This window comes from Amblyomma maculatum, chromosome 10 (assembly GCF_055883805.1).
Source record: "Amblyomma maculatum isolate TAMU_Amacu chromosome 10, ASM5588380v1, whole genome shotgun sequence".
Lineage (NCBI taxonomy): Eukaryota > Metazoa > Arthropoda > Arachnida > Ixodida > Ixodidae > Amblyomma > Amblyomma maculatum.
The window spans coordinates 141682667-141754755 of NC_139353.1; the positions used below are offsets into that span (position 1 = coordinate 141682667).

The window sequence follows — 72089 nt, forward strand, 5'->3', positions numbered from 1 at the left end:
GGGAGAAAAAGCCGAGCAATCGGCTTGACGAGCTCCCACCCCCAAGGATAAATCGCATGTGCTTTGCTCCTGAAGACATCAGTGACGCTGCTCATCGATGCGCGGACGCCACTCCGGTCCACAAAGCGAGCCGTAGCCTCCGGGGCCTTTAACCCGAGTTTCAAGCACTGACCAAGTTGGTGCGAGCCATGACAGACACGACGGCAGCCAGACAAGCGAGCCGTTTATAGCAATACGAACGTACGGAAAACAATGTTCAGCATCTGTGATGACCGCATAACGATTCCTCCGCGTGCGAGCAGAGAGAGAGAGCAGAACTTTTTATTTATTCCAGCGGAGGAAGAGGCTCCGGCCCTCCGTCGCTTGGGATGGATGGCGGGTGCCCCGCCTCAGAAGCAGGCCGGCAGACGTTGTTGGCCGGCGGCATCCCAGGCCAGCTGGATGGCGGCTAGCTGGAGCCCAGGGTCCGAGCAGCGCAGCATGGGCTCCCAGAGTTGCGGCGTCAGATCTAGCAAGTTCGTCACAGTCAAATGTGATCACAGCACCGGCACGCGTGCATTGCCGAAGCTAACATGTCACTGCAACTAACTCGACGAGTTTGTGCAGCTCAGAGCCTTGTCGAACTTATCCGTGGGCAAGCCGATGTGCTAGGGAGAAACTTCACGTATGAAGCCTAACATTTGGCCGCGTACACGACGGTCGCTTATATTAAAGAACTTGGAGAATGTACAGGCCAGTGCGCTTATATTAAAGAACTTGAGAATGTACAGGCCAGTGCGCTTTATCCAACGCGTCAGACTTCGACAATGTGGCGTCTATAACCATTCAGAGTGATGTGAATGGCTATAGACGTCGCATTGTCGAGGTCGGACGTGTTAGATAAAGCGCACTGCCCTGTACATTCCACAACTTCAAAATAAGCGACCGTGGTCTACGACGTCAAATGTTGGGGTTCACACGTAACGTTCCTCCCTAACACATTGGCTAGCTCGCGGATAAGTTCCTATGCGCCCCGCCGGCTAGGCGAAGTGGTTACGGCGTTCGACTACTGTTCCCGAGAACGCAGAATCGAATCCCGGCCTCGGCGGCCGCTTTTCGATGGCCGCGAAAAGCAAGGCGCCCGTGTACAGCAGAGGAGGTTACCCATTTCTTCATTCAGAGCATTGTGCATCGTCACGGTTTCTCCAACAGGCGTCTTAACTGACAGGGGAACCTCGTTTACGTCTTCACTCACGAGCGAGGTCCTTCGACTCAGTGGCACCACCAACTGCAAGACACCAGCCTGCCATTCGCAAATTAATGGACGGACTGAGCGGCTTAACGAGACAATTGCCGATATGATTTCTATATATTTAGACGATGATCATGGGAGCTGGGACCGAATTCTGCAGTACATCACGTGCGCATACAACACCGCGCTCCACTAAACTACACACTCCACTCCATTTCATTTGGTACATAAGCGCGGACCCTTGACTATGCTGGATGCCATGCTTCTTTCGGATTCTGCTCTGTCCACTCTCGGGGGGGAGGGGGGGGGGGGGGCTGACCAATCTATTCGTGACACAGAAGCCGCACGCCAACATGCCTGACAGCGAATTTGGCACTAACAAGAACACGACGCCCAGCGTCACTTACACCCCGGCGACCACGTCTGAATATTGAGCTCAATACGGTTTCGAGGGCGCTCTTAAAAGCTTCTGCGCCATTGCTTTGGATCATACGAGGTACTCTGCCGCCTCATCATAGTAAACTATGAGGTGCTACTCCAAGGCACTGTCCGCTCCTCTCGACCGCCGAAGTCTAACGTCATGATCGATGTGATGTCATCATGACGTCGGTACCGGTTGTTAGACATGAATGGGAGAGATGTCATAATGACGTGACAGTCCCTGCAATCCCTGCGATTATCAGCATCACTCTCATCACTAACTATTACTATCATTATAGGTCACTACCGATCACTAAATAGCAGCGGCGATCTCCATGGCAACTGCTCGCTGGCATGACGCTTGACAAGGAGAACTAGGAAGTTTTTCACATGCCCTGCGTGGATGTCAGGATGAATGACAGCTATAGTGTGATCGAACGGAGAACAGTATGAGCCAATAAATGCTCTCATCTTAAAACAATTGGGTGTGGTTTGACCAACTGCCATCACGATTAGAATTGCGGAAGCAACATCTGCAGCGAGCACGGCGGCGGCGGTACCTCTGAGTCACCGCGCTACGGAGGAGTCGGCGGCGGCCCCAGCGCGCCAACTGTGCACCGTGTGACATCACTCCCTCCTGGCGCATGTGCAGCTGACGTGGCGGCGGCGGCACCTCTGAGTCAACCGCGCCGCGAAGGAGTCGACGGCGGCTCCGACGCGGCTCTCCAGCTGTGCTCCGTATGACGTAACTCGCTTCTCGCGTATGCGCAGCTTGACTCATAAGAGGCGCTGTTAAATAACAGCGACTATTGTAGTGTTGCTTCCGCAACAAAATGCGCACATTTTGTCACAATTCTTTGCGCACACCTTACCGAGCCGTAAGGAAAAGGAGAAGAGTAGGAGTGAAAAAAGATAAAGAGGTGCAGTAGTGGAGTGCCTCAGACTACTACGCGATAGAGCAACGTTTTTAGATACTTTGGATAGAGTCTTTCGTCTCCTCACACTTTAGTGGTACAAAGTGCCCCCTAGAATTTGAAGGCGAAAGCTTTTCTAGACTCAGGAAACTAAAGCCCGTGCGTGAGAGCTATGCGCGAGATTTTTTATACTATATAGACGTGTCCTTGTCTAACGTTTCTGCCAGCTTGCATCCCACATTCGAACTCGAACCAAGGAACGCCACGCGAGTGTTGCGAAGGTGTACATTCCAAACACACTTGCCGGGGCAGTGTGACAGGTACCGTGCCTTTTTTGAAAAACTAATTATAATTTTAAGTAGCACTCCAACCAACGCCAATAAGAAGCGAACGATGAGAAGCAAATGATAGAAGAAAAGGAGACTATGGCCATTCTCCTGATCAGAGCCATCTCAGACCCCCTAACCTTTTTCAGAAAGCAATTGGTTGCTTACTTCTTTTTACAGACTTTCTAACCTCTTCCACTAATTTGTGAACTCAAATCATCCCCTTTTTCACTCCCTGTTCATTTCAAATTTCCCGCAACCGGAAGTTAGGCCTACGTCACCACAAGTTGTGTACAACGTGACCCAACTAGGACGTCGCCATTAACTCTCCAGCTCTTTCGACATCTATTTGACGATTTTGGTGAATAAGTAGTCCGAAGTCTCTAATCTCTGTGGCTTCGCGTATGGGTCCGCTAGCCAGAGAGAGATGTATTGATGTCTTGCATCTCGGCGAGGGTCGTAGATTCCCGAATTCTGAGTTTTTAGGAGAACACTGGAGACCACAGTACGTAGCATAGCGATCCACTATGCCCGCCGCTGTTTGCAGGCAGCCCTCTAGTTGACCAATGTTGCCCTCTGTAGCCCAAATGGTGATGTCGTCGGCATACAGCGCATGCTGTATACCTTAAACCTCACCTAATTGTGCACGCGGGGATGAAGCATTGCCAAATTAGAGTAATGGGGACAGCACTGCGCCTTGCGGCGTGCCCCGCGTGCCCATAGTATAAGGACCGTGCTCCTTGTCCTGAATGCAGAAAAAGGATTCACGGTCCGCTAAGAACTGTTTTAAGTAATTAAACGTGTTGTGTCCGCATTGTGTCTCGCTGAGGTGAGCGTGGATGACACTGTGTTTCAAGTTGTCGAAAGCACCCTTCAAATCCGAGGCGAGAACCACCTTGTCATTGTGAGAGTGCTCGACAGGCGTGAGTACCTCGTAGCTGAGTTGAACCAGGATGTCCTGCTGACATCTGAGATCGGAATCCGAAAATCGTGTCTGCGAAAGTATTGCGGGCCCCGATATATTCAGAGAGGCGATCTCAAACCATGGCCTTCATGAGTTTGGTTGCGCAAGAAGTTAGCAATGCAAAGAAGACGACCTGATCACTATTGCAAAAAAAAGAACTACGCACTACATAATGATCGGGAGGATCCCACCACCACCCCACCCAACGTTAAGCAAAGAGGAAGCAACAGCATGGAGAAAGCTACAGACAAAAACATATCCGAACCCAGTTCTAGTCAACCATATATGGCCGGAAAAACGATCAGACCTATATATTTTATGTACGGAAAGGGGATCACTAGATCACATAACATGGGAATGCACAAAATCTTCAGACAGGGCTAAACATATAGCTAAAGACAACTAGGAGACCCCTCTGTAGAGCTCAGACTCAACCTTATGAGAAATTTTTCGGCTAGCCGAAGATGCCGCTGGAGTCCAAGAACTACCGGCCTGCAACTAAGGCGACTGTCCCACCTTCCGGGTCTGACTTTCGAAGAGCGGGATAGTCTCTCTGTTGCACAAATAAAAGTTATATCTCTCTCGCTGTCTCTATGGGGTACATTGCACCATTAAAGTTCGAAGAGGTGAAAACATTTATAGCTCAGTGGTCTGCAGCCCTCCACTGCGGCACCTCTTCCTTGTTTCCCTCCCACCTTACACTTTTCCTTTAGGCGTGGAGGTGTGCGACAGACGTTGTACCTTTTCATTCCTGTAAACTAATTTCAAACGCCACTGATGTCTACTTTACTGCGTATGCTTCTGTATGCTACGTGGTGTGGCGTTAGTGGAAGCCCCAAATGAAAGGCGCAGCACGGACGCCTCGATCGGACCCCCGGTGGGCTCAGGTTTGTATATGCGGGAATCACAACCTCGTAGTATTCTGCTGAATCTCGCGAAGGGCGACACTTTTCGTGGACGCCGATGAGGCGGTCACTCGTGAGCTTATGAAGCCTTTAATCCTAAAGCAGGTGTGTACACCTCTCACTACATGGAACGAAATTGGATATGGCGCGCAGCATCAGACTTAAATACTGGGTACTTCTGTCGACTTTAAAAACTTATTGTATAGTGCGGAGTGCAATATACATTACCAAACACTTCCACAGCATATAACCGAGGTATACTTAGACCAATACTTATGTCAAATACCCCTACAAGTACAGACTGCTGCCAAAAAAAGGCGTTCTTTCTGAAACAAATGTCACGCCATTCGCGTTACCACAAGGTTATATTCTCGTCTGTTTCATTTGGAACCTGCATTTGGCATTATAAGCATAGCAAGCTTTTTTTTTTTAAGTCGATATTTATTGCCTCAGGACATCACTAGGGTATGAGATGAAGCTTTTAATATTTCTTTATGTGAAAACAATACCAATCTGTTCCTTACCAGAAGTCATTTGTTTTCATGGTTGCTCTTTTCTGGTACGCGAACAAATTGATGTCGGCTTTAACCCCATGCCTCCAAATTAACACCACGCATGCAGCATAGGGAACGGAAAAGGATTCATCATCATCATATTCAGCCTGACTATACCCACTGCAGGGCGAAGGCCTCTCCTATATTTTTTCTTTCCACTAGAATGTCGGTAACTCAAGTTACCGACATTCTAGTGGAAATTAAGAAGAAATGGGCATGGGCAGGACATGTAGTGCGAAGAGAGGATAACCAATGGTCGCTTAGGGTAACAAACTGGATTCCAAGGAAAGGAAAGCGTAGCAGGGGGTGGCAGAAAGTTAGGTGGGTGGACGAGATTAAGTTCGCAGGGGTCAAGTGGATGTAGCTAGCACAAAACCGGGTTAAGTGGAAAAGTATTGACTCTACTTAAAAAGGAATCGCACCACATATAATCTTTTTTAAAGATATTCATGACGGGGACCAAAAACAGTCTTCAGCTACCTTATTTCTAGGTGTTAAAATCTAATTCAGATGCCACGGGCCCAAATATGCAATTATAACTAAGCTGTATCAGGCATTCAACTCTCGCAGACAGATTTTATCATTATCTTCCAGCTATTCTAAAGACAAAAATACTGCTCTGCCCATACATTCACACCTGTGTTATTGTTCCCTAGTGTGGCAAATCAGGGTACAACCTAAACTGCATTTCCCTGCCCAAATGAAATAAGCACTCTGTGTCATCGGTGGACGGCATCAGTCCGGTTGCTTTGCGTCCTGCGTTATATCGTATCTATTACATGACACTGGAAGCTCTGCAAATAAAGATCAACACTTCCTGAGTTATTTTAAATTCCAGTCAGGCAAAACAAAATGCACAACACTATTCCAGAATACTAGAAGCGGCAATGAAATAAGAGAATGGTACTTATCGTTTTCGCTGGCACTGGCGTACCGGTACATGTTTGTGTTTCTCCCGTGCAATGTCACTACAGCACCCGTACAATTTATGCTGTGCGTTTAAAATTGCGCCGAAGCGCAAAGCTGGCGTGCTCCCATTTGTCGCACCATCTCTTGAATAGCTTGAGAAGCTCGTATTTTCGCTTCTTGCAGTTTAGGAATGCATAGACCCAAGATGTATACACTGTTTTACCGAAGGCAAACCGACGGGGAGGAATTAATACTCTATATCCACGTTCAGTGCGCCTACTCACAGTTGCCAGTGCGGAGTGGGCTGTGCATTCGGATGGTTTACGCATCATAGAGTGGCCTTGCTCCTCATATTATCACCTAAAATACTTACGTCACTTCATTAGTGCCATTCCTTGTGGTACCGTCATTGGCATTGCAATGCGTGATTGTGGACTAAACAAACATCAAAGAAATAGAAAGCTTTCTTGCAAGGAAGAATTCAATATCAGTCCGAATGCCGCTTATACGCTTTCGCTTCAACGCTTTCCTGTGGAGCTTGATTTAGATCACCTGTGAACATTTTATGTAAACCAGACAGACTTTGTACGAACGATGGACTCTCGGATGTGTACCCATTTCACTTCCACCCTTGCAGTAAACACAGGACGCCGAGCCGGCCGCGGCTTCCACAACTCCCGCGCCAACGATACGGTGAATCCCTTGTCTAAGCGTCAGAAGAGCGAGCTAAAATTTTTTTCTGTTAATAAAGAGCCCGCTGCCAAAACAAAATCTTCCCATAGGGGCATTGACCCATGCTGTGTGGTATTTAGGAGTGATAACTGCCATATAAAGAAGTTTCTGCCCATAGCAAGCTGCCGCCGGTACGGCGCGACTCATTGTTTGCTTGCATGCTGGCTCCGCTATGCCGATTTGAACCCACAACTAAACATATCTTTCTTTCATTACATGATTCAATAGGATTGGTAGTAAAGTAGTTTCACAATATATCAGTTACTGCAGCTTTAAGCAAGTCGAAAGCGTCTTCCGATGTGTCTCCCGATGCAAAACATTATTCGTACCGACGACTCAGCAGTAGCGTCTTCATCCATCGCTACACCAGGCGGCGCCCCATTCGTGAGCTCCTGTCATCCGCTGCTATAAGTGTTAGGAACTTTTCTACCTTAATGGAGGGCTGAGGCCGCACAATAATCGACATTTTGTTCAACGAGACGCCGCGAGAACTATGCCACAACGACGGTAGTGGGCTGTGCTTTTGCCGAACTATAGTACATACTCGAAGGTTAATAAAAGCACTGTTACTGCTTGGTTTATGTAAACTGTGATTTGTTGAAGCGGGCGAGCTTGATTGTACGCTTTTAGCACATGGAAGACGGCGCACCACCGACTGCAATTATCGCTAAGCTTGGTTCGAGATAGCAGCAGTTAGCTCCGTTGCCGTGGTAAACACTGTCCGTTTATAACGACCCTCAGGTCCCTAAATTCGATATGAAGGGAGAGCAATATCGAATAGACACAGTCGATAGAAAATACAAGACATGAAACGGACTACACTTCACGGTAAATGAGTGCGGCGATGAATAGAAAGCATTTGTCGTGGTAGTCCCGCGTCCGGTAGCTATCCGCAGGCATAATTCGCTGTGCGTTTGTGTTTACAGTTAGCGTTGCAATTATGAAATATAACTGAAACTAAGACACCTTTATAGTTTACTGCGACAGTTATCATTAATTAAAGTTCGGCTTGTACAAACAGAGCGCAGTCATTCGCAGTTACTCTGGCCGCTGCTGCTGGTGCCAACAGCATCTGCATGAACAACGGATGGAATGGTTTAGTGGCGCGCTCAAATAAAACACAAAAATGCGCCACGATGCCAGACAGCTTCCGCGAGATGCTGGCAGTAGCGTTGTACGCTGCCGCTACCACTACGCTGACGGTGCTCATACAGCCCAGATGCCATCCAGTGGAATCGGTGTGTTCTTTCCTTGTTTGGCTCATATGGGGCGCCACCTTAAAACAATATGGAGGAGCCCAGGCCTCTAAAAGACCGCGCCCACTACTCTCGCCAACAGAGCGACCATGTGTGTGTCCTAGTTAGAATTCTGTTTTCTCTGCCATCTGCCGCAACGATGCTGGTTCTTTTTTTTTATTCTATTGTCATGTCTACTACGTCCCGTCATGTAAGGCGCGCGCGCTTTTGCTTTTCGAAAGATAAGTGGATTGCCTCTTCCGCTCGCTCGAAGCTAACAGCCGGAAACGAGGTCGTTGTATTTCCTTTCCATGTCTATCTCTCTCATTTTCCTTTAGCAAGTTGCTTTTTTTATGCGTTGTGTAGGCTACTCAATCTTCGTGCGTACGATTGTTTTCGGATTTGTGGCGACGAGGTCCTTTTTACTGCGTACCGGAGTAATGGCATCTGATTCCGGATATGACACGAGCTCGGATTAAAAGGACGCAGGAAGAAATATATTTCACTTTGTGTTATACGCTGCCTTTTTAAGAAGACGTGCAAAAAAACATATCGGGAGAAGGGAGATCCAACACTGAAACACTTCCTGGCTACGCCGCAATGGGATCCTGATTCCTGAATGACTCAAATGTGTATTTGACGTCAAGCAAGTTATTGTTTGCATTTATATAATAAAAAAATAAATAGGTATGTTTCTTCTCTGGTATTCTCGTAAACAAGAGGCCACTTGAGTTGCATTACGGCCTTAAGCCCTGAGCTGAACCAGCCACCAATATCAATTTTTAAATTGCCCGACAACTGATTTCAAACTCGCAATCAAATAGTTCAGAGCATAGAAAGCAGTACTTGTATAAAAATTTAGTCTAAAATAGGCAACGATTCACTCTTAAGTGAGGTGTTTTCAATCGTGCCTATGTGTTAATTTTTACATATGCTTTCATATCTCCGAGTTTCGACTGCTATTTGAGTACCAAATAGTGTTTTCTGTCAATAGAAAATGTTTGCCCTCAATTACCGAAGTAACAAATTACCTGTCATATCCCACCGAGGTTGAAGTGGTGTATTTGCTGTATTCGTACTTGAGAGCTATGTTTTACTGTCAGCTGCTGTTTTTCACAAAGTGGCATGACCTCGTAAACAATTCCTGCACCCCTTGACGTCCCTGAGGCAAAAACTATGAATTATTGCCGTGAACAAGTAAATGGTGAATGAAAGAAATTATCCAAGAATACTGTAGAAATAACTATTTTTTTAGACTTCCTGTACTCTTAAGACTCGCAAACATACCAAGATACGTGCCGCATAATGGTGGCACAAACTGCAGCCAAGTTTTATAAGGGACGCTTTTTGTATACTCTAGACATATATAGAAAATCAGACTCAGATTGCGAAGGAAACCTGTGAGAACTTGTATTCATCGTTGCGCTCAAGAAAAACCGACGTAGAAAACGATACGAGACACTGGAGCGCAAGCTATTAAATGAAATTTTATTGCGGTGAACACACATATGTAGCACTACTCTCATAGCATGAGTCGCTTTGGGATGTTAAACCCCAAAAACCAAAGCAAACAAATAAACATCGATAAAACCGACAGAACAGCAAAGACGCTATCGCATCAAGGGTGAACGTGATACACGTCACAAAAACCATTGAGAAAGCTTGACGCCACATGACTGGCATTAGAGGAGCACAGTCATCGACTTGGCGTCTGTACAACATATACTTTGGTTACAACATTAAAACGCGTTATATACAGTCTTAAAAAAACGATAAACACAATTGCAGAACATTGACACTATACGGAAGCAGACTGAATGACAATTAGAGCACAGAATAAAGAAATGTAACATCGTGATGCGGCACAGCATTGTTAATTTTGAACAGATGATTTAAAGCATCAAGTTCACTCATATTGCAGAAATGTTGAGGGCGAACAACGGCGCCTATATAAACAGGTAAATTAAAGTTAAAATAGTGAAATTAAATTCCTTTTCTTCTGTCAATAGGGCTAACGAAGGGTCGCTTACACATGTCCCTTTCGCGGATTCGCTACAGTGCGCCTCCCACAGTTCCCTGGTTAGCTTGTCTCTAGATTTCAGTCAAACCACTGTCTCATGGAAAAGTGGCGCAATCTTTGCATCTAACGCAGTGCGGCGGCAGATTTATATAGATACATCAATCTGGTTAAAGTTGCGCATGTGTTCTCTGAGCCTTGTGTGCAGGCATCTTCCCATATGCCCCACATATGCACGACCACATGAGAGCGGGATTTTGTAAACTACTCCCTCGCAACACTCGACAAACCTAGCTTTGTGCCTAACGCCACAGGACGAGGCTGCTCCAGGCTTGCGCTCCTCATTTTCTTTCACGCACATTCCTTTTAATTTTTGTGGGGCAGAGAAAACGACCCGCATGGAATGCCTTTCAGCAACATTCCTCAGTCTGTGTGATAGGGCATGAAAGTACAGGAGTACCACTGGCATCGTTTTTTTTCTTCTTTTACCTTGCCTAAGCCGCTTTTGATGGCTTGTTGGTAGTGTGGACGCAGTCCTGTAGGGCCGCGCCCGAGGATAATCACTTGCAGGTGCGCGTCTCTGCATGCCACCGCCAACCGTCTGTTTGCTTCTTGTATTGTGGACGCGGTCCCCCTTCTACAAGCGTGCCGCATGTGGGGAAAGCCGACGGGACCGTCGGCGCCGGATTGGCGGAAAGTCTCCTGAGAGGAGAGGGTTTGACAGCCTCACTGGAAAAATAGATTCGCTGTGCTCTTTGTTTGTTTAATTTGTATTACTTGTGGGGCCCTGGGTTAGAAGCTAAGGCCTACCACAGGACTGTGCCCATCTAGCATATTCCTTATTGGACAGTTCATGTGTGGGGCTGGACTGTGAAATTGACTGCCCCTATTTCTTTGTTTTATGAAGGTGTAAAACGAGACGTGATCCAAGAGAGTTCAGTCCAGTGGGCTCCATGCGTAGACATGTAACGCGGCTGTTCTGCTTAGGCTCTTACCAGTTAGGTCGAAGAGTAAAGTTGCGCGTCTTCTTTTATGTAATTTCTTTAAACTTGCAGTTTTACTCTCTGTGTATATATATATATATATACATATATATATATATATATATATATATATATATATATATATATATATATATATATATATATATATATATATATATATATATATATATATATATTGACACATGCCATTCATAGACGACGAAGATTTGAACGGGCGATTCGGAAAAGAGGACGAAGCAATACGGTGCTGCGCTTCTGTGTTGCCTTGACTGGCTGTTGGTGTTCTTCGGTTCCAGAGTGCCAGAGCGCCTTCTCTGTAACGTTACGTTACAAATCTGGTGGAGGTCCTGGGTACTACGAGCAGAAATGTCTCTCTTGATCGTTCAAAATTGCGCTTGTATAGAACTCCACTTCGTAAAGCGTATGACTGCAAGCCACGACGAAAAACAAGCGGTACTCTACCACCGCGTCCTTCCAGATAATCGATGAGCGGCGCCAGCTCCGGGTCCTTGCGTTGAAGGTCAGCCATATGGGATTGAGTAATGGCCCCAATAAAGGGAAACTCGCCGGCGTTTTCTACTGCGGTGGAGTCCAATGGCGCGCGTGACAAGCAATCCGCATCTTGGTGTTTATGTCCCGACTTATAGACAACAGTAACGTCATACTCTTGAAGACGGAGGCTCCAACGAGCTAAGCGTCCAGACGGGTCTTTAAGGCTTGCCAGCCAGCACAAGGAATGATGGTCGCTGACAATACGGAAGGGTCTTCCGTACAAATATGGTCGAAACTTGCTGATGGCCCAGATTAGTGCAAGGCACTCCTTCTCCGTTGTCGAATAGTTCGCCTCTCATGGTGAGAGTGTTCGGCTCGCGTAGGCGATAACCTGTTCTACTCCGCCTTGCCACTGAATGAGTACCGCGCCGAGGCCAACGTTGCTGGCATCAGTATGTACGTCTGTTGCGGCGTCTTCATCGAAATGGGCGAGTATTGGGGGTTTGTGTAGGCGGCTTCTAAGCTCCTCGAAGGCTTGCTCTTGATCGTCTCCCCACAGGAAGGGTATGTCATCTCTGGTTAGTGCTGTCAGTGGTTCAGCTATCGTAGAAAAATCTTGGACGAAGCGTCCATAATACGAACAAAGACCTAGAAATCGTCGAAGTGCCTTTTTGACGGTAGGACGTGGAAAATTTGACACTGCGGTAGTCTTCTCGGGATCAGGGAGAACGCCCTGTGCACTGACAACATGACCGAGGAAGCGTAGTTCTTTGAAAGCAAAGTGGCATTCCTCAGGCTTGATCATTAGTTGCGCGCCTTTGAGTGCTTGAAGCACGATGCGCAAATTGTCCAAGTGTTGCTCGAAAGTAGGCGAGAAAATAACAACATCATCTAAGTACACCAAGCACGACTGCCACTTGAGACATGATAAAACCGTGTCCATCATACGTTGGAACGTGGCCAGTGCAGAGCAAAGACCAAACGGAAGCACCTTAAACTCGTATAAGCCGTCGGGCGTCACAAATGCAGTCTTCTCTCTGTCTCTCTGATCCACTTCGATTTGCCAGTATCCGCTTTTGAGGTCTAATGAGAAGTACCTGGCATCGCGTAGTCGGTCGAGGGCATCATCAATCCTGGGCAGCGGATAGACGTCCTTTTTGGTCACGTTATTTAAATTTCGGTAATCGACACAGAATCTCAAGGTGCCATCTTTCTTTTTGACAAGGACCACTGGCGACGCCCATGGGCTCGTTGAAGGCTGGATCACGTCGTCAGCAAGCATTTCATCCACTTGCGTTTTAATGGCGTCACGTTCCTTAGGAGAAACCCGGTACGGGCGCTGGCATACCGGTAACGCGCGGTCTCATCGGTGATGATGCGGTGCTTGGCGACAGGAGTACGACCGACCTTCGAGCCTGTGGCGAAACAGTCTTCGAAATCACTCAGAAGAGCCGAGAGAAGATTCCTTTGATCGGGCCTCAAGTCGGGGCTAAATTTAACGGTTTGCAGAGCATGGCAAGGTGCGGCCTCTTCTTTAGGGTTCGTTCCGGCGGTGCATAAATAAGGTAAGGCTTAACATCGTGAAGGACGGCAACAGCCGTGTCCTTGGCGAGATGCCGCATCTCCTTAGCAAAATTTGTCAGGAGGACAGTAGCACAACTGTTCTGGAGTCGTACGAGTCCTCGAGCAACAGCTAATTCCTTCTGGAGTAGTAGCGGAAGGTGCCCATCCGCGATGCCCTCGTAATCATGGAACAAATCATGCTTTACAAGAGCCAGCACACTAGAACGTGCAGGAACCCTCACGTCATCGTCACTATACGCAAAACGTTCAGACCCGGATCTTCGTTTTCAATGCTCGCCACGGCTCGTTTCCCGCTACACTTCCAATGAACGCCTTCTTCACATGGGCATCCATAACTCCCTAACTGAGCTCACGGAAGCCCACCGCTCAGCCCAGTTGGAGCGATTATCATCTACCCTCACCGGCCGGACATCCTTGCTCGCATCCATCTCTCACCTCCCGGTCACTGCTCTACACAACATACACTTCCCCCTGCGATACACCGCGTTCTTAAGGTGCATCCCCTGCCAAAGAATATGCACTCAGAGCACCATGTCGCTCGCCGCAAGGCACGCGCAGAAGCTCTTCGCAAGCACTATGGCTTCCAGCCAGAGACCGTTTACGTAGACGCTGCCTCATACCCCTCCCGCCCAGCGTTCGCCCTCAGCGCTGTTTCAAACTCTTTGCAACTGGTCGCGGCCGGTACAACTTTTGCCTCCACTTCCCTGGAGGCGGAGGAGGCGGCGGTTGCCCTCGCCATAGCTACCACCCGAGCCACAACCATCTTTAGCGATTCTAAATCCGCCGTACGGAACTTCGCCCGCGGTCGGATCTCTACCCCACCCTTCCGGTTCCTCGCCTCCCTCTCCCCATCCGAACACCCTATTCAACTAATATGGGTGCCCGCTCACACGGGTCACCCAGGCAACGAAGCAGCTCTCTCTTTTGCTCGAGGATACGTCAGCCGAGCAGGGACTGCCACTGCCTGGGGAGATGCTCGCGAGCACATGGTATCCTATCACGAAATCTCTCTCCATTACCGTGATCAACGAACCATCTACCCTCCTCCTCATAAATCTATCACTAAGCTACAACAGGTGACGTGGCGCCAGCTTCAGTCCCGTACATTCCCATCCCCTGCTTTCTTATCTTTGATCCATCAAGGACTGTTCTCGCCGCAGTGCACCCTGTGTGGGGCACCTAAAGCTGATTTTGAGCATATTATGATCAAATGCTTGGAATTCCACCCTCCAGCCACTTGGCAACTCTCCGACCTCGAGCGATGGGAGGCTGCGGTGTCCAGCTCTGACCCGGCCGTTCAAAATCGGCTGACAGACTGCGCTTTGAAAGTCGCTGGGATGCACCAGCTTCCGGCCACAACACGCAGCCAAGAGCCGACCCATCATTAGCATTTATTCCCTTAAGGCTCCCAAATATAAAGTTTTTCACCACCACCACCACCACGGCTCGTTTCGTCGAAAAGGAAACACGCGCTTCTTTCAGGCCAATGACAGCACCGTTGGTCTGCAGGAAGTCTAGAGCAAGGATCAAGTCTTTCGAACACTCAGGAAGCACGATAAATTCTCCGACATACACAAAACCACGGATGCCGACCCGCGCTGTGCCCTTGCCTGCAGGTTCCATGAAGTGACTTCCCGCCGTACGAATCTTCGGGCCGGACCAATTTGTCAAAACTTTCTTCAATTCTCGGGCGAGACCACGGCTCATTACAGAATAATCGGCACCAGTGTCGAGTAACGCGGTGACATCCACTCCATCAATCGTTACACACAAATCGGAGGTAGTATGCCGGATGCTGTCGCTACCTGACAGAAGTGAAATCTCGTCGGGTCGGCCTGACGATGACGGAGGATCTTCATATTTCCCGACATCAGCGACCCTGCCTCCGAAGGCCGCTGGTATTAGTTTTCCCGACCAGGGCTGGGATAGCGGCGTCGGGAAGAGTGGGGACTTGTCGAACGGTTGCTCGTCGGGGACGCAGACCGACGCTCTTGGTAACCGGATGTGACGGGGTACTGTCGCGCTGCAAGGTCGCTTGCAATCTCAGTAGGCCGTTCTGCATTCCGAGGATAGAGGCCCTCCGAGGCGAAACCCCGCATGATGACGCGGCGGTACGGGCACGCCCGGTAAAGGTGACTGGCTTCACCGCAATGATAGCACAGGGGCCGACGATCCCGGGGCTGCCATACTTGACTTTTACGGGGTGGCTGGTAGATTGGCGGAGGGGAGTAGCGAGGCTGCATGCGGCTCCATGCGAGGTGCTCCATGCGGGGACCCTGCGGCTCCATTGCTGGAGCTGCGGCGTTGATGCTATGGCCTGGCGGGGGAGCCTTACTCAGGACGGACGCGTAGGTGGGCCTCGCGTCAACGTCTGGTGAGGAACGCGCTGCTGGGGAACAACGTCAGCAACTTGCTGAGCTGCCATACGCACCTCGTCCCGGACGACTTCAGCCAATGAAGGAAAAGATGCTGTGTTGCAAGGCATCCGGAGCGCTTGCAGTTCCTCCCGCACGACAAAGCGGATGAGATTGCTTAGTGAGTCCATGTCACTGCCGACATGTACAGGGGTGCGTCGGACCTAATTATGTTCACGTCACGGTTGTACTGACGGGCTCGGTGTTGCAGCGTTATCTTCATGGTCGCTGCCTCGCTGAGAAACTCCGCCACAGTGCGTGGTGGACTGCGCACCAGTCCCGCGAAAACTTCTTGTTTAACGCCCCGCATCAGGTGACGCAGCTTTTTATCTTCTGGCATTTGTGGCTCTGCACGGTTGAAAAGGCGTGTCATGTCCTCAAAGAACACACGCACGCTCTCGTTCTGGCGCTGAATGCGCGAGTGTAGCGCAGCTTCTGCTCGCTTCCGGCGGTCGGCGCTAGAAAACGTGGCTTTGAAATCACGACAGAAGGCTGCCCAGGATGGGAAGGAAGCCTCATGGTTTTCAAACCATGTCCGTGCATACTCTTCAAGAGCGAAGTACACGTTGTGGAGCTTACGCTCATCAGTCCACCTGTTGTAACGAGCAACTCGCTCGTAGTTCTCAAGCCAGTCCTCGGCGTCCTCGAACACGTCGCTATGAAAAGAGGGGGGTGTTCGCGGCTTATGACACAGGATGTGGGTGGGAAGCCTGCTCTCAGATGTCATTGCAGCAGGTTATATGGCTGTCTGAGGGTGCGTCGTCCTGGTAGCGGCCGGAAGGGGTCCGAATTCAGGGGGCTCTCCACGTAGGCGGCGGCCGAGGCGTTGATGTAGGGGGGTAAGCTCTGTATTGACAGGTTGATTATGCAGGACTGGATCGATACCTGGCTATTCCTCCACCAGATTTGTAATGTTGCGTTACAATATGTCATGCTGTAAATATATGCTCTACCATCATCACCTTCAAGTACGCCTACTGGTCTTCCCTAAGCCAAACTACATAACAGGAAGGGTTTAAAGAACCTACTGAGGAAGAACAAACAACCTAAATTCTACTGAAGGGGCTCATGGAAGCTAAATGGAAATGAAACATTGGTATTTAAAGATATAAATTCCGGGACTAAAAGGAAACTCGTTTAAATTTGACGGATTGTTGAAGTTAAAAACATAAACAAAAGGTTGAGCATGGTAAGGACTATCACCACCCCGTTTTAAAGGCGTCGCTACTAACATCCATCCATCCATCCATCCATCCATCCATCCATCCATCCATCCATCCATCAATCCATCCATCCATCCATCCATCCATCCATCCATTCATCCATCCATCCATCAATCAATCCATCCATCCATCCATCCATCCATCCATCCATCCTTCCATCCATCCATCCATCCATCCATCCATCCATCCATCCATCCTTCCATCCATCCATCCATCCATCCATCCATCCATCCATCCATCCCTCAGGATAACACACTGGGAGAACGAGTATGTTTGATGTTAATACCGCGCCAGTAGCCATCCAGATGTTGGAACCAGTTTGACTGGAAGGAGGCCTACCTCCCAACCCAGAGGAGTCCCTTGATGAGTGCCCGAGCTACGACAGATGCAGCTGCAAAGAGAAAGCTGAAATATACTTGTATGGACGCAAGCAGAGCGCTGCTACGTGCATGCGAAAAGCGCAGCAGCGCACGAGAGTCTGCGCGAATTATTAGTACTGCGAGCCAGGCGGAAGTGCTAGGTTATGTCGTTGAGCGGACGGCTCGCTTTGGTGTTGGGCGGTTCGAGCGGAATCGGCGAGGCCGCCTGCCGCGCCCTCGCTGCCGAAGGTGCCACAGTGGTCGTCGCGAGCCGGCGCATAGAGGCTGCTTGGAGAGTGGCGCAGTGTTTGCCAGGTGAGCATTCTTGACTAACACAGATTTGTAATTTTGCTTCGTTGCAGTGCTGTGAGACGTACCTAGGTCCGGGAATATCGGAAAGGAATCAAAGTCCTAAGGAATGCGTTTTGGGTGTTGGATGAACATTGTAGTTATACGAACGAAGAATTCAAGTCTACATTCGTTTCCGGCCTCTGTAGTGGACAGCCGCTCTCTTTGCCTTTGCTGTCTCTGCCCTCGGTGTCCAAGTGCATTGTCATCACCCACAGAGTTCGCCAAGATTCCGAACGCATAAGCAACGTTCCGTAGTAAGACAGACCTTGGTGTTCTCGTTCCATCAAGCTAGATACCAGCACGATGACCATATCAAAATTACTAGAGCATGATTCTGCCGTCGTGAGGAGGTGTTCGGCTCTACTGGAAGGTAGTAGGTTAAGTGATAAATCTTTTTATTATATGGTGATTTCTGTTTTCAGCTGCGTTCCAACATATTATGTGGGATGTCAGTGTTCCAGGCTTCCCAATAGTGCCTCCTGTAGAAACATTCCCCAACTGTCATAACGCAGTTCACTACATCAGCGCTTGCAAATAATAGGAACGGTTCACTACTCAATGAGTTGTTTTGCAATGTTTGGCCAACTATGCGTTAGCGTTACTAGGTTGCGAAGTATATAATACTAACTAAACTATCAGCCCATTTCTAAGTTTCAGGCTTAGAAGCTACCACTTTAGGCAACATTTCCTGAACTGTTTCCCTATTGTGGGCCCAAGGTGACTTCCCCATAACCGGGGGTTTGTTCTCCCCAGACGCCATGTCTCGCGAGGGCCTGACCTATTCAGCATCAAAAACCAAAAGCATGTGAGACTGGGTGCTGCACTTTTCACGAAGAGGAGAATTGGAATGAAGGTCGCTTAGATTTTTTAATTTTTTCTGGTTTTGAGCCCTGCATTATGGGTCCAGCCCGGACCCCTCCAAATCTGGCACCACCTCGGCAACGGCTACGTGGACTGCGGGATGGTTACAATGCAACGGGGTCCACTTTGACAACTATCCGGGAATTGGCAACCCCACCCTTTGAGATTCGTCGAGTTTTATTTACCGTTGGCTGTGTCAGCAGCACAAAACCTAGCAGCGCTCACAGCGCCGGCTCGTCCCAGCTTATCCAAACAGGGACCACATATGCGTCGCCAAATCGCATTTACACTATCTTACCTCGTTTCGGAGGCCGCACAGTACAATGTTGTAAAACCTTTTACAAGAAATAAAATACCTCGTACATGCTGCTGCTAGATAGACGAACGCAACAATACGTAGGTTCTTAAATACTTTTGAATATTTAAATTATTAAAAAATTTCTTTTCAACATTACATAAAAATATTTCTCCAGAGAAAAACCTGAGCGCCAAAAATTTCAAAATCAACGATGGGAACGCGATAAGAGGGCAAATATGTTTTCATAACTGAGAGTTAAAAAGCCTGCCAATATTTTACATCGTTTTTTTCACACATTATCTGCAACAAGTAAAAGGTCAGCCAAATCTGCGCGAAAAAAAAGAAAACATGTCAATCTGTCTTGCCGACCCAGAGGGCTTATCTGCATTTTAATTAGTAGTGGAACAAAGATGACAGCCTTCGGCTTCACCACCTCCTATAATATACTGTGGATAGGGTATGGTATTTGCAGTATAGAACAATACACCGGTATACCGGCTCCATATATCCCTCAAAGCTATGGATTTGGTCATAGTGTAAAACTCCCGAATCTACCTAACGTAACCTAACCTCGGAAATTGCTACCGCGAGATCTCCTCTCTAGGCATTCTCGTCAACGAAGATCAAACAGTGTGTACCATGCATGAATGTGAAGAGCTATAAGTCACAGACAGCGTTTCTGGCAATATGTCTCGCTTTCCCTTTCAAGGATTATTTTCAGGGCGTCCGAACCTTTACCGGAGGCTCATGATCAAAGGGGGACTACGTCCTGCGTCCTATATATGCCCTTACAAGATCGATGTTTCTTTTCAGCCTTCAGCGGAAGGCATCCTCCACCACAGACTAGCCTGTGTACGTTAAGCAAGTTGTCTTCTATATTATTTCCGAATACTCCGCCTTTGAATGATTTTTCACTTACTGAGAAGCAGCGATGTAATGCGCTGAAAAAAATTACTCAGCTATTTCTTCTCATTTGGTACCAATATTTTTGGCTATTTCCACAGACCACTGGGTCATTTCCCCGGTAATACCGCCGCCGTGTAGCGCCCTAACCGACGCTGGTAAAAATTATTTTCTTTTTCATATCAGATTCATTTGAACTGGATGACGCTTAAGAGTTAAACGATTGGCTTTTGGGCTGGGGAACAGATCATGACTCCTTTCTTCATTCCATCGACTGCGATCTCAGATCTACATGCCAAGCACTTCATTCATCATCATCATCATCAGCAGCAGCAGCAGCAGCCTGATTATACCCACTGCAGCGCGAAGGCCTCTCCCATATTTCTCCACTTAACCCGGTTCTGTGCTAGCTGCATCCACTTGACCCCTGCGAACTTCTTAATCTCATCCGCCCACCTAACTTTCTGCCGCCCCTGCTACGCTTTCCTTCCCTTGGAATCCAGTTTGTTACCCTCAGCGACCATTAGTTATCCCCTCTTCGCACTACATGTCCTACCCATGTCCATTTCTTCTTCTTAATTTCCACTAGAATGTCGGTAACTTGAGTTATTTCTCTTACCCACTCTGCACGCTTTCTATCTCTTAATGTTACCCCTACCATTTTTCGTTCCATAGCCCTCTGGGTTGTCCTCAACTTAAGTAGAACTCTCTTGGTTAGCCTCCACGTTTCAGCCCCATAGGTGAGTACAGGCAAGATGCAACTGTTGTATACCTTCCTCTTGAGCGATACCGGTAAGCTGCTAGTCATAATCGGCTAGTGCTTGCCAAATGCGCTCCATCCCAATCTTATTCTTCTTGTTTTCATTTTCATGGTCCGGATCTGCGGTTACTACCTGTCCTAAGTAGACATATTCGCCTACTACTTCCAGTATTTCGCTACCTAATGTAAACTGCTGTTCCTTCCCGAGGTGTTGAACATTACCTTATGTCTTCTGCATATTGATTTTCAAGCCTACCTTTCTACTTTTTCTGTCTAGGTCATCAATCATTATTTGCAGTTCATCCCCCGAGTTGCTTAGCAAGGCAATGTCATCAGCAAATCGCAGATTACTGAGGTATTCTCCATCTGCCCTTATCCCTAACTGCTCCCATTCCAAGTCTCTGAATACTTCCTCTAAACAAGCTGTGAATAGTACTGGGGAGATTGTGTCTCCTTGCCTAACACCTTTCTTTATGGGAATTTTGTTACTTTCTTTATGCAGAACTATGGTTGCTGTGCAGCCACTATATATATCTTCCAGCACTTTCACGTACGGCTCGTCTACCCCCTGATTTCGCAATGCCTGCATCACCGCCGAGGTTTCAACTGAGTCAAATGCTTTTTCGTAATCAATGAATGCTATGTATAAGGGCTGGTTATATTCCGAGCATTTTTCTATCACCTGATTTATGGTATGGATATGACCGATAGTAGAGTACCGTTTCCGAAACCCTGCTTGATCCTTTGCTTGATTGCAGTCTAAGGTTATCCTGATTCTATTAGTGATTACCTTAGTAAATACCTTATACGTAACAGACAGTAAGCTGAGTGGTCTGTAATTTTTAAGGTCCTTAGAGTCCCCTTTCTTGTGAATGAGGATAATGTTTGCGTTCTTCCATGGTTCCGGTACCGTCGATGACACCAGGCACTGCGTATACAGGGTGGCCAGTTTTTCTAGCACGATATCTCCCCCGTCCTTCAGCAAATATGTAGTTATCTGATCCTCTCCAGCTGGTTTCCCCCTTTTCATAGTTTCTAGTGCTTTCTTGACCTCGTCCTTCGTCACTGGTGGAACGTCTGACTGTTTTTCCCTACCGCCAATCTCATTACGGTCCTGATTACTTTGGCAACTGTAGAGATCTGTATAAAACTCCTCGGCTACTTTGACTATCTTGTCCATATTAGTGATGACGTTGCCAGCCTTGTCCCTTATCGCATACATCTGGTTTTTGCCTATGCCCAATTTCTTCTTTACCGCTTTAAAGCTTCCCCCGTTCTTTACAGCATGCTCAATTTTCTCCATGTTATACTTCCTTATATCGGCCACCTTGCGCTTATTGATTAGCTTTGATATCTAGGCCAATTCGATCTGGTCTGTTGGATTGGAAGCTTTCATACTCTGGCGTTTCTTAATCAAATCTTTCGTCTATTTAGACAGCTTACCGGTATCCTCTCTAACTATCCTACCGCCTACTTCTACCGCGCACTCAGTAATATCTCTGAAATTATTGTTCCTTGCCTCTAGGGTAATGTCGCCATCCTCAGTTAGAGCTGAATACCTATTCTGTAGCGAGATCCTGAACTCTTCTGCCCTCCCCATCACCGCTAATTCGTTGATGGGTTTCTATCTTACCAATCTGTGGCGTTCTTTCTTCAGATTTAGGCTCTTGCGTCGTCTCCTATATCTGACGTCGTCTTTTTTAGCGCGCGCCTTTTTACATACGCTCGTCTTTGCAAGTCACCGAGCGTTGGTGCGACACTGCAATTACCCCCGGGAGAAAAAGGAGGCATCCTGCCGACTCATGGCGTCGACACAACAGGCGGGTCATAACAAGGCTTGAGGCGGTCAACGTGCACTGTTTCACGCCCGCGGCGACGCATATCGGGTGTCAGTGCAAGCGGTTCTATTAAATAGTTCAACGGAGAGGTCTGGCAAATACCTCGATATGAACCATGATACTTGGAAGCAAGTTTTACAGAAAGGCTGGAGGACGTGGCGGGAACCCAAAGCCACACGAGGGAGTCAGTGGTGTATGAAGAAGCTGGACAAGTCGGTGCATGAAGGAACTGCTGGTGGCAATGGTTCTGTGTTGTAAATGATCGGGCCAACTGGCGGCAGTCTTCTGCATATGCGGCTGCTTGAGAGACTGGTGGATTCGGAGTTGTAGGGCGATAAGGGAGTACGGTGTCCATAGTTGAGGTAGGTTCACGGCCGTATAGAAGGAAAAAGGGGAGAAGCCGGTCGTGCTTTGTATTGCAGTATTGTAAGCGTATGTGACGAACGAGAGAATCCGGTCCCAGTTTGAGTGGTCGGACGCGACATATACTTGGCCAGCCTGTCGCTCAAGGTGCGGTTAAAACGTTCCGTCATGCCATTTGTCTGTGGATGGTAAGCCGAGGTAAAACGGTGGACAATGCGGCATTGCTTAAGAAGGGCTTCAATGGTCTCGTAAAGAAAAACACGGTCACAGAGCAATTCTTTACGTGAACCGTGGCGCATATCAAGATGGTGCAGGATGAAAGACGCAACGTCTGGCGCCGACGCCGAGGTAATGGCGCCGACGCCGAAGGTAAAGAGGATGTTTCAGCGTAGCGGGTAAGGTGGCCAACAGACACGATGACCCAACGGTTACCAGCTGCAGTGATTGGCAGTGGCCCATAAAGATCAATACCCGCACTGTCGAATGGCCGGCTGGGGTAGGGCAAGGGCTGCATCGGAACGGTGGAGTGGTGTGGAGGGTTTTTGCGACGTTGGCATTCCTGCCATGAGCGGACGTAATGACGCACGAAGCGGTACATACCCCGCCAGTAATAGCGGAGGTGAAGACGAGTGTGAGTTTTCAACACTCCGGCGTAGGCACACTGAGGATCGGCGTGAAACGCGGCGCATATTTCAGAACGGAGGTGCCGAGGAATGACAAGGAGCCACTTGCGTCCGTCGCAAAGGTAATTTCGGCGGTAAAGCACGCCATCACAGATGGCAAAATGACGAGCTTGGGGACGAACTAACTGAACTGATTGTTATAGGAAAGGAAAGGCGCGGTAACTGTTTCACTTGTTTTCTGTGGACACCTCAACCGCGCCGTAAGGGAAGAAAGGAAGGTGGGAGTGCAAGTGCAAAGAGAGAAAGAGGAGCTGTAGTGGAGGGCTACGGAGTAATTTCGACCACCTGGGGACCTTTAACGTGCGCTGACATCACACAGCACACGGACGCCTCTTCGTTTCGCCTCCGTCGAAACGCAGGCGCCGAGGTCGGGTTCGAACCCGGGTACTCCGGCACAGTTGTCGGGCGTCTTACCACTGATTGATTGATTTATAGGAAGGGAAAGGCGCGGTAACTGTCTCACTTCTTTGCCGTGGACACCTCAACTGCGCCGTAAGGGAAGGGAGGAAGGCGGGAGTGAAAGTGGAAAGAAAGAGGAGCCGTAGTGGAGGGCTACGGAGTAATTTCGACCACCTTGGGATCTTTACCGTGCGCTGACATCGCACAGCACACGGGCGCCTCTTCGTTTCGCCTCCATCGAAACGCAGCCGCCGAGGTCGGGTTCGAACCCTGGTACTCTGGCACAGTAGTCGGGCATCTTACCACTGCACCACCCCGGCGGGGCCGTCTTACCACTCCACGAAGCGTTTGAGAAGCTGGGCGCAGAGAAGGTGTAGATAGAAGCGTGAGAAGAGAAGCTACCCAAGAGTCTTGCCTTTGTTCATTGAGCAAGTCGGCAAGCTCTAGAGATGAGTCACCTACGGTGATAGCTGTCGAGTCAGAGCCGCACTGAAGAGGTGACATAGACAGGGCGTCGGCATCAGAATGCTTACGGCCAGACCGGTATGCGACCTGAATGTCGTACTTTTTTTAAGCGGAGCGCCCAACGAGCAAGACGGCCGGATGGGTCTTTAATGGTGGACAACCAGCAGAGTGCGGGATGGTTGGTGATAACAGAAAAGGGACGACCGTAGAGATATAGGCGGAACTTCCCAATTGCCCACACGATGGCCAAGCACTCATTTTCGGTTACAGAAGTTTTTTCGGCCTTTGCTAAGGTGCGGCTGGCCTATTTAACAACGTACTCTGGGCAGCCGGGTTTTTGTTGCGCAAGAACAGTGCCGGGACCTACACCGCTGGCATCAGTGTGAAGTTCGGTAGGCGCCGTGGGGTCAAAATAGCGGAGAATCGGAGGCGACACTAAAAGGCGCCAAAGCGTCGAAAAAGCCTCATCCCAGTCTGACCTCCAAGACGAAAGAATGGCGTCACCGGCAAGGCGATCAGTCAGCGGCGAGATGATCGAAGCGAAATTGCGGGCGAAACGACGAAAATACGAGTACAGGCCGATAAAACTACGCAGCTCCTTAAAGAAGTTGGGCGTGGAAACAGCTACTGCAGAGAGTTTCGCAGGATCTGGACGAACACTGTCTTTCGAAACAGCGTGCCCCAATATAGGAAGCTGGCGAGCCCCGAAGCAGCACGTTTTCAAGTTTAGTTGCAGGCCGGCGTAACTCACACACCTCAGCACATGCTCGAGGCGGTCCAAATGTGATATAAAAACTTTTGAAAACACCAAAAACTTCGTCCAGATAACAAAGACAGTCATACCACTTGCGTCCGCACAGAATTGTGTCCATCATCCGTTTGAATGTGGCTGGCGCGTTGCACAATCCAAACGGCATGACGTTAAATTCATAGAGGCCGTCAGGTGTCACAAAAGTAGTTTTAGGTCGATCGTCAGCTGCCATGGGTACGTGCCAGTAGCGCGAGCGCAGGTCTAGAGATGAAAGTTCGGCACCTTGAAGGCAATCGATGTGCGCCATCAATACGTGGAAAGGGGTACACGTCCTTTCGCATTATTGTGTTCAGTCGCCGGTAATTAACGCAGAACCAGATAGAGCCATCTTTTTTCCTCACGAGAATAACTGGAGAAGGCCAAGGTCTGTGCGAAGGCATGGTGACGCAGCGCTGAAGCATGTAATTAACGTGCTCGGTGATAACTTGACGTTCTGCAGCCGATAGCCGATAAGGGCGCTGACGTACCGGGGCGTGCGTACCGGTGTCGATGCAGTGAGTGACAACAGATGTGCGCTCCAAAGATGTCTGAGGAACGTCGAATGAGGAACGGAAGCGTCGAAGCAACCTGACGAGCTGGTTGCGTTGATCTGCTGAAAGACTGGCATCAAGACAGCCAGAAAAAGCTGAACTGGAGTTGTCGTTCTGAACAGAAGCAGGCAAAGCAAATAGTATCCAGCTGAAGTGGGGCTGAGTCTTCTGAGACGTCATACGTCTTAGCGTCATCAAAGGACTCGACGTGACCAAGACGTTCTTTATGAAGAAGCGTTGACGAACAAGGAAACGGGTTAGAGACATTCATGGCACTGTAGCCACCAGAGATGGTCAGAAGGGCGAAAGGCAGGATTTAGCAATGGCGACGATTAGCGGCATGAGTCGGAGTGAAAAGAGCAGTCGAATCGGAAAAGCAGGCGCAGAAACGGGCACAAGGACAGTAGAGCAGGCCGGGATGTCAGTATCTTCGGCAACTGTTATCTTATCGACGTGGGGCGGTGTGTCGGACGAGGCAGCAGGTGAAAGCGGAGACAATTCGAGGCGGGCTCGGGCACAATCAATAATCGCACGATGACTGGTGAGAAAGTCGCAACCCAGAATCAGTTCGTGAGAGCAGTGAGACAGCACAAGAAATTCGGCGACGTACAAAACTCCCTGAATGACAATTCGAGCTGTGCACGCCGCAAGCGGTTGAACGCGATGTGAGCTAGCAGTTCGGAGAAAACATTTCGAAACAGGCGACGTAACTTCACGAAGTCTGCAGCAAAGGTTGGCACTTATAGCAGACACAGCGGCGCCAGTGTCCACAAGCGCGAGAACTGCGACGCCATCAACAAACACTTCTATAACGTTAGCCGGGGAAGCCGTCTTGCACAAGTAGAAGAAAACGCAGTTCTTGCCTCCGGAACGGCGGTTATTAGTTTTCCTCGGGGCCAGCAGAAGAGCGATGGCGCAGTGGCGAGAGAGAACGATGGCGGGGAGACGGTGATCGGCGGGAGGAGTGGGAGGGGCGGTGAGGATAAAATGAGTCCGTAGAGGTGCCAGTAGCGAGCGGGGAGGGGAATGTTCATAGTTGGAAATGTAGTAGGAACTGTACAGGCGGGGGCCATTGCGGTACGATTGCGCGCACGGACGGCAAAGCCGGGCGACGTGGCCAGGAACGCCACATGAGTAACAGATTGGGCAGTTATCGGAGGTCCGCCATGGTTTTTTGGTCGGGCGTCGAGGAGGCAGATAAGGGCGGGGCGGAGGTGGTGGTGGTGGTAACGGCGCAGCATACGCGATAGGGCACGATGGTGGTCCGGCGGTGACAGCGGCGTACGTTACACCTGTGACAGCCCTGTCACAGGTGTAAGTTGAGAGCTTGGCGGTAAAACTTCTGCAACTTGCTCCTGGATGGTGCGTCCAAGTGCAGGATCTAGCGATGGAGTGGTTGCGGCAGAAGCAGGGAGGAGCGACAAGTTGGCGAGCCACTTCTTACCGCATAAAGGCCTTGATCTCGGGTAGGAGGGAAGGAGGTTCAGACGCGAGGCCGCATGCTGTCGGAGGCGGGAATAACCGATCGCTCATGGCAGAACGTCGAGTAGAAGCTCGTAGTCTCTAAGGATGTCGTAACTTTGACAAAGCTGAACCAGTTCGACGACGGTTTGCGGGTTTCTGGCCGTCAACATATGAACCGTATCATCAAAGATTCCCTTTAGGATGTTGGTGATTTTATCAGCTTCGGACATAGAAGGATTAACACGTTTATAAAGATCAACAATATGCTCTATGTAGCTGGTGAATGCTTCCTCAGAAAGCTGAGCGCGGGCTTCGAGGCATTGTTTGGCGCGGAGTTTGTGCACGGCGGGGCACCCGAACACCTCGGAAAAGTTCGTTTTGAAGGCCGACCAGGTGGGCAGGTCAGGTTCGTGGTTGCGAAATCATGAATTGGCCACATCTGTCAGGTAGAACAGGACGTTAGCTAACTTTGTGTTATCGTCCCACTTGTAGGCGCTTACACGTTCATATGAAGATAGCCAATCATCCACATCCTTGTCATCTGCGCCACTGAAGAAGCTGGGGTCACGCTGGCGAAGCCCACCAGAGCGCAGGATGGTAGGTGGAGCGGTGGGAGCAGTCGAGCATGGTGTAGCGGTCTGGCTTGTTGCTTCAGGCATAGTGGGTGGCGGAGCGAGTGTGCGACAGCAAAGCTCCAGCGTGAGAGAAGGGAACGAAGAGCAGCCTCCACGAAATGTAAGAGTACATTCAATATCAGGTTCTCAGGTCGATGTTTTCGTCGAACGTTTTAACTAGCAGGACAGTGTCTTGCGTCGTCTCCTGTGTCTGACGTCTTCTTCTTTAGCATGCGCCTTTTTTACATACGCTCGTCTCCTTTGCCACAGTCACCGAGCGTTGGTGCGACACTACAACTTAATTATCGTAAATTGCCTGAATGCATCAGTTCGATGAATTCAAGGAGATTATAAAAAATTACTTGGTAGTTTAACTGTGGCTAACACTAGAGGGAAACGAAAGCTCATTGCCAAGCTTGGATTAAACAGATTGTGACACATGGCTTCACTTGGTTTCAATTTTATTGTTTCAAATGCTTTCACTGGGTTTCAGTTTTATTGTTTCCGACGGAAACACGTCGATGGTTCGTAAAGTAGTGTGTCTTGGTTTTTTTCTTCTGTGTGAAGGAGCACTGAACAAGAGTAAAGGGATGCCTCAGTTCGCAGGTTGAGCCAACGTTTCGACAAGGGGAAATGTTTTAGTCTTGAAACATGTTATTGTTTGACCTAACGGGGCTCGGGAGCCTTCCACTACGGCACCCCCTTTCTCTCCTTTGCTTTCACTCCCACCTTCCTCCCTTCCCTTACGATGCTGTCACGAAATTGCTTGTTACCTTCAAAGTTTTTCGAGGTCAAATTAGCTCCCATGTCGACGGCTTGAATACCTGGCGTGGTGAAGCTTTCACTTCAAATCTTGTGGCAGAGCCGTAGCTCGGCTAAGCCAGTAAATCTGTACCTATATCTAGTTTCCTCGGGTTTCGTCATGTTCTCAAGCCTTTGTTGATCTTATATTGAATAGCAAGACTTGTCATCACACATCATTTTTCATTTCACGCACAGAAAGGAAGACTGCGCGGCAATCAATATAGTAATACGCGGCCATTTCGATGGAATGTATGCAGAATTCTGAATGCACAGATTCTCTTTAATATACTACATTCAATGGCAGTCAGCTGCTGTGTGGTCGGATGTTGAAATTTGATGTCAAATTAAAGTGGAATTTTATTTTATTATGACAAGGAGTACTCCTCCTTGTTGAAGTTCCCCAATTTCACGCAGAACTCTGAAACAGGGCCGCAAGCTGGCACACAGGAGCAAACTACATTAATCGTATGTTTTATTGATGTTCACGGCACCACTTAAACTCACTGTATGCCGCTCTCCACAAGTCTAAAAAATAGGCTTCTTCGATCACTGCGATCAAAAGCAGCCATCTGACAGCAGTGCATACTCCGGCTTACTTATCAGATTCAAGACGACTGGCATCGCCTTGTTTCGCCTGAATTTATACACGGAGTTATGCGCATAGCCGGCATGTGCCATTCGCGGAACGGCGCGTGCGTCAGCGGAGCCACCAACCGGCACTGAAGATATGATGCCACACCCCTCGCATCTGCTGCTTCTCTCCGCGGCGCATTCCACACATTCCTGGGCGTTTCCACAGCGATAGGCTTGACTGTTAGCCGAATGTAGCTCTCGCTAAAAAACCTGCTGCAGTGGAAGTCGCGCACGTCGAGAGAAGCTTCCGCGACGCTATCTTGAGGTGGAGAGAAACGCGAGCCAGTATTCTCAGAGCGCCCGCTGAGCTAACGAGTTAGTGAAGGCTGTCAGAGTGGGAGGCATGTTACGCGATTAAGAAAAATATATGATTGGTTCATGTGTTGCTTACGGTTATACGAACCATGTACAAACGACACCAAGGGTCACATTTCACAAATTGCGCCCATTAGAGCTCTTTCCAAAGTCACCATGCTCCTTGCATTGCAGCGCGTACGTGTGGGAATATAGCGGCTGTTTCTTCCTGCTAGGTTTCCAAAGGATCCTGAGGCTCTAACACTTCGGGAACGGGCTCTTCACCACTAGGGCTGGCAAGCAAGAGAGGGAGGCCGTTTGTGTTCGGTTCATTTTATTCTACAATTTCTTGGCTGGGCTAAACAAACGGCGCGTTTGCGGATAAGCTCTGTGCCGTCTCTGTTATCACCGGAGCGACTCTAGGCGCCGGTAATCATATTGCAGAGCATGGAATGGCCTGGCTCATGCACGCTGTCGCGAGACGCAACTTTATCACATTTGTAGTGCGAGATCACGCCGAGACTATTACCGAGTGATTGGCGACAATATATAAAGATTAAAAATCGCAGGCCTGCAGTTTACAGTGCACTAGCACAAGATCGTGGCCTTTCTGAGAACAAACGAATAAAATCCGTGGTCTGCCACTGTCCAGAAAAACTTTCCCTCGTAATTTACGGGAAAGGCAACGGAATGAATTCAGTAATTACGAGGATTTAGAGAGACCGGGTGCTACATTAGGGAGCGGCCCAATAACCGCTGCGTACATGGATTTAAGAAACGGATAATTACACTTTGATCGCCGAAGTTCAAGAAAATAATCATGAAATCTAACTGGAGAGTTCAGAGTCCTAGGGTGGGCATGAATGCGCTAGTGATTATTATGAGGCTAAGGTTAGGAAATTTAGTTATCCTGAACGCTTTTGCGTGACTGTTATTATTAGAGAATCGTCTAGGATGAATTCATATATCGTTCCAAATAACGCATTTTAAAAACTACACGACGCAACAGCTCGTACACATCAACCTCCGCTCATGACTCCTTATAATAACAGCATACAAATAAAAAACACAGGACTTGCAATATCGGTTAAATATCAATATGAGCGTGACGATATCTTCTTTTGAAAAGCCCATGTCCGATGAAAACTATTTGATGTCATATTGAACGCAGTTTTCTTGTAGACATACAATTCTTGGTGGCAAGAAAGTTAAGTTATTTTACGCATTTGCTCATGCCGACAGATGAATTAATATTAGCAACCTGCTTTGATTTGAGGCAGCTTAACGTTGTCTTTGTTTAGCATGTATTTGTTAAATGTGATGAATTTGTTTGACATCTGATCGCAGCGGCCCCTGCATTTTGTAACATAATCGCAGGGGATACAAAGCACTGTGCCATGTGCGTGGACGTTGGTGAGACGGCGTCCGTTGAGGAGCTTTTTCGGAATATCCGCACTATGTTCTCGCAGCCACTCAGCATCGTGGTAAACTCCGCCGGAATAGGCGGCCTCTCTCCTATCGCTGACTGTACCGAAGGCTTGTTCGATGAAGTCATCAAGGTTAACTTGAAGGTGAGCTGCCAAATAACGTTTCTTCCGGCCTTTGGAGGCTCCTCGCCGCTCACCTTATTCGAATTGAATGCAAAACATCTTATGTACTCAGGTTCCAGCACTGCTGGCTTGGTGAATGTGCCAATATTATGACCTGGAGCGTACCCTAGGATTAGTTGTAGCCAAGAAATTCGCTTGGGCATAAATATCTACATCACAAAAGAGGTTGAAAAGGGTCGATTAGTAAGAAAACATGTTCATTTCTCATATTTAATCCGACCAGATATAATGACAATGCAATTTTCACGTAAAATATCTTCTTCCTCACTGTATTCCTCTAACTGGAAAAATTAATGACAAGACACCACAACAGTTGTTACTTACTCTCTGAACGCAGATAACTTGGCAAATTGAGATGAATACACACCTATAGCATGAGTGCCTAAGCAAGGACGGATAGCTTGAAAATATGAACGCTATGCATGTTCATTGTGCACAGTGTTGAGGACACACGATTATTGTTGCTTTAGACACATGGGTGCTCCTTTGCAGCGTGCATTCCGCGTGTTATTATTTTCGTTTTGATTTGATGTGCATATCTCTATATTTATTTTTTTATTGTTTATATATTTGTTTATTATTTATCTCCATTACTGTGGCATTAACATTTTTTTCTTATTTTTCTACTTTATTCACTGTTTGCTTCTTAGGGCTAAGCAGAGGTTGAAGTGAACGCTTGTCGTGTCCCTTATATTAACGTCGGGTCAGTGTTTATGTGTGCATGCTAGGTATGTTGTATCTTCAGCACTGTTAGCGCAGGTTGCCTGCTTGTTGTAACAGATTTTTCGTGGTAATATGGAGGTCACTGCCTTTATTCCACTACATCGTAGAGAAAACTCGTCCAAAGTTCAATTATTCCAAGGAATCTGAGTTGCAAAACTGCTATTTTACAGATGCAGCATTATAGTTAGTCGGGTTTCCTATTGCAGAGTGCTTCAGCAGCTAAATGAATCTTTAGATCAGCATATGATTTCGTAGATTAGATGCGTTGTGGGATTTGCGGAATGCCCTCAACGTCTGTGCAGTACCTTCCACTTAACGGCAACCGAGCAACGTGCTTAAGAAACATGGGTCCCATAAGCCAGGCAAAAAAATGTTGGCGGCGGGTCAGCGTTGCTAGGCGCCATTAGAAGTAAATGTTTGCATTCGTTCAGCTAAACCTTGCTGCATTTTGCTTTGTTTCTCCCATCCTATCATGTTTAGCTATCTAATTAACGGATTCAACAGACTATAATCAGATATGAGAAGTCTAATGAACGGCTTTAGTGCAATAGTGTGTGTGGAGACAAAAAGGATGCAGGCGACTACATTCGAATGGCCGCCAAAAACATCTGCAGCTTTTCCCATGAAGTAGCCGACTACCGAGTCTATCCGGAAGGCAGATGACAAATGTTCTCATTCAGACGTTATTTCATCTACCGATTTATCGTTAGCCTTCCTTCTTCCTTCTGGACAACAGTGTATCCCAGAGGGCGCAAAATAAAATATATATTCAGTCAGCCACAAAGACAACCTTTTTGAAACTTCTCACGTCAACTTAGTCAGTGAAAAAGTGACTTTGTGCAGAAAGGACCGTTTTGCAATAGTCGGGGGAACTCTAGCCTATGTCAGCAGCCAGAGCATTACATCATTGCTTTGTACACTGTCGCGATGCCGTGTTTTGCGGGGGAGGGGGGGTGACATTGTTCAACGGACAGTCTAAGAGGACTATATTATGGTGAGGCTACCAAAGAAAAACATAATATAATGTTTCTCTGCCCGTGCCACTGGGTATAACGGGCTTACTCTAAGAGGACATTATTAGTACGATCTCTAATGCTCCGTGTGTTTTTATTCCGCTCATGGGGCTTGCTTAGTCTGGGGAGGAGCTGCGCAACAGACCGCCGCGCGGAGCCGCCACATTCATCGAAGTACCTGTTAGGACACCAGTGTATCTTGTTGAGGGGATATATTCTGAGCAGTACCGACCTCTTGCCTGGTGGCCTGAACTCAATGCATATTATGTCGCCTAGAATGTTCACGTGTGGCCAAAGGTAGACCTGGATGCAGGTACGACTGTGTATGAGTAGTTGAGGAAAGCGACCGGGGTAAATTGCTTTTGATGCCTCTTAATATTGTTATACTTATTTAAATAAGAAAACAAACAATACCGAGTTGCCGCAACTGCCTAACCGATCTGGAATAAAAACTAGAGTACGGGCTTTCCCATAGTCGCGGATTGTTCGCTGATACTGGGGACGATGGAAAGTGCACTTCGAAAATTTGGACTCCTCAGATCACTTCGGCATTTTAGATTGACCTGGGCACATTGAAATGCATGCCGAAATGCAGCGTTTAAACCTGTGTTTATAAACTACATCTGGTCAACATGTATAACCTACACGAATAGTGGTGCTAGCCTTCGTCACGACTCACCGACAGCCCTCGGCTTACGCGTTTATTTTTCTCAATAAACGTTAACGACGGCTCGCTGTTCCTACTCCTGCGCAAGCTGGATCAACAACTCGAAGTCAAAGCGATTTCAAAGTGCTACACCCACATAAGATTGCGCAATATAGAGTGGATTACTATTGTGTTCACTTGAGCACTAAAGAGGAACGTTCTTGTCTGTAAATATATACTAGACCATATTTTAAGAATTACCTGGATGACAGCCTGGACGTACAGCGCAACCTGTACCATTATTGAGGCTTGTGAAGTATGGAACATACGCGCCCATATGACCTTAAACCTCGAATGGTCTGGCCAAATTGAGATGTGGCAGAAAAGCGCAGGGACGTGTTCAACAATAGTAATAGTCGGAGGAGAAAAAAGTCATACGCCGAACACCAGACACAAGGCGCAAGCGTTTATTACGAGTGTAAACGTTCAAAAGATGTCCTGCATTCTAAGCCAACTTTTTTTCTAACGAAGTCATCACGTTGGTTCAAATGTGAAGGCAGGCTTTATTTCACACTGGCAAGGATTAAATAATATTTGATTTACGATTTAATAGAGCGCCGTTTCGAGCCTCGAAGCACATGTATGGATGGCATGGTTGGAGGATAAATATGTTGCTGATTGTAATTTTCCGCGCCTGGGTGCCGCTCAATCCCTGCTCACAAGGATGCGGGATCGAATCCCGGACTCGGAGGCCACTTTTAGATGGAGGCGAAACGCATGGCGCCCGTGTGTTGTGCTATATAAGGGCACGTTAAAGAACCCCAGGTGGTAGAAATTTTTAGATTCCTCCACTAGGACATCTCTCATAGCCTTAGTCACTTTTGGGACGTTAAACCCCACAAACCAAAACGAACCTTTTTAATTCTCCTGAAGGCAGGTGTAAGAATTCATAACGCATTCGACTGCATTGTCGGCTGTGCGCAAAACACCGCTACTTTGTAATCCGCAACGGATCCTGGATGTCAGATATGTCCTGGGGAGGAGGTTGTAGCTTTGACAATGAGTATCTCAAGCTCGGCAAAGAGATGAACCATGCCATCAAGAAACACATGATTATAGTGCAGTAAGAGTCTGGGAAGTGTATTGAAAATAGTGCTCACTCAATCACGGGCAACCTGTTCTACGTAATACGAACATAATACGAAATAAGCGATGTTCAAGGCACGTTACGCCAATTCTGCTCATGACCCATGTATGAAAATTCACTGCGCCCCTACCTCTCAATCCATGCCTGCAATTGACCCCTGGAAAGTTACTCAGAGGGTAGATTGCCCGCATTATATTTATTGGAGAGAACGAGGGAAATTCAATTTCAGAAAAGCAAATCAAATTCAGGATTGCAGACGGTGAAAGCCGATGCCTGAAAAGAGCGTGTCATGCTGTGTTCAGGAATTTTATCATAAAAGCCGAGTGGAGGACGTTATTGCAAACATTCCTGAACTGGCGCCGGGCCTCGCGCTGTTATTTCCGGTGATAAGAGAAATGTTACTGTTCTTTTGAACGTGTCTTCTAAGTCCAACGCATACACTATGCTTTTTTTGCGTTCATTGTCAATTATGATTTTCTACTGCAACGTTAAGCATTACGTTAGGAGCCACACGCTATATTCACATTGACAGAAGCGCGACAAAGAAGTGTGAAAGAGAAGTACGACCGCTTGCCCTCAATGGTGTCTTCACTGAAGCAAATTTTGTAACTATGCTGGCGTACAGGAGTGATGCTACTCCCATCCAGTGCGCGTCACATGGTCTACACAAGCACTAAAACACGTAAAGTAAAATCAGTAAATTAACATGAATAGTGTAAAACTTAACGATGAACGCAACACAAAAACATGGTGTAAAGAAACAAAAGAGATAAAATGTAAGAGGCGTGTGTAATTAGTGCTGCTATATATTAGAACCTATCGTGACTGCATTAGTTAGACGTGCACTGTTCCACTTCTGTCCATGCACAAATTTTGGCAATGGGCGTTTTCATGACAATGTTCACACTCGTACAATTTTATGATCGATCACTGGCTCAGGCTTAGTCTTTTCTTTATGAAAACGTCGAAGAAAGGTTTCGCCATCATATTATGTTCCGATTAATACTTTTCCCGAATCCAACATTTTTCAAGTTAGACATATTTCGTCCAAAAGTTATAAATTACCCAAGCGGAAATTTTTCTAGGGACACTGCATTGCTGATTCGGCTTTGCATTTGTGGGGCAGTAAGCTTCTTTTTCTAATTAATTTGAAACTAGGAGGGCACTGTTGTTACGAGGACAACGGTGCTGTGTCACACCAAGCGCCTTCAGATTCTGTTCCTTGCAGCAACAAATTTCGTGATTCATTTGTCTAGTTTCACTCCGCAGCAGCTCCCTTGTAGGAAAGTCGTCAGGGTTCATCATAACGTCTCCTTGTAGATAAGACATTTAATGAAGAATCTTTAGTTCACTAAATCTGCAGCGGCGTCTTTAACCAGGAGAAGTAGAAGCGGCTTCCGATATGTCAGGACTCAGTAGTATAGCTCGCGTTGCAATTTTGCAGACTCTATACCGTGCGCAAATATTTGACCGCTCTTGCATTTTACCGCCCTCTTTCCACTTTCATTCCCACCTTCCTCCCTTCTCTTACGGCGCGGTCCGGGTGTCTACAGAGTAGGACCGTTCTGATTGCAGCTTCTGCAGTTCCATTGAATCCCATGAGCCATAGTACTCATGAAAGGGGCACAGATTTACGGCGCTTACTATCGTATGTGAGTGTGGTACGTTGGAACTCCTCAAACATAGTCTGCACATGGCTCTGCATGGAAGTGAGGGCAGATGTAAGAGTTGCATGTGATTCGAGTGACGACATAAACAATGAAGATTATGTCTACTCCCCTTTATCCCCATCCATGGCCATGAGCCTTCCCATTCAATAAAGGACATTCAATCAATCAACCCTTCCTGTGAACCAATTTAACTTTTTATTTTATTTATTCACTACCTGCAGTGGTTAATTCGGGGAGTTCCGAACAGGAACTTCTTCCTTTTTCTAATTGTAGAATGAAGAATAAACAAAAAAGAAATCACCATCCAGGCGGTCCAGCGTACGCCGTAGCCCTCCACTACGGCTTCCCTTTCTCTCTTTGCACCTTTACTCCCATCTTCATCTCTTCCCTTACGGCGCGGTTGAGGTGTCAACAGAGCAAGTGTGACAGATACTGCGTCTTTCCCGTCCTGTGAACCAATTATTATTGACTATTATTACTTGTGCGTCGTGTGCGCTGGTCCTTCGATTTGCCGTTTCAGGCATCTGGATTGCAAACAAATTTGGAGGGCTCTGCAATAGCATTCAGCAGATGAAAGGACATTCTCTTACATGCAAGCGAGATGAAGCGCATACATCATAATGTTCGCCGAACACATCTTTATTCTCTCTGAGTGAGCGCAAATACAATTTCTTTTCTAGTACTGTTCGGTATGACTGCATGCAATGAGAGGACCTTAATGGTTGCCTTCATTACGCGGGTATGCAGTTTTCTGTCTGTTTCATACACTATTCTGCGTAATCTGCGAAGCTTATAATCAGCAAAGCTTTTTTAATATTTTTTTTCGTTCCTTTCAGGGTGCCTTCGCGGTTATGCGCGCAGCCTGTCGAGAAATGATCCGCGCCGCTGAAAAACTGCCCGATGGAGGCGGTGCCATCGTAAACGTAACCAGCACGTCGGCCAAGTTCTGCAGTTTCGGCAGTTGCGCTTACGCTGCCTCCAAAGCTGGCGTTGAGGCTCTCACAAAGTCAGCGGCTAAAGAAATGGCAATGCATGGCATTCGATGCAACTCCGTGCGAGCTGGATGGACGGACACAGCAATGACTGCTGATCTGAGCGGCGACCACACGGCCTTTTTGATGTCCGAGACGCCCATGAAGAGATCCGCGAAGCCGCTGGAAATTGCTCAGGCTATCGTGTTCCTGTGCTCGCCTAAGGCTAGTTCTTACATTACAGGGGCTTCGCTCTTAGTCAGCGGAGGATTTTGTATGTAACTTTGTACGCAAGGATATATGCTGTCGACATAAAGTGCGTCCGATACATATATCTTCATCGGCGGCTGTTATTAAATGCGATGGTGTCAGCGCTGAAAGTTTGCCTAGAAAAGTATTCATCAAAGGGTAACAAAGTGGTTGTACGCCTATTCATTTAGTGGCGTAAATTTTACCGCTGAGTCATTTCTCCGCCTGATTCGAGAGCGAACGCTAACGGGCACCTCTACAGAGACTAGACCTTCCCGGTCTTCACAAAAGAGGGAACTAATAAAAATGCGCTTAACCTGTGCAATACAATTACAATACAACCCTTCTCATAACATTGGTTTGAAAGGAGAGACAAGCAAAAAAGGAGGGAAACGAAGGAAAGGTGGTCTGAAAAAGAAGACAGGAAGACAAATGAAACGTGAAATAGAGAAGCGTGGTTTAGGTAAGACTAGCGGTGAAGACAGAACAGAAATAAAGAAGATAGGGGTGGGAGAATGGCTGAACGTGAAAGCTAGCATACGAGTTGGCATGCCCTCAAGCGACAAAGTTAAGTTGCTGTCAAACCTTCCTTCTGTGTGTGGAGGGAAAGCTTGCGGGGGCGAGAGGATGCTAACCAAGATATTTGGGCGAGTTGGTAAACATCCGTTGTTAATTTAAACAACGCGAGCAGGAAGACACAGTCCAATATACAAGGAAGCCACAGTCCACGCACTTGTACTGTGGCTTCCTTGTATATTTTCCTGTGTCTTCTGCTCGCACTATTTAAATTAACAATAGAGCGGCCACTTTGCGGCCAATCGTTCCTTTCTGCGGGGCGGTGGCAGAAAGTGTAACTTCTGGGGAGCAAGTCTAATGGCATTTTTTAGGGAAAGGGATTTGCGCCGCGCGCGCTGTAAGACGGGGATTTAATTTCAATAGATGACTGACCTCTGAAGTGCAGACTGAGTGCCGGGGTTTTCATTTATACCAGCCTGCAGAGTATTATAACCTAAATTCATGTATAATTGCATTTGTTGTCATTTAAGGGACTTGTTAAAACGCGCTGTAGATGTGTACCCTCAGCTTGCTGAACATTTGTTTTTTTGGGGAGAGTGCTTAGTCAGAGAAAGGAGCGGAAAATATTTTGCGCGAACGCAGTGGTTACTAAGTCTAATTCCAAATGAATTATCGGTCTGACTAATGTATTGGATCTGAAACTTGTCACACTCGACTTTGTACTCAAAGTTACTATTTGCCACAATTCAAATTTTCACGAAGGGAATGTTTCAAGTAAGGAGGAGGAGAATGAAAAAGTTTTATTTAAAAAAAATGTAAACACTCCCAGGAGGACCTCTTATTCCAAGAGCCCTCTGGCTATTCATTCTAGCTTAGCGCGCTCGACTAGCTGTAACTGATCTGCAGGTTGCGTGGCTAGAAGGGCAGCCTCCCAGGAGGAGGGAGTGGGGTGTTTGACGGGAGGAATGCGGATGGGATGTGGGCATTCCCATAAGTAATGGTAGAGGGTGGGTGGGGTGGCGGTGCATGTGGTGCAGTATGGTGGGAAGTCCGTGGGGTGAAATATGTGGGCAAATTGAGGAGACGGAAACGAATGTGTTTGGAGTTGTCGCCAGTACGTGCTGTCGATGTGAGGAAGCGTGTGATGTGGTGGTGGGTACGGGGCACGGCGACGACAATAGTAGTGAACAATTGTAGTGTAGTGAAGAAGTTCGATGGTGGTGTATAATGAAGGTTTTGGGAGGACATCCACTGACGCCCGGAAGCTTAGTTCTCGGGCAAATGCATAAGCGCGCTCATTTACGAGAATGTCCTCATACCCAGGAAACCATGAGATGGTGATGGTATCGGGAGGGGTAGGTGGAGTAGATAATATTTTTCCTCGCAGTAAATATCTGTATGCTGTTTGGGAGTCTGTGCATATTGTGGTGTGCTGAGTCCGCAACTGACTGATGTCTGCAATTGCGAGTGTAATGGCCAAGCATTCGGCCTCGGTGATGCTAGTGCAGTGGATGAAGGCGGCTTTGAACGTTGAGCGGCGAATGTCCGTGAATATAGCAGTGCAGATGTGAGGAATGTCCGGATTGTGTGAAGTATCCGTGTAGATAATGTCTTGACGTGTAGAATAATGTTTGGAAAAATATGAGGCACGGGCTGCGCGACGGCCTTTGTGGTGTTCGGGATCCATATTTCGTGGGAGGGGTTTGAGCTCAAGGACACTCCGCCGATGCGGAGGGATGGCTATATGAGTATGAGGTGAGGAATCAGGGGTATTGTAGACCATTGAGCGCAAGAAATGAGTGCCTGTAGATGTTGTGCGGAGTCGACGTTGTTGGCTGGAGAGGTGCGCCTCAATGATCTCCTCAACATTGTTATGAATGCCTAATTGAAGGAGCCGTATCGTACCGGTATGACGAGGTAAATGGAGGGTAGTTTTAACGGCTGAGCGGTGTAGGACGTTAAGTTTATTGAGTTGGGTTTTGGTGATGTGATGGTAGGGGAGGTAGTAAGCTAGTCGACTAACGATAAGGGCGTCTACGAGTCTTAAAGTGTCTTTTTTCTTAAGGCCATGATTTCGGCTTGAAATGCGACGAATGAGATGTGTTATCTGGTTGATTTGTAGCTGCAGGAGGTGTATGGTGTAGGTGGTTGTAGTGCCCTGTTGAATGTGGAGACCCAGCAGTCGGAGCCATAGTACTTTGGGAATCGGAGCGTTGTCAAGGAGTACGGTGATGGTTGGGGTACGTGGGGAAGGCTTGATGACTAGGAGCTCTGATTTCTGCGGTGCACACGCAAGACCTATACCCTGTGTATATGTGTGGATGGCATCTGTAGCGAATTGCAAAGTTTGTTCATCTTGGCCAGGGCAACCCTTCGTAGTCCATAATGTGATGTCGTCTGTGTATATTGCGTGCTGAGGGTCAGGTATAGTTTCGAGTATCCGGGCTAAGGGAGTTAGGACGATGTTAAAGAGGATGGGTGAGAGGACTGAGCCCTGCGGTGTGCCTCGGTTGGATAAATAGATGGTCGAGGAGGTGTAGGACCCGAGTGTGATATGAGCCGTGCGTTTGGTTAGGAATGCCTCAACATAGCGCCAGATGCGTAGCCCGCAGTTAGTTGTGACAAGGGTAGACAGAATGCGGTCATGGCTCAAGTTGTCAAATGCCTTTTATATATCAAGTGCAAGTATGGCCCGTGTGGCATGTTTATAGAGGGTATTGTTTAGAATGGTCTCTTTAAGGTGCAGTAGAATGTCGTGGGTGCAGAGATGTGGCCGGAAGCCGAATTGAGAGTGAGCAAAAAAGCGGTAGATTCGAGTTCAGGTTGAAGCCGTCTAAGGATTACGTGTTCATAGAGTTTTCCAAGAGAACTTGTGAGAGAAATGGGCGTAGGTTGTCTAAGGAAAGGGGTTTTCTGGGCTTAGTAATGAAGTTGATTGCAGCGTGTTTCCCAGAGGCTGGTAAAGTACCCTCCCTCCAATGTTGGTTGTAGGAAGCTGTGAGTTGAGAAAGAGATGTATCATCAAGGTTTCGAAGGAATTTGTACTTAATTTGGTCTGGCCGGGGGCGGTGCTACGAGTTATGTGGGCGAGGGTGGACCCTACCTCCGCGGTGGTTATGTCCTCATCTAGCCTTGGGTTGCGTGGGGAGTAGATGGGGGCGTGGAAGAAGATGGCAGGGGGGGCGAAATGTATCGTTGTGTGAAGTATTGAAGGATGTCTGCTTTGTGCTGTAGTGTGAATGAGGCGGTGCGTGTTGATGGCTGTCTGTTGTTTGGTGGCTGTGGGGCCGAGCAGGGTTCGGAGAATATTCCAAGTTTTTAGCGTGCCTAAAGTACCCTGAAGGCTATTAGAGAGGTTTCGCCAGTTAGAGTTTGCCAGATTGGCTGCATACTCTATGGCTTCAGTGGTAATATGTGCGATTCGGAGGCGGAGTTTTCTGTTGTGTCGTTGTCTTTTTCATCTACTAACGAGGCTTCGCCTCGCCTCCCAGAGATGCAGAAGATGAGGATCGATTTGAGGTGCTTGCGGAGTGATTTTGATGTCTTTAGTGGTGTGTTTGAGTGCAGACTGGAGCTTATCTACCCATGCGTCCAGTGGGAGATTGCTGTCCCCGGAAGTGACTACCGCTAATTTCTCACGAAATTCTTTCCAATTAGTGAGATGCTGGCTCTTGGATGTGAACTGCTTTGCGTCATATTGCACTTGAGTCTGGATAATATAATAGTCGCTGCCCAGTGTGTCTGGTAGTACGTTGTAGAAAATGGGAGAGCGAATGTTGGTCTGTGTAATTGCTGGGGTGGTGTCTCTGGAGATGCTACTGCCGATTCGGGTAGGGGCGTTGGGGTCCGTGATGAGGGTGAGAGAGTGTTGCATAAATGCGTTGTACAGATGTGTGCCCTTGGGAGTGTTTTAAGGTATCTCCAGGCTGTGTGTCCAGCGTTGAAATCACTAACTATCAGTGTATGTGAACCAGATATGCGTTTGATGTCAGCCAGAAATGTGAGGAAGCCGTGTCCTTTGGCTAGGGGTGGGTCGTAAAAGTTCGTTATGAAAAATCTGGGGGCATCTGGTGTAGGCGGTTGTTTTTCAGTGAGCGTATACTCAATTACTTGATTGCTGAGTTTATGGTATTGTGACTGGCCATAGGGTTTTCTTGGCAGGAAATACTGGAGTGGGTTGCCATTACCATGTTAAGAAGATAGTGAGAGACCGGAAAGCGTGGCGTGACATGGTCCATAGGGTCACGAAGAGTCGGACACGACTGAACGCCTGAACTGAACTGAACTGAGTGTATGGGCTGTGGCCGTGAGTGTTTTTGACGAGGATCGCAGTGCATGCAAATAGGGATGTGTATTTTATCCGGTCAAAGTGGGCGAGCAGCCTGTTTCCTGAATGGCTATGACATCCGGAGTAGTTGCGTGGTTCTGAATGTAGAGTTGTAGGGATGCCCTTTTTTGTCTGAAGCTACGGCAGTTCCCTTTGAGAAACTGTGGTGCCCGAGGCTGCAGACCGACGCGTCTTCTTATTGTGTGCCATTTTCGCTGTGCGTGTGTTCCGTGCACGACCTATACTTAGTTCGCGCGCGGATCTTGTCCGAGGGTTCATTGAAAACAGAGCATGACACGTGTCCCGCATGGTGATTTGATGGGCGACCGGCGGCACACTTAACGTTGGGACCCCGGACGGAACTCGGGCAAGGTGCCAAGGCATGCGGCCCCGCACAACGGGTGCAGCGCGCCTTAAAAGGGTCATTCCGCAGCTTACACTTTTTCAAAGCGTGTCCATACTGTGCACAAAATGTGCACAAGGTACCTGCAGGTCCTCGCACACCTCGACTGACGTCCACCCTATGATTACTCGACATGCCTTGCAGAGACGGGCAAAAGCGGGGGGGGGGGGGGTGTCTGTTTCACTGACATGAACGAACTGTCCGGAGCGTTGTAGAAAAGACAGCCTGACCTTGCAGGAAGAGGGGTCCAGATGAAGAGTCGGGTTGCCATGGTTGAGTGCAGAGATAAGCTCCTCCGGCCTGATATCGGGGTCAACCCCAGTCAGTCGAACGTGCAGGTTCCGCTGCTTGGAGATTCGGACGTTCACGGAGGTCCGCGAGATGGCAGGCTTGAGGCGATCGAGGTCCTCAGGATCCCTGGAGGTAACCGTCAGGGCGCGACGGGAGGCCCGCAGAGAAACAGCCTCGATTCCCTCGACATCGGGATCAATGTTTGCCTTCGTTGCCGAAGTGGTCCGAAGATGCAGCAGAAGTTAAGACCATCTGGTGCGGCTGAGGATTAGTGCAGGAATCTCCGGAAGCAGGACACTCACACGAGTCAGAGGTCGCAGTAGGGCCTGCAATGGCTGTGTCTGCCTGTAGAACAGTTATTGAAGAGCCACTCATTGCAGCAGCATATGTCTTAGGGACCTGCGGCTGTTGTCTCCCGCCGGAAAAGTGCATCGCAGCCGTGGTGTCCTTGGTAGTCACCCCAGCAAGCCGCGTTCGGAGGACACTCCGTTCATGATCTCGCGCAGCCAAAGAAGTCCGGAGTGTTTGGGAATGCTTCAATTTGGCGACAGCACACACGAAGAAGTGCGCAGTGTGGCGGTACAGGGCACAGACAAGAGGTAAGAGCACTGCCCTGGTTTAGGGACCAATCTTGCTATCCCTGTCCAGAATAGCCACAACGATCTGCTCATGGACCCTCATGACGTCAGCGTCCGTTCCAAGTTCCAAGCTGTTGTACTTCGGCGACTTCGAGTCCACAGTTGAGCGCGGCGGAAGGTCCAGGGTCCCCGCAAATTATAAATGTCGCGTTTCAGATGAAGACAGGCAGATGGGGAGGCGGGGTCGGACTCCGGAAGCTCACCAGAAGGTGCAACGTCGGAGTTTGTAGGAGGCGAGGTCCGTGACGATGTTAGAAGCCGCCTGACAGGAGGACGCGTCGCACGAAGGCGGTCACCCGCCTCGAGCAGCCTGGTCGATCATGGCCTCAAGCAGTCGGTAGGTTCCAACCCGCCAGCCGCCATATAGCATAAGGGGTAAAATCTATTCAAAGGCACTGACCAAAGGCAACTCAGGGTGTCGTTCAGGTCTTACCGGTCCCCGCCTAGTAACATTGATGCCAAGAGGCCCAGCAGTTCATATAAAATTCAAGCACCACGAAAAGCGAAAAGAACAGCCTGCCACCCAGCCGTCTTCGTCTTCCTCCAAAGAAAGAAAAAAAAAGTAAGAATATGTGCTTTCAACTATTGTTGCTGTCTGCATGTGCTTAGAAACTTGGCCTCCATTTATTCCGTATGATAGGCTACAGACTTTCTTTCTGCTGACGCTAGAGTGACCTACCAACTTTTGTCAATTTTTGATCGGTAGTATGCTTAAGTGTCGGAAAATATTTTGGAGTAAAATTTTCCTAAAATTGTCTCGAAAATTGTTTAACAGTCGCGCGAGCGTCGACTGCTAGTGCAGTGGCGCCGAGTTGAACCAAAGCGGAAATCGGGAGAGGGAATGAGCGTGGGTGGGCAGCCATGTTGCTTGAGCGAGTGGCGTCTGCCTGACTGTTCTGCTCCGTCGGAAATAACCCCTGGAAACAAATTTGATATTCCTGTACTGAAAGCGCTTCTCCTATCTGATATGCGCTTATTGCTTTGATTGGTGCAAATTAGTAGTTTAAAATACTACTATTGTCCCCGGTTCCATTCGCGGGTGCTGTTTCGAGGAGATTTCTTTTGAAAGAAATTAATCTCCAGATATTTACTCTCTGCGGCAATAGTGTGTTTCGAAAAAAAACGAAGGAAAATAGCTATTGGGTATGCTAGGCTATTACAAATGTGGCTCCTTTACAGATATTAACTGCATTTATGGAGCGAATAAAAGAAACAAGTAATGGCAGCATCTTGAGGCAGCGATGATTAGCACCCGAGTTTGGCAGGGGCTGTTTGTCACTTATCATAACAGCTTAGAAGACGAGGCTCATTGCAGCAGCAGCAATTGTAGGCATGCCATTTATTCAGCCATGGAGGAAGGAAACAACTTAGGAGAGGCCCTTGCCATTCTCAATGCATTGGAGAAAGTGTGGCCGAAGTGACGTCAAAATTTAGGGTTACCCAAGTCGGGCCATTAGCAACGGCGACGTTGTTGCTATGAAAACTCGGGCCACTAGCAACAGCGTTGCTGAGGGCCCTAGGTACGTGAGCGTCGCGGCGAAAGGGTAAAGAGGGAGGAGAGACGTTGCAGCATCCGGTCGCGGCGCGGCCGCGCCGGCTTCAAAAAAATGACGTCAGGGCCTCTCTTAAGCTTTCCTTCCTCCATGTATTCAGCATTCTTTCTCATCTCCCGCGTCTTCCGGAGCAGCAGCGCCTGGAAACTGGTGGTCACGCAGTATTGATAAATAATTGGTCCGGTGTAATACATATACAGCGTGTCAAAGCTAACCATAGCCAAGGGTAAAAATAAAGCATTAGAGGTAGCCCATAAATCAATGTGAGTACATCTGTCAGCCATCTGGCGCATCGCAGACTTTTATTTTGCAGTTCACTAATTATTATATAGGCAAATTTTCTCATATACTAATTGTTGCTTTGAGATAATGAATGTGATGCAAAGTTGGAGAACACCTTTTGAAACCCCAGTCCATTTATTTCTGATAAAAAAAGCCTCAAGGGTACCTTTATTCCAAGCTGGAAAGCCCTGGAATTAAAAAAAAAAAAAAAAAAAACATCACGTCGCTACCGCATTCGCGCGCCTTGATTGTGGTGCTTTCAGTCGTGGTTTGAGTTAATAAAATTAGCAGCGGCAGTGACTGGAAAGCCCAGTTCCAGCGTTAGGCTGCTGTGTTGGCGATGATTGCCGCGAAAGCGGTGAGCGCGCTGGAACTTACACCGTCACGTGTGCCGACTGCCTGAAACGGGTGAAGAAACCATGTCAAACTTATTAGCCTGCCGCTGCAGGACCTGGCAGCACCTGACTGCGTTCACTCAAACCACGGTTAAGAGCAACTGAATCGTAGCGCGAATGCGCCAGACACGTGATATATTTCTTGCCTTTTAGGGGCGTTTTTTAAAGCTTGGAAAAAAGGCACGCTGAGGCCTTTTTCACCGGAAGTAAATCAGATGGGCGCTTCAGAAGGGGCTTACCAACATTGCAATCGTATTTATTGTCTAAATGCATCATCATCATCTTCAACCGGACTATACCACCTGCCGGGCGAAGGTCTCTCCCGTGTTCTTCCAATTAACCTGGTTCTGTGTTAGTTGCATCCAGTTGACATGTGCGAATGTTTTAACCTCAACCACTCAAATAACTTTCTACCGCCCCCTGCTACGCGTTTCTTCCCTTATAATCCAATTTGTTACTGCTTTCCCCCTTTACATAGTACTTAAGCCTTTCTTGACCTCCTCCTTCGTCACTGGATGAGCGTTTGACAGTTTGTGAGTACCACCTATCTCCTTATTGTTTTCATTTATTCGGCTACTATATACATGAGTATAGAACTCCTGGGCTACTTTGACTATATTGTCCATATTGGTGATGACATTGCCCTCCGTGTATCTAAGCGCATACATCTGATTTTTGCCTATGCCCAATTTATTCTTCAATGTTTTGGGCTTACCCCCTTCTTTAGAGCATGCTCAATTTTCTTCATGTTTTAATTATTATGTCGGCACTTTACACTTATTGATTAATTTTGATATCTCCGCCAGTTCTAGCCTGTGTGCTGCGTTGGAAGCTTTCATATGGCGTTTCTTAATCAAATCTTTCGTCTCATTGTATAGTTCACCGGTATCGTTTCTAACAATCATACCACCTACTTCTATCAGGCACTCAGTAATGATATCTCTGAAATTAATATTCATTGCTTCTACTCTAAGGTAATCATCCTAGGTTGAAGATGAATATCTATTCTGTGGTGAATAACGCCAATAATGCAAACGCGGGGGCCAGTTGGTTGATCATTCTGTGGAATACTGCGCTTCTTGATATACAGAGACAAATGGAAGACGACACACGAATGAAGCGCAAACTTACAACTATTTATTTTTATCGACAAAGCACGTACATATAACAAAAGGCATTCTTGTCAAATCACAGACACATCATTACGTGTCTGTGCGTGATCACATGTTTGAATGATGTGTCTGTGATTTAACAAGAATGCCTTTTGTATATATGTACGTGTTTTGTCGATAAAAATAAATAGTTGTAAGTTTGCGCTTCATTCGTGTGTCGTCTTCCATTTGTCTCTGTATATCAAGTAGCGCAGTATTCCACAGTCTGTGGTGAGATTCTGAATGTTTCTGCCCTCCCACTCACTGCTAATTCGTTGAAGGACTTTTTTCTTGCTAATCTTTTCCGTTCCCTCTTCAGATCTAGACAAATGTCGGGACTTACCGTCCTGTTTTCACTGCATCGCACCTTTAAGATTACCTCTACATCCGACATAATGAAGAAGATAGAGCACAGTATGAAGTCAATGTAATTTTTATTCTCCCCTTTAGAGCTTTTTCGTGTCCACTTACAATTTTTCCGTTTGCTGAAGAAGGTAATCACGTTTCTTAAGGTATTGCGCTCTGAAAACGCAACTAGTAAATGCGCCCTGCTATTCCTGCAACCGGTGCCATAGTCACCAACTGCCTGGTCTCTAGCCTGCTGTTTCCCTATCTTATCATTGAAGTCACCCATTAGTTAAGTATAATGAGTCATTACTTTTGAATGGCCAATTCTACATTTTCATAAAATATTTGGACACCCTGATCAGCGTAGATAAATGTAGACGCATAGACCTGTACAAACTTCAGTTTGTATCTCTTATTAAGCTTAATTACGATACCTGCGAGCCTATCATTACTGATATAGAGTTCTTATATATTACCAGCTATATCTACATAGATAAGAAGCATTGCTCCTAGTTCTCTCACAGGTAAACCTCGATAACACATTACATGTCCGCCGATAGTATGCTATGTGCCTCATTTGGCCTCCGAACCTCGCTAGAGGGCCCTAGCATATCCCATTTCATGCCCTTTAATTCATTTAACAGTACTTCTAGACTATCCTCACTAGATAGGGTTCTAGCGTTAAAAGTTGCCAGGGTCAATTTCCAATGGTGGCCTGTCCGGAGACAGAGATTCTTAGCACCCTTTCCTTTGTTGCAGGTCAGACCACCGTCGTGGTCAGTTGCTTCGCAGCCGTTGGGGACTGAAGGCCGCAGATTTGGTATAGTACTGAAAGCAGGGTGTGGCCAAATACTGCATCAGGATGGCCAAATCCTGTTCTGGTGCGGAAGTGCGTTTCCGGAGGTGTACGCCGGATAGATCCCACCGCAAACCATGAGCAATTCCATCGCCACGCGGATTATTGTTTTTCTATACGATGGGAAATCTCGAGGCACTGGGATTCAAACCACGCGAGGCTGATGTTCTACCTCTACGTCAGTGCGGCTGCTGCCGAAAGGAAATGCTTACTAAATAAAAAAATAGATTAATTAGTATATTGCTAATTGTAAAATAAAAAAATCCTGTTGTGTGATAGATGGCTGGCAGATGTACACAAAGGTTTCTCTGGCCTACCTGAATTGTCCTCTTTCTAAAACCTTGGCTAACGTTTTATCGCGTTCTCAGTCGGCGAAAAAAAAAAGTTTCGCGGCACGTGCCCGGCGCATGCGCATGCGGCGGTAAGGGCTGCTCGGTTCGAGAAGACTGCTACGCTCGTCTTCTTTTTGTGGTGCTTCGCTGCGAACCCGTGAATTCCAAACGGTATGTGACTCCAGCCAATGAGATGACCGACCCCGGCAACCTACCGCCTCCAAGAGATCTTCTGCCTGGCGAGCCTGAATGTCGGCAGGCCGAGGTGGATAGCTGCGACATTCCGTGAGCGCAAGGTAACGCCAGGCAGAAGATCTCATGGGACGGTAGGTAGCTGGTGTCGGTGATCTCTTTGGCCGGAGTCACTATACTGTAGGGAATTCAAGGGTTCGCATCAAATCACCACAAAAAGAGGACGAGCGTGGCAGTCTTCTCGAACCGAACAGCCCTTGACGCCGTATGCGCATGCACCGAGCACGTACCGTGCAACTTCATTTTCTTTTTTGGTGGAGATATGGGTCGATCGCCGTACCTCTCGCTGCAACTAGACTTGCGATCTTGTTATTCGGAAGATCGTGCTAAAACCTCATTTGTGACCCCATACGGCCTTTACGACTTAACCGTGATACACTCCGGCCTTTGTTTTGCAAAGCTCCGCCGACTCTCAAGCGAATGATGTATGTCACTGCCTTGTTCCTGGCCTTAAGTAGAAAAAGCGTCTCTGCTATGTGCACGATATCGTAATCTTTTCGCACGACTTTGAGAAGCACCTATGCCAACTCGGGCGCGTTTTGACATGTCTCAATATTGCCTGCCTGCCGCTGAACATAAAGAACTGCACATTTGCTGCCCGTACACTCACATTTACAGGTCACGTTGTAACCAAAGATGGTGGACCCCCTTATCCTGGCAAACTTGGCCTAAAACTGCAACACGATTTTCTAAGCGCTGTTGGAGAAGTATGTCTCCATGGAGCAGGTAGTGTGGCGCACAAAACTCATGACGTGCTTTGCTTAAAAATGGTGTGCGCATATTTTTTTTTATTTTTTTGCCATTCTTACAAACATACTTGTTTTTTATAACCGAGCTAATGCCAGATTCTCTCTACCTGTTGAGGGCCTTACCGTCAATAAACTGGCTGGCAAGCGACAGCGCTGAATGATAATGATACAATAAAATAAACCGTATTAAAACGCAACAACAAAATTAAGTGGGTTTTCCAACATAGGTAGAATGTTTGGCATGAAAGAATATCAAAAATACTCACAGCATTGAATAGAAAGCTTTCATGTTTTCCAGGGTTTTTTAAACCTCCCAGGCGATATAAAATGTTGAAACTAGCTCCGCAAAACAAATCGTTTCATTGGATTCTAATAAATGCTTAAATACCGTGTACGGAACCAAACAGCAACATTACCTTAAACGCATCTGGCTAGGAAAGTCACTGCCTTTTCGATAGATCTTACATCTATCTAAAACCTTAGTCGATATATCTTAGGCCGCCTGTATACAGCAGCTGCCTATTATAAATTCACGGGGGATCCCGTGGTCCAAATTCGCCAAATGAGCTCGTAACGGTACTCCGACTACCAGTGGCAGACATAAGACAGCAAGGTCAATTCTGTGGTTAATGGGAAAAGATAACTCGCTACCTGAATTATAGTTGAGCGCCTTGGACATCTGCGATACTGGCTACAGATCGGTTTGGTTTGCTTTGTATAGATTAACGTGCCAACGAGACTTAGGCTGCAAGAGAAGCCGCCATGGAGGGCTCCAAAAATTTTACCCACATGAAGTTTGTTTAATGTACACTGAAATCTTACAGCAAACGTTGCCCCTTTCTTTTCACCTCCATCGAAAAGAAGCCAGCGCCGCCGGTATTCAATCCCACATTCTTGAGTACACTAGTCAAGCACCCGAACCACAGTAATGTCGCATAGGGGCAGCTACAATATGCTTTTTGTGTTTTAAAGGTGTAATGGCGATAAGTATAGCAGTTGGTACTGGGTTAGCAGATGCAAGAGTAGTAATACAGCCAAAGCGAACTGAATTGACAGACAGACAGACGGACAGACAGACAGACAGACAGACAGACAGACAGACAGACAGACAGACAGACAGACAGACAGACAGACAGACAGACAGACAGACAGACAGACAGACAGAGACAGACAGAGACAGACAGACAGACAGACAGACAGACAGACAGACGGACGGACGGACCGACAGACAGACAGACAGACAGACAGACAGACAGACAGACAGACAGACAGACAGACAGACAGACAGACAGACAAACAGATAGATAGATAGATAGATAGATAGATAGATAGATAGATAGATAGATAGATAGATAGATAGATAGATAGATAGATAGATAGATAGATAGATAGATAGATAGATAGATAGATAGATAGATAGATAGATAGATAGATAGATAGATAGATAGATAGATAGATAGATAGATAGATAGATAGATAGATAGATAGATAGATAGATAGATAGATAGATAGATAGATAGATAGATAGATAGATAGATAGATAGATAGATAGATAGATAGATAGATAGATAGATAGATAGGCATGCAATGCAGGCAAGCAGGCAGGCAGGCAGGTAGGTAGGTAGGCAGGTAGGTAAGCAGATAGGTAGGTAGGTAGGTAGGTAGGCAGGCAGGCGGGCAGGCGGCAGGTTTTCAGGCAGCACACCAACATTGCACCAACCCCGGCCCAATGTCGACAAAACTTAGTACCAATATTGGTGTAGCTGTTTTGTTTTGAGAAATTACTACATTCTTATATATTGGTCTGGATTATATGCCAACATTACACCTGTCTTGGCGCTGCAAACATAGGCTATCAGCTGGCCGTGCCCCTTCTGTATCATTATTGGCATGCCACTAGTATTCATTGGCACATGTGACATTGGCAATAAATCGGCCGTGCCGCTAGTATCATATATTGGTATTTATTGGCATGCACCAAGTATTCATCAGCACACGTGGCACTGGCACTGCCACTGTTAAGCCATCTTTAGCCATGCAGGTATTTCACCCTTGTCCTTACTGCTGCCATTTGCTTAACTGTCAGTCTGACAATTGTGGTTTTCTTATGCAGTCATTTCCCAATACTTACTTGCATTTCATCTCCCTGTTCAGTTCAGTTCAGTCGTTCAGTCGTGTCCGACTCTTCGTGACCCTATTGACCATGTCACGCCATGCTTTCCGGTCTCTCACTCTTCCTAACATGACATAACTTCATCTGCAGTGCCTCGAGGATGCCATCTAACCATCGCGTTCACTGCCTACCCCTTCTCCGGCGACCCTCAACCTTTCCCAACATCAAATCTTTCTCCAGCGACTCCTCTCTTCTCATCAGATGACCAAAGTAGCTGAGCTTTAACTTTAGAATTTGACCCTCCAATAAGCAGTCAGGGTTTATGGTCGACAATATTGACTGATTTGATCTTCTGGCAGTCCAAGGAACTCTCTAATGCCTTCGCCAGCAAGACAATTCAAACGCGTCAATTCTTCGGCGGTCAGCCTTTTTCACAGTCCAACTCTCGCATCCATACATCACAACTGGAAAGACCATAGCACGAGTTATACGGATCTTGGTTGGCAGACTAATGTCTCTGCTCTTTACTAGGCGGTCAAGGCTAACCATTGCTCTCTTTCCCAGAAGCAGGCGTCTCCTAATTTCATGGCTGCAGTCTCCTTCCGAGGTAATCTTGGAGCCAAAGAAAAGAAAATCTGTCACAGCTTCCACTTCTTCTCCCCTGATGCTCCAGGACTTGATAGGGCAAGACGCCATGATCTTTTTTTTTTAATGTTCAGTTTAAGCCCAAACTTCTCACTCTCTTCTTGTACGCGCATCAGAAGTCTCTTGAGTTCCGCCTTACTTTCTGCCATTAAAGTGGCATCATCCGCATATCTAAGGTTGTTGATACATTTTCCAGCAATCTTCACTCAAGCTGAAGACTCGTCCAGACCGGCTTTCCTCATGATGCACTCTGCATATAGGTTAAATAGGCAGGGCGACAGTATGCAGCCTTGCCTCACTCCTTTCTCAATCGGAAACCAATCAGTAAGACCATGCCCTGTTCCGACTGTGGCCTCTTACCCTTCATAAAGGTTCCTGAGGAGACAGATGAGGTGAATTGGAACTCCCATCTCTTGGAGAGCCTGCCACAATCTGCTGTGATGTACGCAGTCAAACGCTTTCGCATAATCAATAAAGCAGAAGTAGATGGGTTTCTGAGCACTCTTGCTTTTTCCATGATCCAGCAAAGGTTGGCAACTTGGTCTCTAGTTCCTCTGCCCTTGCGAAACCCAGCTTGCACGTCCGGAAGTTCCCGATCCACATACTGCTGCAGCCTACCTGGGAGGATTTTCAACATCACCTTGCTAGCATGCGAAATAAGCGCGATCGTGCGGTAGTTGGAACAATCTTTGGCACTGCCTTTCTTTGGAATGGGGATGTAAACTGACCTCCTCCAATCCTGTGGCCACTGCAGGGTTGTCCAAATCTTCTGACATAATGTATGCAGAATGTTAACAGCGTCATGGTTGAGGTTTTGAAGCAACTCATCTGAAATGCCATCAATTCCGCTAGCTTTGTTCTTAGCAAGGCTGGCTAAGGCCCATTCAACTTCACTCTTCAGGATGCCCGGCTCGAGATCAGTGATCACAACCGTCTTATGTTGGGTTTGCACATTCGGGTCCTTCTTCTACAGTTCTGTGTATTCCTGCCACCTCTTCTTTATCTCTGCGGCTTCAGTGAGGTCCTTGCCTTGTTTGTTCTTTATAATGCCCAGCTTAGCACAGAGGCTTCCTTTGATATATTTGATTGTCTTATACAGAGCTCTTGTGTTGCTTAATTGGCTGTTGTCCTCAACTGCTTGGCACTGTATGTTCAGGAAGGCATTCTTATCTCTCCTTGCTATTTTCTGAAAATCCGCATTGAGAACCTTGTATCTTTCTCTTTCCCCCATAGCTTTTGCCATCCTCCTTTCCTCAGCTATTTGCAAAGCCTCTTCAGATAACCAGATTGCTTTCTTGCACTTCTTTTGCTTTGGAACTACCTTAGTAGCAACTTCTTGTATTATATCCCGAACATCAGTCCACATCTCTTCGGGCTCTTTGTCTACTAGATCTAATTCTTGAAATCGATTCCTCACTTCCACAGGATATTCTAATGGAACTTGGTCCAGATTATACCTGAAAGGCCTTCTCGTTTTCTGTGTTTTCCTCAATCGAAGCTTAAACTTCGCAACAAGAAGCTGATGATCCGTGCCACAATCGGCCCCAGGCCTTGTTTTACTATTTGTATAGCGCTTCTCCATCTCTGCCGGCAAATAATATAATCGATCTGATTCCTGTACAGACCGTCCGGTGAAGTCCATGTGTACAGGCGCCTCTTGTGCTGTTGAAAATGAGTATTCGCTATGGTCAGGTTGTTTTCTTGACAAAACTCTACTAGCCTCTGCCCAGCTTCATTTGGCTCACCAAGACCGAACTTGCCTGTAATTCTGGATATTTCTTCACTCCCTACCTTAGCATTCCAGTCTCCTATGAGAAAAACGACGTCTGATTATGGGGTGCGGTCTAAAAGGCATTGTAGGTCCGCATAAAATCTCTCAACGTCAGCTTATTCAGCAGTAGTGGTCGGTGCAGAGACTTGGATAACTGTTATGTTGAAAGGGTGACCTTGGATCCGAAGTGAAATCATTCGGTCCTTTTTGGGTTGTACCCTAGCACTGCTTTGCCCATTCTTCTGTTTACTATGAGAGTGACCCCATTCCTTCTCTTGGATTCGTGCCCACAATAAAAGACATAATGGTCATCATCATCATCATCATCACCAGCCTGATTATACCCACTGCAGGGCAAATGCCTCTCCCATATTTCTCCACTTAACCCGGTTCTGTGCTAGCTGCATCCACTTGACCCCTGCGAACTTCTTAATCTCATCCGCCCACCTAACTTTCTGCCGCCCCCTGCTACGCTTTCCTTCCCTTCGAATCCAGTTTGTTACCCTCAGCGACCATCGGTTATCCTCTCTTCGCACTACATGTCCTGCCCAAGTCCATTTCTTCTTCTTAATTTCTACTAGATTGTCGGTAACTTGAGTTATTTCTCTGACCCACTCTGCACGCTTTCTATCTCTTAATGTTACCCCTACCATTTTTCGTTCCATAGCCCTCTTGGTTGTCCTCAACTTAAGTAGAACTCTCTTGGTTAGCCTCCACGTTTCAGCCCCATAGGTGAGTACAGGCAAGATGCAACTGTTGTATAGTTTCCTCTTGAGCGATACTGGTAAGCTGCTAGTCATAATCTGCGAGTGCTTGCCAAATGCGGCCCATCCCAATCGTATTCTTCTTGTTATTTCCTTTTCGTGGTCCGGATCTGCGGTTACTACCTGTCCTAAGTAGACATATTCGCCTACTACTTCGTATTTCGCTACCTAATGTAAACTGCTGTTCCTTCCCGAGGCTGTTGAACATTACCTTAGTCTTCTGCATATATAATTTCAAGCCTACCCTTCTACGTTTTCTTTCTAAGTCATCAATCATTATTTGCAGTTCATCCCCCGAGTTGCTTAGCAAGGCAATGTCATCAGCAAATCGCAGATTACTGAGGTATTCTCCATCTACCCTTATCCCTAACTGCTCCCATTCCAAGTCTCCGAATACTTCCTCTAAACAAGCTGTGAATAGTACTGGGAAGATTGTGTCTCCTTGCCTAACACCTTTCTTTATGGGAATTTTGTTACTTTCTTTATGCAGATCTATGGTAGCTGTGCAGCCACTATATATATCTTCCAGCACTTTCACGTACGGCTCGTCTACCCCCTGATTTCGCAATGCCTGCATCACCGCCGAGGTTTCAACTGAGTCAAATGCTTTTTCGTAATCAATGAATGCTATGTATAAGGGCTGGTTATATTCCGAGCATTTTTCTATCACCTGATTGATGGTATGGATATGATCGATAGTAGAGTACCGTTTCCGAAACCCTGCTTGATCCTTTGCTTGATTGCAGTCTAAGGTTGTCCTGATTCTATTAGCGATTACCTTAGTAAATACCTTATACGTAACAGACAGTAAGCTGATTGGTCTGTAATTTTTAAGGTCCTTAGAATCCCCTTTCTTGTGAATGAGGATAATGTTTGCATTCTTCCATGGTTCCGGTACCGTCCATGACACCAGGCACTGCGCATACAGGGTGGCCAGTTTTTCTAGCACGATATCCCCCCGTCCTTCAGCAAATCTGTAATTATCTGATCCTCTCCAGCTGATTTCCCCCTTTTCATAGTTTCTAGTGCCTTCTTGGCCTTGTCCTTCGTCACTGGTGCAACGTCTGACTGTTTTTCCCTACCGCCAATCTCATTACGGTCCTGACTACTTTGGCTACTGTAGAGATCTGTATAGAACTCCTCGACTACTTTGACTATCTTTTCCATATTAGTGATGACGTTGCCCGCCTTGTCCCTTATTGCATACATCTGGTTTTTCCCTATGCCCAATTTCTTCTTTACCGCTTTAAGGCTTCCCCCGTTCTTTACAGCATGCTCAATTTTCTCCATGTTATACTTCCTTATATCGGCCACCTTGCGCTTATTGATTAGCTTTGATATCTCGGCCAATTCAATCTGGTCTGTTGGATTGGAAGCTTTCATACTCTGGCGTTTCTTAATCAAATCTTTCGTCTCCTTAGACAGCTTGCCGGTATCCTCTCTAACTATCCTACCGCCTACTTCTACCGCGCACTCAGTAATGATATCTCTGAAATTATTGTTCCTTGCCTCTAGGGTAACGTCGCCATCCTCAGTTAGAGCTGAAAACCTATTCTGTAGCGAGATCCTGAACTCTTCTGCCCTCCCCCTCACTGCTAATTCGTTAATGGGTTTCTTTCTTACTAATCTGTAGCGTTCCTTCTTCAGATTTAGGCTAATTCGGGACCTCACCATCCTGTGGTCACTGCATCGCACTTTCCCGATTACCTCTACATCTTGCATAATGGCGGGGGTTGAACACATTATGAAGTCGATTTCATTTTTAGTCTCCCCGTTAGGGCTTTTCCATGTCCATTTCCGGTTCTTCCGTTTGCTGAAGAAGGTATTCATGATTCGTAAGTTATTGCGCTCTGCAAACTCAACTAGTAACTCTCCCCTGCTATTCCTAGAACCAATGCCATAGTCACCTACTGCCTTGTCTCCTGCCTGTTTTTTCCCTACCTTGGCATTGAAATCGCCCATTAGTACAGTATACTGCGTCTTTACTTTTCGCATTGCCGATTGTACATCTTCATAGAAGCTTTCAACTGCCTGGTCATCATAACTACATGTAGGTGCATAGGCCTGTACAACCTTCAGTTTATACCGCTTATTAAGCTTAATTACGATGCCTGCAACCCTCTCATTAATACTATAGAATTCATCTATATTACCCGCTATATACTTATTGACAAGGAAACCTACTCCTAGTTGTCGCCTCTCTGGTAAGCCTCTATAACACAGTACATGCCCATCCTTCAGTACAGTATATGCCTCATTCGGCCTCCTAACCTCACTACGTCCTATGACATCCCATTTCATGCCCTCTAGTTCCTCTAACAGCACTGCTAAGCTAGCTTCACTAGCTAGGGTTCTAGCATTAAACGTTGCCAGGGTCAGTTTCCATTGGCGGCCTGTCCAGCGGAGCCAGGCTTTCCTTAGCACCCCCTGCTGCGTCACAGGTCTGACCGCCGCCGTGGTCAGTTGTTCCGCAGCCGCTGGTGACTGAGGGCCGGGGTTTTATGGAGCTTATCATAGGAGGTTGTGGCCAATTACTGCACCAGGGTGGCCAATTACTGTTCTGGTGAGGGAGTGCGTTGCCGGAGGTGTTCATCGGCATCAGGTCGCACCTCAAACCTGTTTATGCAATTCCATCGACACGCGGATTTTTTTTTTTCATCCGGTGGAGAATTGCGCGGCACCGGGATTTGAGCCCCGGTCCTCTTGCATGCGAGGCGGATGTTCTACCGCTACGCCACCGCCTCACCTTGCATAATGGTCGCCGGAGTTAAATTCTCCCATTCCGGTCCACTTGAGCTCGCTGATACCCAAGATATCAATGTTCAATCTGTCCATTTCTCGCTTGACGATATCCAGTTTACCTTGCGTCATAGATCTTACATTCCATGTTGCTATGTGATACATCTCCTTGCAACATCGGACTTTCCGGTCGCTTCCCGACACATCCACAACTGAGCGTCCTTTTGGCTTTAGCCCAGCCGCTTCATTCGTCCTGGAGCTACTAGGAATCGCCCTTTGTTCATCCCCAGTAACATGTGGGACGCCTTCCAACCTGGGGGGCTCATCTTCCGGCGCCATATCATTAATGGTATTGTGACTGGCCATAGGGTTTTCTTGGCAGGAAATACTGGAGTGGGTTGTCATTACCTTCTCCAGTGAATCACATTTTGTCAGAACTCTCTGCCGTGACCTGTCTATCTTGGGTGGCCCTACACAGCAGAGCTCACGACTTCATCGAGTTTCGCAAGCCCCTCCTCAATGACAAGGCAGTGATCCATGAAGGGGGTCATCTCCCTAAGGAGCCATAAAAACCATGCATTGAATGGGGCAAGCAAAATACTTTTCGAAAATATATTATTGATAGCTCATATACATGTACATGCCACAAGGACATCAGAGGGCCAAAATGCAGTGCTAGAGGCATTGGGTACAGGGTGAATATTTATTTTTACTTATTCAGATACCCTAAAGGCCCGCTTGGGGCATTACATAGGGGGGGGGGGGAGGGGACATAAGCCAGTATACAATTCATTGTTAAAGAAATAATCAATCAAACAAACAAACAACAAAAAAGAACAAACAGCAATGGAGATGGTGAAGTAGCACTCATAAACATCCCACCCAGAGATAACATAGAATTATATCCTAGAAACTGAGTTTAATGCAATCGCGGGGAAATTCATGCAGAAGAAAGAAGACAGCGGTGGGAAAAGAGACGGCAGAGTGGTCCATAACATTTACCGGGAGTGTAGTAATTCAAGGTAGGTTTTCAGTGCTGACTGAAATAGAGATGATTCTGTTATCGTGGCGATTCTGGGTGGCAGTTCATTCCATTCATTTATTGATAAGATTATAGGTGAATGTTCGTACTTTTCCGTCCGGGCAAAAATGGGTTTAACTTTATGGGCATGATCAACGCGATTTGACGTATGAGGGGCAGGAGAAATATGAGACCGGGTGAAAGGAGTGCTATTATTATAAAGTGTATGAAAGTACAATAAACGGGTGATTTTTCTGCGCACTGATAGGGATGGCATGTTGAGTGTTTCCTTTAGAGATGACGCGCTTTGATATCGTGAATAGGATGACAAGATGAATCGAGCAGCTTTATTTTGGACGGATTCAAGAATGTTAGTTAGGGTGATTTGATAAGGGTGCCAAATTATTGATGCATGTTCCAGAGAAGGACGTACAAGGAAATTATAAGCTTCAAGTCTGGTGTCCCTGTCGGCGAGATATAAGCGACGCTTGAGATAGCCAAGTTTCTTTTGTGCTTTAGACGTAATTTGCTCTATGTGGTCAGTCCATGTTAATGTAGAATTTAGGTAGACGCCAAGGCATTTAATCGAGGGGACCGAGTCTATTAAACCATGATTTATAGTGTAGATATATGGAGAAGACTTTGAACCTATGGAAAACTTTATATCTTTAGTCTTTTCTGCATTATTAGCATCTGCCAGTTGCAGCACCATGCCGTTAGCTTGTCTAAGTCAGATTGCAAAGTAGTTGTGTCGTTAGGGCTGCTTGTACCTCTGTAGATTATACAATCATCGGCAAAAAGCCGAACTGTAGAGGTAATATTATCAGTTATACCATTAATGTATATTAAGAATAAAAGCGGGCCTATTACCGAACCTTGAGAGACACCAGACCTGACTGGTGCGGGACTGGAAATAGTACTGTTCAGTTTAACCGCCTGAAGACGATTGATGAGGAATGCTTCAAGCCATCTTATTGTCTTATTATCTAACTCCAGATTGCGTATTTTCATTAGTAATCGTTTTTTTTTATTTATTTATTTCAAGTGCCCTCAGGGCCGTTGGCATTAGAGAGGGGAGTGGTTACGGGCATAAATAGAAATTAAATAAACAAAATGGACCAATCGTCGAAAGGTTACAGATGTGGTTAATCATACAATTTTAGCTAAGGCGTCCTTGAAAAGCAGATGATCTTTGATGGTTACTATTGGTGCTGGAAGGTGATTCCACTGTGCTGCAGTGCGACGTAAAAAGGACTGAAAGAAAGCGTTAGTTCTGCAAAAAGTTACACCAACTTTGTAGGCGTGATCTAGTCTTGATGATACGTGATGCGGGGGAGGGATAAGTTCAGTACGTAAGTGCGGATGATGAAACATTTTATGGAACAGACAGATACAAAACATTTTACGACGTGTAGCTAAGGGTGGCAGATTAAGGCTCGATTTCATTGAAGATATGCTGGCGCTCCTGTTATAGTTTGAAAGAATGAAACGGGCAGCGTTTTGTTGGACCATTTCTAGCGAATGAATTAGATTTTCGTGATGAGGATCCCAGATAGGTGCGGCGTATTCTATCTTTGGACGTACTAACATTTTCTACAGCAAAAGTTTGAGCGAGGAAGGCGCTCTAGCGAAATTGCGGCGGATGTAACCCAGCATACGATTAGCGTTGTTAATTATGTGTGTGATATGTAAAGACCAAGCAAGAGTGGAAGTGATTTTTACAATAAGGTACTTATATGAGTGTACCGATTCTAACGGAAGATGGTTTAGAAAATAAGTGGGAGTACTGTCGCAAGTTCTGGATACGCAAAGGGATTTACATTAATTGATGTTGAGTTCCATTAGCCATGTTTTGCACCAAGAAGTTATAGCATTCAGGTCTGATTGAAGGGGGTTACATCGTCACTGCATGTTCTTGCTCGAAAAATGACACAGTCGTCAGCAAATAAGTGAATATGTGAGGAAACGGTAGAAGGCAAGTCGTTAATGTAAATTAGAAAAAGAAGAGGGCCAAGTACGAAGCCTTGTGGAACGCCGGAATTAACAGGGTTGAAGTGAGAGTTATGATTATTGGCTGGCAGCTACTGTGAACGGTTAGTAAGAAAATATTCAATCCAAGTAAGAAGCTTGCGATCTATGTTCATTAGTTGTAGTTTGTAAAGTAACAGTTTATGACACACTTTGTCGAAAGCCTTGGAAAAGTCGAGAAAAATACAGTCTACATTAAACGGTTATCAAGAATAAGATTTAGTTCATGTGTGAAGGAAGCGAGCTGAGTTTCGCAGGAGTAAGATTTTCGAAAGCCATGCTGCGAGCTGGAGAAGAATGAGTTAGATTCGAGAAAATTTGCAAGACATGAATGTAGGATGTGTTCTAATATTCTGCACGGGATACTGGTGAGTGAGATAGGTCGGTAATTGAGAGGAGACTGCTTGTTTCCCGATTTGTAGAGTGGAATCACCTTACCTACTTTCCAGTCAAGGGGCAGGCGTCCTGTATCAAGTGATTGTTGAAAAATTTTTGCTAGTACAATGGATGAATAAACAACAGTGCTGCGCAAAAATTTCACAGTAATCAGGTCACAACCAGGAGCAGAGGAACGACGCAATGAATTAATCACAGCTTCAACGCCACGTGGGTCTATTGTGATTGGAAACATATCGTGGTTGTCGTAACAAGTTACAGCCGGTAACGAGACATTACGGGTTTCAGAAAAGTTTCGGGTGAATGTTTCATTAAGAATGGACGCGGTTTGATTACAGGGAATAACACTTCCCAAGCTGTCAACGAGGGTTATAGTGTCGTTATCTTTTTGGTTAATGACTCGCCAGATTTTCTTAGTATCATTATTTAACATGGAAGGCAGCGTGTGGCATAGATATTTATTCCTGGCGTTCTTTAGCGCCAACACGTATGAGGCACACGGTCGAAAGCCTTTGAAAAATCGATAAAGATGCCATCCACATAATGAATCAGATGCAATTAATTGTGAATGTCTGTAACTAGTTTGTAAAGTTGAGTCTGGCATGAAAGCTTCGGACGGAAGCCGTGCTGATTGTTTATCAGAAAATTCTTTTGGTTCAGGTGGTCCATAATGTGGGGGTAAAGAATGTGCTCAAGCAGTTTACAACTGATTGAAGTTAGCGAAATAGGTCGGTAGTTGCTGAAGAGTGTATTATCGCTAGATTTAGGTATTGGTAGAACATAGGCTAATCTCCAGTCATCAGGTACACATCCAGAATTAATTGATTGTTGAAATATAAGGGAAAGTATAATAGCTGAAAACTCACTTGTTAGCCTTAAAAGTTTAGCACTCACGCCATCGGGCCCTGGGCTAGTCTTCAACGGTAGGCGGTCTATAGCGCACTTCACGCCATGGGCGGTGATGATAAGGACGGGTATGCAAACGGGATGCTTAGCCTGGGGAGCGTAAGGGAATCGGAGATTGGATGTTCTTGTGTGAATACGCTGGCAAAGTGCCTGTTAAAGTGTTCGGCGCATTCCTCTGGTGGTAGTATGTTGGCATCTGTCCCTGTCATGGCTGGAATGGACTGATTTTGCTAAGGATTTACCATATTCCAGAACTTCTTAGGATCTGTCGTTCAAATATTTGGGAGAGTGCAATTAAAATATTTCTTTTTCGCATCAGCAACTGTTTTTTCGGCAAGCCTGGAAATTTCCTTGTATTTCTGCCAATCTTCATGGGCTTTTGACCGACTAGCTTTTCTATACGCTCTCTTCTTCCTGTTTAGGTGTCTTCCAACCGAGAGAACCATGGGTCGCTTTTACGAGATGTTATTGTACATTTGGGCAGACATCAATCTTCTATATATTTTAGCTGATCTCGAAATAAGCACCCGTTTTCATTAGTTGAACGGCTCGCGAAGCTGGAGTGAAACTCGGTTAAAAACTATCTAACGTGATATTTATTCTTTCGGTATCTGCGCGCGCATAGTTTGGCATTTGTTTTTTTATTTTTGTTTTTTTCAGCGCGAGGTACAGACAATGAGCAATGAACGGCACTGTGATGGCTGATTAATTCCATGACTTGAGTACATGCAAGGTCAGGACTGTTTGTCAGGATGAGTTCTAATATGTGATTTCCACGAGTTGGTTTATCGACTACCTGGGTGAGGTGATGGCAGTGAAGGCAATGAAGAAACCGAAGATTTTCTGCGCGATCATGCTGTGTATTAATAGATGAGGTGCTCCAATCTATGGCTGGATAGTTAAAATCACCGCATATGACTAGAAAACAGCGTGGAAATTTGATTGAGACTTGATCAATTGCGTCACTGAACAGCTCAGAGAAATTAGAGCGACAGTCTGGCGGTCGGTAGCAAGCACCAAGGAGAAAATGAATGTGCGAAAAGTGAGCAGAGACCCAGATTATTTCTAGAGGCGATTCAATATCTATGAGCGATGGTTGGAACTGTTCCTTTACCGCAATAAGCACTCCTGCTCCTCTAGCCCCGATCCTATCTCGACGGAAAAGTACAAACGACGATGGAAACATTAGTTCGCTGCTGGCGATGTCATTAGAAAGCCAAGTTTCAGTTCCCACAAGGATATTGGCAAAACAAGTGCGAATTAGTGTTTTAAAACATCAAGTTTACGAAATATGCTGCGGAAATTTGCCAAGAGCAGAGAAATCGGATTGGGTGTGGCCGTTTTCTTACGTGGTTTTACATACTGTCATTCAGTGGTTTCCTCTTGGTTTTGAGAGTCAGAATTATCGATTACAGTAGCAGAGGCGCTTTGTTCTTGCACATGAGGGGCAGAGATACGAATAACAGTCTGAGGGTGAATCATGGCGATAAATGCCGCCCCTCATGTGCAGTTTGTTGTAGCGCACACTGAAACGCTCGTTTGCACTGCGTTGATCCTTGGCGAATTTGTGTAGCCTTTTTCTTTCGTAAAGAACTTTAGGAGAAAAATCCTCATCTAACCAGACTTTTGGTGTTTTGACATCCTTTAACTTGAATGCATTACTTAGAAGTCCGGTTTTACACTTAAAGTTAAGAAATTTAACAATGGTTGGCCCATGACTATCAGCACGACGCTATCCTAACCGGTGGGCTCTTTCGATGTCGCCGACTTGAATACCAAGATAGGTACCTATAAATTCTTTGACAATGCGCTCAGATTCAGCATATCCTTCTTGCTCGACTTCAGGAAGGCCTTTGATGATCAAATTATTTCTTCGCATGCGGTTGTTCATGTCCTCTACCACATCAATCAATTCACTGTTTGTTTTGTTAATGTTCACCTTGCATTCCTGCACAGAGTCGCTCTTTGCGACAAGGCCGTTTCTGAGCCCCGATACACCAGTTAGACATTCTTCAATAGTGGACACTGAGAGGGGCTAGTAGGTGTAATTGGAAACAGGGCTCTAAGCAGCACACGACCAGGTAGTGCAGGGAAAGGTGATGGAGTGCAGTGTGCATTGGTCATGATGGAAGGGGCTTGACATGTTGAGCAGGGTTGATGCACTATACCTTTGTAGTGCGAGAGGTGTTGCAGGAATAGGAGGCTGAGCATGTGTGCATTCCAGGGCAGTGTCCATCATGGATGGAAAATGGCAGTGGACTATGTTGAGCATGGTAGTTGACAGTGAAGGGTCAATGGATGAAGTGATGAGGTTGTGGGGGCGGAGGAAGCACATGGCCCTGGTAGTAAGCTGGACACCCCGCAGGAAACAACCATTCAGGAATAGTTTGTTGAGGAGATCGGCCCGTGGGCCTCAAAATGTAATCTGCACATAAAACAAGCATATATCACCATAAGATCCAAACTCACCTTCTCAGCACTTATCCAAACACATATTTGACGTCTGGCTGCTCTATACAGAATAGGTATTCAGTTCTAACTGAGGATGGCGACATTACCCTAGAGGCAAGGAACAATAATTTCAGAGATATCATTACTGAGTGCGCGGTAGAAGTAGGCGGTAGGATAGTTAGAGAGGATACCGGTAAGCTGTCTAAGGAGACGAACGATTTGATTAGAAACACCAGAGTATGAAAGCTTCCAATCCAACAGACCAGATCGAATTGGCCGAGATATCAGAGCTAATCAATAAGCGCAAGGTGGCCAATATAAGAAAGTATAACATGGAGAAAATTGAGCCTTAACGAGGTAAAGAAGAAATTGGGCATAGGCAAAAACCAGATGTACGCGATAAGGGACAATGCGGGCAACGTCATCATTAATATGGGCAAGATAGTCAAAGTAGCCGAGGAGTTCTATACAGATCTCTACAGTAGCCAAAGTAGTAAGGACCATAATGAGATTGGCGGTAGGGAAAGACAGTCAGACGATCGACCAGTGAGGAAAGACGAGGTCAAAAAAGCACTAGAAACTATGAAAAGGGGGAAATCAGCTGGAGAGGATCAGATAACTACAGATTTGCTGAACGACGGGGGGATATCGTGCTAGAAAAACTGGCTAACCTGTATACGCAGTGCCTGGTGTCATCGATGGTACCGGAACCATGGAAGAATGCAAACATTATCCTCATTCACAACAAAGGGGACTCTAAAGACCTTAAAAATTACATACCAATCAGCTTACTGTCTGTTACGTATAAGGTATTTACTAAGGTAATCGCAATTAGAATCAGGACAACCTTAGACTGCAATCAAGCAAAGGATCAAGCAGTGATTCGGAAACAGTACTCTACTATCGATAATATCCATACCATCGATCAGGTGATAGAAAAATGCTGGGAATAATACCAGCCCTTATACATAGAATTCATTGATTACGAAAAAGCATTTGACTCGGTTGAAACCTCGGCGGTGATGCAGGCATTGCGAAATCAGGGGGTAGACGAGCCGGACGTGAAGGTGCTGGAAGATATATGTAGTGGCTGCTCAGCAACCATAGTTCTGCATAAAGAAAGTAACAAAATTCCCATAAAGGTGCTAGGCAAGGAGACACAATCTCCCCAGTACTATTCACAGCTTCTTTAGAGGAAGTATTCAGAGACTTGGAATGGGAGCAGTTAGGGATAAGGGTAGATGGAGAATACCTCAGTAATCTGCGATTTGCTGATGACATTGCCTTGCTAAGCAACTCGGGGGATGAACTGTAAATAACTATTGATGACCTAGACAGGAAAAGGAGAAAGGTAGGCTTGAAAATCAATATGCAGAAGACTAAGGTAATGTTCAACAGCCTCGCGAAGGAACAGGAGTTTACATTAGGTAGCGAAATACTGGAAGTAGTAAGCGAATATGTCTACTTAAGACAGGTAGTAACCGCAGATCCGGACCTTGAAAAGGAGATAAGATGAATAAGATTGGGATTCAGCGCATTTTGCAAGCACTCAAAGATTATGACTAGCAGCTTACCGGAATCGCTCAAGAGGAAAGTATACAACAGTTGCATCTTGCCTGTACTCATCTATGGGGCTGAAACGTGGAGGCTAAGCAAGAGTTCTACTTAGGTTGAGGACAACCCAGAGGGCTATGGAACAAAAAATGGCAGGGGTAACATTAAGAGATAGAAAGCCTGCAGAGTGGGTCAGAGAAATAACTCAAGTTACCGACCATCTAGAGTAAATAAGAAGAAGAAATGGACATGGGCAGGATGTGTAGTGCGAAGAGAGGATAAGCGATGGTCTATGAGGGTAACCAACTGGATTTCAAGGGAAGAAAGCGTAGCAGGGGGCGGCAGAAAGTTAGGTGGGCGGATGAGATTAAGAAGTTCGCAGGGGTCAAGTGGATGCAGCTAGCACAGAACCGGGTTAAGTGGAGAAATATGGGAGAGGCCTTCGCCCTGCAGTGGGTATAATCAGGCTGATGATGATGATGCTCTATACGACTGAGTACAAAATACAGAACCCCGCTATAGTAAACTCTGATATAGTAAAAACGCTGATATATTAAAGTCAAACTGAAGCCCCAGTTCATCTTCTATAGGCAACTGTACATTTTCCCTCTTTATAGTAAAGATTTTTTGGTTAAAATCGGTTAAAGTGCTTCTGGCCATGACGACGACTCCCGCGCACTACCTAGAATCGCGAGGCCAAGACTTTTTGTATTTGAAAACAGAACAATAACCCCGAGTGTTCGTTTAGGTGGCTTTACTACTAGGCTTAGCAGCAGTCAAAAAAAGCCTATTTTCCTAAGTCAGGAAAAGCCCAAGTAGAAGCCTTGGAGCCATGAGGGAAAGGGCGCAGCGCGAAGAATAAAAAAAAGTAAAGCGGTCTACAAACATAGAAAGGAGGCGGTGTGTTCCATTCAGAAAGTAAAGGAGTAAAAGTGCAGCAAAAAATAGCGAGGGGAAAGAAATGGGTCAACATTCACTGCAATGTGCAGCGCAAATCATGAGGCAGTGGAGGCAGAAAGTGGAGGTGCAGCGAGTACGGTCTTGCAGCACGTGAGTGCCATGCGAATTTATCATTTATTGCCTTTTAAAAGACAGAACGAGCAAAAAGGGACACCATGTTCATTCAAGGCTTTAGTTTTTACATGAAATCGAACTTGGTTGCATTTGTAATCACGTCCTCGTGCTTCAGAGGTACCGTCTTTGCCAAAAGTAACCAGGCTGCTCCGAAGGCTAGCGGAGCAAGCGCGTGGTCGTGTGGCGGCGTTGCGCTCGCTGCGGATTATCGGTGCTCGTCAGCTCCGAGAGTACAACAGCTGACGTAACTTCGCACCCTCACTCTCGCCCGTTGGATGATAAAAACTAGGCGCGTATGATGTGTGGGCTGCGGTTTCACGTGTGCGAAGCTTGGTTGTGCCCCGCGAGGGCGCTCAGTATAGCTACGGGGCTATTCGCTCTTCTCGGCAACTTCCCTGAAGCTGATATTATGTCGCGTTTCTTGCTATATAAATATACGTGCTTGTGTTCTGCAATCCGTTACTCTGCGTGTTTGATGCGTCTGTGCATTAAAGAATGATAACGCACTTCGAAATTTCAATATGCTTTTTCTAAGGTGCTTTGCGTAGTGCCACATTACGGGTCGTAACTGTGGTACAAAGATATGGGAAAGCTTGTGAACCCTTTAAAACCACCTTATCTCTCTTTTAGGCTCGCAAAATTGTGTTAGCCCCTTGGGGAGGCTGTTTAAAAATAAGTGCAATGATTGGTTCTAACAGTTTTTTGCATTTGCTTGTAGGTAAGTTTTGGTTTAAGTAAAGAACTAAAATGAAACCTTCCTCACGCTTAGCCATTCTATGCACATGATTGCTTTCTCGTTCACGGTACCCTAATTTCAGGACGACACTGTCTGGCAAACCTAGCACATATTCGTCCTAGAAATGAACAACAAGAACTCACCCTGTTTACTATCATATTTTCTGTTTTCCGCAGTTGCTGAGAAGGGCGAATAGCCCCGTCGCTATGCTGAGCGCCCTCGCTGGGCACAACCCAGCTTCGCACACGTAAAGCCGCAGCCCGCCCATCATACGAGCCTAGTTTTTATCATCCAACGGACGAGAGTGAGGGTGCGAAGTTACGTTAGCTGTTGTACCCTCGGAGCTGACGAGCACCGATAAGCCACAGCGAGCACAACGCCGCCACACGGCCGCCTGCTTGCTCCGCCAGCCTCCGGAGCAGCCTGGTTACTTTTGGCAGAGACGGTACTTCCACAAGATGTAGAGAAGTTTTATAATGAAAAAAATCATACAAAGAGATGATAAAAGCGAGATGGAAGGTATTTCAGTTTTTTTTATTATGCAGCAAGGCGTGTTCAGTAAGTGCCTATTTAACTGCTAGACAGCACTTTCATGACCATGTCATCACAGACCACTCAAACAGTAAAGACCATGATATAGTTAGGTTAGGTAAGGTTAGGTAAGGTTAGGTTAGGTAAGGCTAGGTTAGGTAAGGTTAGGTTAGGTGAGGTCAGGCTGAGTAGGTTAGGTTAGGTAGGTTAGGTTTGGTAGGTAAAGTTAGGTAGGTAAGGTTAGGCAGAAAAGGTTTGGCAGGTATGGTTAGGTAGGTTAGGTAGGTTAGTTTCGGCTAGGTTAGGTTAGGTTAGGTTAGGTTAGGTTAGGTTAGGTTAGGTTAGGTTAGGTAGGTAGGTAGGTAGGTAGGTAGGTAGGTAGGTAGGTAGGTAGGTAGGTAGGTAGGTAGGTAGGTAGGTAGGTAGGTAGGTAGGTAGGTAGGTAGGTAGGTAGGTAGGTAGGTAGGTAGGTAGGTAGGTAGGTAGGTAGGTAGGTAGGTAGGTAGGTAGGTAGGTAGGTAGGTAGGTAGGTAGGTAGGTATGTAGGTAGGTAGGTAGGTAGGTAGGTAGGTAGGTAGGTAGGTAGGTAGGTAGGTAGGTAGGTAGGTAGGTAGGTAGGTAGGTAGGTAGGTAGGTAGGTAGGTAGGTAGGTAGGTAGGTAGGTAGGTAGGTAGGTAGGTAGGTAGGTAGGTAGGCAGGCAGGTAGGTAGGTAGGTAGGTAGGTAGGTAGGTAGGTAGGTAGGTAGGTAGGTAGGTAGGCAGGCAGGTAGGTAGGTAGGTAGGTAGGTAGGTAGGTAGGTTAGGTTAGGTTACGTTTTCGTTTCTGCGCCTCTACCTCATCTTATACATATTTCTGGATCCTGAAAGACTATTATGAAACACATATATATATATATATGTATATATATATATATATATATATATATATATATATATTGTCACGACTGAAGTCAGAGGAAGCCGTGAAAGTACACGTAGCCGAGGACCCGAGAATAAGGTCGGCTTGTCGTTCCGAACACAGAGTCACAGAGTCCAGCACCAGCGCGCCGCTCGTGCCAACCACCGCTTCGTCGTCGTCGGCCCCAAAAACGGCTGTCGCGCGGCTCTAGGCATGTGGCAATATTCCCCCCCGTGAAAGAAAACATCGTCCCGATGACAAGGTTAGAGGAGAAAAAAAAGGTAGGTGTGAGGTGAACTGTACAATAACGCAAGGTTTCACTTGCAGGGAACGCTCAGTCACGCGAAAAGTACGGTTTTAAGCGCACCACATGCACAATTTCAGGCCGCTGGCGTCGAACACTGACGGTCACAGTTCCATCTGGAATGACTTCGTAATTGACGTTGTTTAAGCGGCGCAGGACTTTACAGGGTCCGAAATAGCGGTGGAGTAGTTTCTCGCTCAAGCCTTTGTGGCGCACGGGGGTCCGCACCCACACTTGGTCCCCTGGTTCGTAGTGGGCCTCCCTGTGCCGAAGGTTATAGTGTCGAGCGTCGGTGGCATGCTGCTCCTTGATGTGTAAGCAGGCCAGCTGACGGGCTTGCTCGGCCTGTTCTGCGAAATTGGCGGCGTCGGGTTCGACCGCTTCTTCCCCGCACGGGAGCATCGCGTCCAGCATCGTGCGGGCGTCTCTGCCATATACGATACGGAACGGCGTAAACTTCGTGGTTTCCTGCGGCGCCGTATTGTAGGCGAAGGTGACATACGGCAGGATCTCGTCCCACATTTTATGCTCAACGTCGATGTACATTGAGATCATGTCCACCAAAGTTTTGTTTAGTCGTTCCGTTAATCCATTTGTCTGAGGGTGATACGCTGTTGTTGTGCGATGCTCGGTATGGCTGAGAGTTAAGGTGTCCCGCAGTAGCCGAGCTGTAAACGCCTTTCCGCGGTCAGTAATGATGGTCGACGGTGCACCGTGTCTGAGCACAATGTCGCTCATAAAGAATCGAGCAACTTCGCCGGCGGTACCTCGAGCAAGGGCCTTCGTTTCAGCGTAGCGTGTTAAGTAGTCTGCGGCGACTACGATCCACTTGTGTCCGGTCGAGGATAAAAGAAATGGGCCTAAAAGGTTCATGCCCACTTGCTCGAAGGGTGTGAGGAGTGGTTCAATAGATTTTAACATTCCGGATGGCTTGAGCGTAGGTTTTTTTTTTCGCCGCTGGCACTGTCGACAAGTCTGTACGTAACGTCTAACGCGCTGGTGCTGGACTCTGTGACTATATATATATATATATATATATATATACATATATATATATATATATATATATATATATATATATATATATATATATGTATATATATATATATATATATATATATATATATATATATATATATATATATATATATATATATATATAATCACCCACTACATGGAAGCGCTGAAGCTCATTCGCTCCGCACGGCCTGAAATCGAAGCAGTATATACAACATTAGTGATACCGCAGGTTCTTAACCGCCGACGATGTTCCGGGAATTGACGAATGATAGATAAATTTAATTAATGCCCCTTGAAGTTCAAATAAGGACTAATTGAATTGTGTTCTCAAAGCGAAAACTTGTTCTTACTCTACCATTCCCTAGAGGCCTTAGCAGCAGCAAAGTTCTGGCTGCTGATGGAGTGTACCCAAGTTTTGGAGGTGTTTCGGTGCTCGCCTGAAATATCTTCAACCTCCTCCTCAGTGCTGAACGGTAATTCACGGCGCCATGGCAAGACCACTTGCCGATATAAGATAAGACCCACCAACCCGCCATTGAGCACAGCACGGGAGTAGCTGCCAGCTGTTTTGGGGTCACATGCCAAAAGAATGAAAATGCCAGTCCAACCGACACGCCTGACTTCCCGACTACTGGGAATCAGAGAATTTGATCAACCAAGGGAGGACATCTGGGTTGAAATGCCGCCGTACTCTACAGAACCTATCACCAAGAGTTTCAGGGTACACCACACTCAAGAAGACAGCTACACCCCGTCGCCAAGCTCTGCTGCCAACTCCAAGATCACCGAATTTCACTGTGCATCCAGCCGCCACCAAACCATCCAGAACAAAAGGAGATCCAATCCCGGATAACCAGACCTGCCCATCATCAAACCGCCCGTCCCTACTACCGACGGCCGCTTTTCAAGACGGTACGTCACCGGTTTCGAAGTCGATGAGGCTTCGATCACAGATGGGTCCAGTTTCAGTATTATTAGGATTAAAAAACAGTAGGGATAGATACATTGATGGCTTTCAAGTGAAACCTATTAAGTACGTTGCTGACCTTCTTACTCCTATCATGACATATATTTTTAATTCTTGCATAAGTCTAGGTGTTCTTCCTTGTAAAATGAAAAGTGCTCGTGTAACTGTGGTGTATAAGAAATGGGACAAAAATGATATAGGGAACTACAGGCCAATATCGATACTACCTATATTCTCTAAGGCCTTTAAAAAAGTCTTGTTGAGTCGTTTTAATAAAATTGAGCGAAAGTATGACCTCTTGATTGACTCTGAATACGGTTTTCGCAAAGTCCTTAGCACGAAATTTGCTCTCCTTGCACAAAAAGAACACATTTTGATGTCATTATAACAAGGTAAACTGGTACTTGCAATATGTTTTGATCTAACGAAAGCTTTCGATCATCTAAACCATCAGTTATTACTTCAAAAAAATGGAACGGTATGGTTTTCGGGGCAAGGCGGCAAGTCTGATGAAATTGTATTTGCAGAACCGCAGCCAAATAGTTGGAATTGATGGCTACCTATCGGATTCACAACTGATTTCTAGCGGCGTTTCTCAAGGCAGCATTCTCGGACAACTTTTGTTTAATATGTATATCAATGACATCACTAACATTGCTCCCACTGCAAAGTTCATCATTGACGCAGATGACAGA

At 46.7% G+C, this 72089-nt stretch overlaps 1 protein-coding gene across 1 annotated transcript; it reads left to right on the top strand.

Annotated features, from left to right (window-relative positions):
- Positions 1-17447: 17447 nt before the first annotated feature.
- LOC146177588 (carbonyl reductase family member 4-like) lies at positions 17448-37416 on the top strand. The gene is made up of 3 exons (XM_084581156.1): positions 17448-17598; positions 30732-30925; positions 37000-37416. Exons 1-3 carry the CDS (start codon positions 17448-17450, stop codon positions 37414-37416), a joined length of 762 nt encoding a protein of 253 aa, XP_084437282.1.
- Positions 37417-72089: the final 34673 nt, after the last annotated feature.

Coding starts and splice junctions, on each gene's coding strand:
- LOC146177588 (XM_084581156.1), top strand. CDS start 17,448: ATGTCGTTGAGCGGACGGCTCGCTTTGGTGTTGGGCGGTTCGAGCGGA. Junction 17,599..30,731: donor AGTGGCGCAGTGTTTGCCAG/GTGAGCATTCTT, acceptor ACATAATCGCAG/GGGATACAAAGCACTGTGCC. Junction 30,926..36,999: donor TCATCAAGGTTAACTTGAAG/GTGAGCTGCCAA, acceptor CGTTCCTTTCAG/GGTGCCTTCGCGGTTATGCG.